The sequence below is a fragment of the Castanea sativa genome, chromosome 4 (genome assembly GCF_040712315.1).
Source record: "Castanea sativa cultivar Marrone di Chiusa Pesio chromosome 4, ASM4071231v1".
Taxonomy (NCBI): Eukaryota; Viridiplantae; Streptophyta; class Magnoliopsida; order Fagales; family Fagaceae; genus Castanea; species Castanea sativa.
The window spans coordinates 27,798,053-27,870,141 of NC_134016.1; the positions used below are offsets into that span (position 1 = coordinate 27,798,053).

At 35.1% G+C, this 72,089-nt stretch overlaps 2 protein-coding genes across 5 annotated transcripts; both read left to right on the forward strand.

Moving 5' to 3' along the window:
• The first annotated feature begins 25,422 nt into the window (after positions 1-25,422).
• LOC142632240 (uncharacterized) lies at positions 25,423-45,404 on the forward strand. Of its 3 annotated transcripts, none has more exons than XM_075806665.1 (19): positions 25,423-25,645; positions 26,013-26,096; positions 26,263-26,313; positions 29,122-29,169; positions 29,328-29,426; positions 33,619-33,730; positions 35,314-35,359; positions 35,793-35,864; positions 36,460-36,522; positions 36,665-36,819; positions 36,905-36,969; positions 38,444-38,594; positions 39,666-39,771; positions 39,859-39,994; positions 41,283-41,347; positions 41,458-41,622; positions 41,923-41,995; positions 42,076-42,147; positions 45,006-45,404. In XM_075806665.1, exons 1-18 carry the CDS (start codon positions 25,642-25,644, stop codon positions 42,126-42,128), a joined length of 1,548 nt encoding a protein of 515 aa, XP_075662780.1. In that variant the 5' UTR covers positions 25,423-25,641; the 3' UTR covers positions 42,129-42,147; positions 45,006-45,404. The 3 variants fall into 3 exon arrangements, with proteins under 3 accessions (XP_075662780.1, XP_075662779.1, XP_075662781.1); XM_075806664.1 differs by having other exon boundaries at positions 25,441-25,645; positions 26,230-26,313; XM_075806666.1 differs by lacking the exon at positions 26,263-26,313 and having other exon boundaries at positions 25,441-25,645.
• Positions 45,405-67,883: 22,479 nt separating this feature from the next.
• LOC142630874 (loganic acid O-methyltransferase-like) lies at positions 67,884-72,076 on the forward strand. 2 transcript variants are annotated; one of them, XM_075804930.1, is made up of 4 exons: positions 67,884-68,032; positions 70,403-70,706; positions 70,788-71,050; positions 71,568-72,076. In XM_075804930.1, exons 1-4 carry the CDS (start codon positions 67,940-67,942, stop codon positions 71,901-71,903), a joined length of 996 nt encoding a protein of 331 aa, XP_075661045.1. In that variant the 5' UTR covers positions 67,884-67,939; the 3' UTR covers positions 71,904-72,076. The 2 variants fall into 2 exon arrangements, with proteins under 2 accessions (XP_075661045.1, XP_075661044.1); XM_075804929.1 differs by having other exon boundaries at positions 70,403-71,050.
• The last annotated feature ends 13 nt before the right edge of the window (positions 72,077-72,089 follow it).

Below are 72,089 nucleotides of genomic sequence, written 5' to 3' on the forward strand. Positions count from 1 at the left end.
GTGTTTATTTTAGTATTTTTGCCATTTTTGGTTTATTTGATATTTTTTCTTGTGTGTTTTATTTAACTGCCAACTTTCCATGTTTAATATAATTTGTTTGATTTGTTTAATTTATTTCATTTTATGTTATTATGTGATATTTAACATGTCATGTGTGTCTTTTAATTAAGTGTTTGATGTATGTTTAGGTTAAGGATTAGGGATTTTTTAGTAAACTCTTTAATTAAATATGGTCTAGTAACACATACTGGAAGCCAACCCACAAGCCGGGTAGTCTTGGGTGCCGAACACCTTCCCAAGCTGTACCCAAACTCCAGACCTATAATTTGGTATGTAGATCTATGCATGTAAGTCAGTGGCCCAAAATGTCCAATTTGGTTCCTAGACTTAAACTAGGTGGCGACTCCCAAATCCTTTGCCTCCGATTCACTTAGCTAAGGCGTACTTCCCAAAAAGGGACGAACCACGCGTTGTGAGTCAGGTGCGAGACTATGCACTCACACCGGTGCATCATTGTGAGAGACCACACCCCTAACCCATTTTGGAATTGGGTCAAACCCACGTAAAAAGGTGGAGTCATGTTATTGCCTCTCAAAATGGAGGTTTGACTAATTATATTTTTCCCTTTAGATTAAGGGTTTGGAGCTATCACTTACTTAATTATTGAAATAAATAATAAAACCAAAATTGAAAATTTTCTCATTTTATTGATTTGCAAATGAATGTACATTGATCATAGAAAATTATATGGCTTTAGTCCTAGATACAATCTAAGATAAAATACATAACTTTGTTTCTTAGTTACAATCTAGAGATTGAAAATTACATGGTTAAACACTTGATTTACTAACCCTTGATCTAAACTCGGAGGCTATGTTACAAGATGGAAAGGTGTTAGGCAACCACCTTGCTTGGTGAAACTGGTCTTCTAGACTATGGTGGCCAACATTCATATCATATCATCCAATATGTTATCAATCAATTTGCATGTTGAATTTAATGTGTGTGCATGTGATAAACCCTAATTCCATTTATTAATTATTTCATTTCAATTGAAAAAAAAAATTCTAGTAAATGTGTGTGGATGGTCATATCCTAGATTCAAAGATTTGAGAGAATTATGAAACTAATATGTTTTATATATTTTGGATATGAATTTAAGATCAAAACTAGTGTCATGCATGAACATGTAATGAATAACCAAGAACATGTGAAGAATGTATATGAACATTCAAGAACAAACAAACATATTCAAGGAATTTAAATAATCACAAGCATGCTTTAATCTTCAATTCTCATCATAGCAACATAAAAAACAAGTTAGGGAGAGGGATTATACCTACGTGCAAGATCCATGTGGTGGAGGAGGCTCTTGGTGGAGGTCCTAAGGGTGGAGTAGAGAAGAAGAATTAGGAGAGGGAGAGTGAGTCTCACTCAATACATTGAGTCACAGGAAGACCAGGATATGACAAGACTAACTCTACTTCACTAGAACTCAAGAGGGAAAAAGAGAGGATGTTTTTGTGTGTCCTAGAATGGTGGAGAGGAGGGGTTTATATAATAATGGTGGAGAAAATATGATGAGAATCAACAAGCATTCAAGGATCCATTGCATGTTCCAGTTGGGCCGATTTTTAGCTTTCCTGGGTTAAGTATTCCAATATTTTTGTTGGGTCTCAAAGCGTGTCGATTGAGGTTCGCATCAAAATATGAATGGAAGTGTATTTAATGAGGGTTGATAAAGGATTAAAGAGAATCATGAACCTAGACCCTATTTTAGTATTTAGAGAAAGCTGGTGCATTAAATTTGGAGGTTGGTGGGAGGGATAGCAAGCAAAATGTCTAAAACATTGGTTTTTCCCATTGCTCTTGTAACAGTTTTCAGAACTAACTTTGAAAATTATATCTTTCTCAATTCTAATCAGAATTGCCTCATTCTTGTGCTTAAAGTGAAGCCCCAAATGTCTAATTTTTTTGAAAAATTAATCTCACTCATAGAAATATTTGGAAAGATATCAACAAAATGGTGAGCAGAGGTCATTTGTTGGAAAATAGTTTTAGCATTATTAACTTTAATAGGCCCCAAATCAGTTTCCAATTAACATTAATAGACTTCGATTACTTCCATTTTAGACCTAGTCAGTTCCAAATTTACCCCAATTAAAAAGATAATTATACAAATTACTCATTGAATAATTAATGTTTGATTATCTAATTAATCAAGTATGCAACTTTACTATAAGATGTAATCTTAGCCAATCAAATTATGACACTCCATTAATTACAAATTGATTATAATTATAACCAATTGGATTCAATTGTTCATAATCACATATAATCAAACTTAATTTGTGATAATGCATCTCGGCTATTAAAACTTGATTTGAGGATAACTTTCAATTTGATGGTTTGATTAAGGCTTATGAACAGTCAATTTGATAGTTATAACATTAAGATTATTTTGATGAAATGAAATTAAGGATCTAATGGCCACAATTAAGATACCTATTTTCAAGGTAAAATTACTCTTTTACCTTCCATGTGAGGTTAAATGCAGTTGCAAAATAGGTTGTCAACAATCGCAAGAGTTAGTGACTAGATTATAGGCGAGAATAACCAATTGGCAATTTTCTTTAAAAGGATCCCAATATAGATTAGGTTGTGGAGTCCAAACACTAGTATAAGGTTTTCTAAGAAAGGCCTAGTACACAGTTTTATGGTAGACTGTAGTTCTTGCCCAAGAAGGCTTGCCAACTACATTGGTGTGAGCATATTCGTGATTTTCCCAAACAAGAGTGTCGATGTTGAAATTAAAGAACTCCAAAGTGAATTGATGACAATTAAGATAATTAACTAATTGAAGTTGAAGACTGTCAGCCAGATTTATCGCCACAAATTTACCAACAAGAATGCGATTCTTAGTCTTGGGCTCGGTCTCAATAATAAGTGCAGCTATAGCAATATGATCAAATGGGAATGGAGGATTAGGTATGAAGTAGGGTTGAAAATCTCTATAAAGTTAGGTGCTTGTGCTGATGCTGGTGCATTCCTCCATGACTACGGTAACATACCACCCAATATGTACATTCTTCCCTTTATCACAAATGTGTATGCGTAATCATTGACTAATGTGGGTGCAAGCATCCGCAACAAGTGGTTTCCTTGTGGGAAGTACGCCTTAGCCTACAGTGGACCGGCCGAAGGGTGAAAATGGAGTCGACACCTAGTTTAGGTCCAAGAACCAAATTGAGCCTTGTAGGTCACTCACTTACATGCATAAGTTTGCATACTAGCATATGGGTCCAGAGTTTTGGTACAGTTTGGGAAGGTATTAGGTATCCAAGACCACCCGGTTTGTGAGTCGGCCTCCATTATGTGTTGCTAGGCCATGTTTAAATGAACAAATTATTAAAAGAGCCCTTATCTTAACTCTAAACACATATCATGCACTTCAGAAAATAGCACACACAACCTGTTAAAGATCACACAATAACTAAAAAGGAAACACATTAAAACCACAATCAAATAGATACTATTAATATGGAAAACTAACAATCAAATAATCCCAAAAAGAAAAAAATATCAAATACACTAAACAAGACAAAAATACTAAAATAAACATGGAAATCAAATAAACATAAATAATTAACTTAAAATAGAATTAAACAGAATAATATAATATGTGAAAAACAAATCAAATTAATAAAAACAATTTTTTTGCCCAAATATGGGTTCGGGGTGCGTATGCATACTAAACCATATGTATGCATGTTCAAAAACATGTGCACACATACTCAAGGATGCGTACACATTCTAACACAAAAACTGGAAGAAATCAAATTTTAATTGAATCAATTACATACATGGGTCTAAATCAAAGAGAAAAATAAGATAAAACACTAATATAAACAAATAATCACATCATCGTCAGATTAACATGCATCAAACAAATATAATAACAATAAAATAATATATATATATATACACACACACACACACACACAAATAATCAAATCATGGTCAGATTAACATGCACCAAACAAATATAACAACGATCAAATTTTATATATATATATGTGTGTGTGTGTGTGTTATATAATAGTGTGTGTGTGTGTGTTAATAAAATATAAGAACGAAATAAGAACACAATAACCCATAAGATTGGATTATAACCAACTCAAAAATCAAAATCAGATTAAAACATATCTGTAGACACTCGATTTTTCACCCATAATTTAATCGAGGAAGATGGCTATGATGACCATTCATATACCCAAAATTCATTATTGCATTACATTCATTAATTCATTCATTGCATATCATAAAAATGATCTTGAGGTTTTGACGGTCGCAATGGTATGCCTGATTTTCAAATCAGACCGTCGGATTGAAAGATATCGCATGATCAAGTTTGCATGGTTTGCATGCATTTTGTTGGAACCAACCATGCATGATTAATTTAAATTAATTCTTATTGGCTAGATAGTTTAAATTAATTAAATAATTTTGTGATTGGTTGTTAGTTAGTGTCAAAAATAGGTTTGTTTGCATGCGAATAAAGTGGATAATTAGATAACAACAGAATTGTGGATAGTCAAGATTTTTTGGAGTGTTTATTTACAAGATAATCATCACTGTAAAGACTTGATATCCAGAAAAGGGGTTTGATTTTTAAAATATGGATTAAAAATGCGTCAAAGTGCAAGTCTCGACTAAAAAAACCTCAAAAAAGGAGTCCAAAGTGGACCAAAACTCAAACATGGGTTCGGCACCCAAGAGGGCCATTCGGCACTTTCTAAGTGCCAATTAGCACAAATTGTGGGCACGGCCTGAGGGTTTTGGGATCGAGATAAACCTTACATTTTTTGATTTTTTAGAGATAAGGACGCGTCCCAGTTCGTATCTAATCATTCAGCTATTTTTTCGAAGCATCCCAACCTCTATAAATAGAGGATGCCTCTCAAAATTCAGCACACTTTTTCATACTTTCTGACCCCCCCCTCTTTGGCTCTTCTCTTCTTTTCTTAACCCTTTTACGTTAAAGACGTTCTGGATGCTTTCGCCTTAGGAATTTCTTTTTTGTAAGCAAAGTATTTTAGGCTTCAAAGAATTGAATAAAATTTCTTTGAATCTTAAAATATTCTTTCACTAAGAAGAGCACGCTCATGCAAGAGGTAGTTTATTTCTTTCCCTTTCTTTTTCTGTACCTCTCTATTAATTTTGTTTGATAATGTATGAATAGGTTTATAATGTTTTCATTATTTCCGATTCTTGATATAATTGCCATGTTTGGTTTGAAATTTTTCTTTAAATATTTCATTAGATGTTTCTTTTTTTGGTTGTGATCTCTTTCTTAAATTTCAAAATTTGCCAATTATCAAAGATCTCTTTAAACTAAAAAAAAAAAAAACCTAATCTGATTTTTCAAATCTGATTTTTTTTAAAACTAAAAACTGATATGTATTTTCATTAAATACGAATTTGATTTTTTTAACCCTAAAAACTTATTTGTATTTGTAAGTGCACAATTACACCTGGTCCCAAGAACAGTTATGGGCTCAGGCCCAATGAGCCTTAAACAATATGAATTTGTAGAGAGTGGGCTTGAAACCCAGGTTAGAAGTGTGTGGGGATTAAATGACGACTTAAAGATTGCAAACACTTGGAAACAACAAGGAATATTATAAATCTACCTCCTCGGACGTAAGCCGAGAGCTGTTCTTATATTATATCTTTCTCCCTGTCTGTTTTCTTTTTTTTAGATTACAAAAAGTCCGTCCCTATTTCTCTTCCAGGTTCCCCCTTAAATACTCCTCTTTTTAATACTTTGTACACGTGTTGCCCCAACTCCTCCCTTAGCCTAGATATTTCTTTTCTTAGTGCCTTTGAACAGTAACTAGAAGTTTCCCTTCCACTGTTCAGGTGTCACTTCCCCATAAATGCGGCCAGGGTGGTTGGTGCAGGGTCTTTAATGTGGAGGCAGCAGCCTTTATCTTTGACATTTCTTCAACACCGGTGCTTCTGGGGCGTTCTAGGGTTCACCCCTCTTAACCATTGGCCTTAACCGTGTCATCCCATAATCTTTACCATGAAGTCCCGAGTTCTTCGATGTTCATCCGAGGGTAAGCTCACCCTCGGCTGGATCCTCGGACCCTCGGCGTATGGGCCGACCCATAGTACTAACAGATTCTAAACCCAGGAGCAGGTCGGCCTTCCTTAACGTGGCTCAAAAGGCCCACATTCCCATCAGGATCTTTTTACCCCCCACAGTATTTTCATTAAATACAAATCTAATTTTTTTAGCCCTAAAAATGATTTGCATTTTCATTAAATATAGATCTGATTTTTTTAACTATAAAAACTGATCTGTATTTTCATTAAATGCAGATCTAATTTTTTTAACTCTTAAAACTGATCTGTATTTTCATTAAATACAGATCCGATTTTTTTACGAAAAGTTTTCTTTGTTACAAAATTGCGGATTTTGAAATTTAAAAGAAGAAATTTAAAGTTGGGTTATTTTTTGTGTGATGCATGTAAATAGATTTATCTCATGAGCGTAGTTCCTCTTCCAAAAAGTCTTTTTCTCATTTTATTCATAAAAAACAGATCTAATTTTTCTCTACAAATCTAGATTTTCTTTTTCACAAAACAGATATGATTTTTCTTGATAAAAATCACCATTTTTTAACTTTACTTCAAAACAGATCTGATATTTTTTAGCAAAAATCTTATTCTTTATTTTACATAAAAACATATATGATTTCCTTTATAAATATAATTTTTTATCTACATAAAAATAGATCTGGTTTCTTTTTTAATGAATCAAATCATTTTTTTTTATTTACATAAAAACAGAGAATTTTTCTAAAAAAGATGATACATTCATAAGGTAAATTTATTTGAGTTAATTTTGGTCAAGTGTCTGTCATGTATATTCAACAAATCATTCATATAATGCAAGACATGGTATATTGGTCATTAGAGTCTAGAAGACCAAATTTTGTCTAGGCAGAATGGGTGCCTAACATCTTCCCATTCCATAACCTAGCCTCCGAGCTTAGGATTTTTGGAAGGGCAGATTAGTGTTTTGTCTTTTTAATTTTTTGGTAGATTGTAACTAGGACCCAAAGCTTTGTATTCTTTGGCATAGATTGTATCTAGGACTCAAAGCTTTGTAAAGTTTAATTTACAAAAAATGCATTTTTCTTTATTCAATCAATGATAATGAACTATTTTGATTATGTAATTTGTATGTAATTTTTCTTATTTTTTTGTATAAAAAATAAGTGGCGACTCCACACCACTTACTCAAAAAGAGAGGTACCCTTAAAAAGCACTCGAATATCTTTTTTGAGAGCACCCTGAGTTTTGCGGTCTCTCACAATATCAAACATAATTAAAAACATCAATAAATATAATAAGAGCACTTTAAGATACACATCAAACAAAGAATCATGTGAATCCAATGTAGCAAAGTGGGAAATCATGGGAAAGGGACTCACCTTACTTTGAAATCACGAATTTATACTGAAATTAGATTGAGAGAACAAAGGAATTAATGAACACAATAGTTTTTAGTTAATCAAAACTCAAGAACAAAAGATATATCGAAAAGGTTTTGAAAACAATCTTGAAAACTAGTTTTAGCTTTAGAATCAATGCTAGAAAGAGGTTTTGGAAGACTAAAAAATGTGCAAAGGTGCTGTGGTGACTTTAGAAAAGATGAAATGGGGTTTAGAAAAAATGGAGGCACTCTTTCTAGTTAGGGTTTGGATTGGAGACATAAGTTGAGTGTCTTTGGATGTTCCTAAGGGTCTAGGGGCTAGCCCACATAAAAGAATAATGTTTTGGACCTCTAAAACTAAAATTCTAGAGGTCGAGGAACGAAGGTGCCATGTAGGGTCAAGGGCGTGTACGTGCCCTTAATCCCATGTGTACACATGCTTCCCAAAACCCTAATTCTTGATAGCTCTGATGGCTCGACTTCAAACAACCATAAATCACTCAATATAAATCCAAATCATGCAAAATTTGTGTTCAAATTGAAGTGAAGTCTACATTCCAATGAAAAATTTTTACTCAAATATTCTTTGTGAATCAAAATTTATGGTAAAAAAAGTAAACAAAGGTCATTTTCGGCATTATTTTTAAAGCGATTTGAGCACTTTGAGTTGTGATTACTTTCAAATTATTACGAAATCTTTAATTACACTTGGTTGACATATATCAAGTTCATCATTGGGATTAGGGACCAAATTTTATTAATGGGTACAAAATGAGCTGTCTACAACTAAGGAGTCAGGCAACTAGTACTAACAAATCTAATCTCCATTCGCAGTACTTCCATACCAATAGAATAGATATAGAAACTCAAAGATGCATAAGAATAATCTGGATCATAATTGCCTTCTCTAGAAGGCTTAAGTATGTTTACTATTACCTTTTGGTCATCCTTAAGAAAACCTATCTTTACAGTTTTGTCTAGGACTTTAATCAATTACCGCTCAATCGAAAATCGAGTCTCCTCTTTCAAATAGTGTCCACATAAATTTAATTCGAAATCTCAAAAGAATTGATATTACTTAACTGTTGGTAAATCTTACAAACCTTTTGAGACGTCTTGAAAATATCTCTGCCAAGCATCTGTAGAATTGCCTAGCTCGTTTACTCAAGGAGATCTAGCAAGTTCTACCATTATTATAGGGGTATGGGGTTCGAGACAAAGAAAGGTCAAGGCAGCATATCAGTTTTTCCTTTATACTTTACTTGGATCTGTTTTTATGCTATTCGAGCGAGGAGTGGTATTGTTGCTCCTGGTTATCCATTTGATTGACTAGAGCATGATATCACTATGAGCCTCATACAGAGCTACACCCCTTTAATATGATGAGAAGAAGGGCGAAAATGGGCAAATGCCCATTTCGCGCAAAAAAAATGGGCAAATGCCCTTGTAAGGACACAATTCGAGCCCAGACCCACAATCAGAAAGGAATGGGCCTGAAAGCCTTTTTACAATGAAATTTGTAGAGAGTGGGTTTGAAATCTAGGTTCTAATGATGTTTAAATAACAAAGAATGATAGGCTTTGGGCCCAATGGCACTTCAAGGAGTGGTTTAAATGAATATGAATGAAAAACTTCTCCTCAGACACAATCCGAGGATAGTTTATATTACTAGTACTCAAGATAGATTACAATTGTGGACAGTTAGGTTTACAATATACTTTTCTTTCTTTTCTTTCCAAAAGGGTCTTCTCTCTACCGAAGGTCCCTTCTCTCTTTTATACTCCCTTCCTCTTCCCCTTCTCATCCTTCACCTCATGATTAGACTGCTGGTTTAGATACTTGTCCCATCCACCTTTCTTGAAGTCTCTGGAGATAGGGACCAAGTTTCAAACCTGATATTCAGGTCTCATTTCCCTATTGATGCGGCCAGAATATCATATGCAGAGCATTCAATGCGGGGGCGGTGATAAACAGCTTTATCTCAGATATTCTATTATCCTTCTTCTTATCTTCCACGTGTACCGTATCTAGAACGTAGCCTGGGGAACTTCTAGAACATAGCCTGTGGATTTTAACTAACCTTTCTCCCACCTCGGCTTCATATAGCCGAGGACACAATCTTCCTCGGACATACCTTTTCAGACATTATCTCTTATTTGTTTAGTATTTTCTTATGGGTTAACATTCATATACCCTCGGATCATCCTGTGTCCTCGAACTGGGCTTTTAGCCCTAAGAATACTCTTTGGGCCAAACCAGGTATATTCCTTGACCCAATGGCCCTACAATAGCCCCTCAAGATTCTCATTTTGCTACCTCAAGAGGAAAGGAGGATCTCGACACTTGTCACCATTCAGCTTATGTGCACCATACATCTTTTACTGACAGGGATGATGATTTATGAACTGCCTCTAGCACGTTCCTGACGTATCAGTATGCGAAGCATCCCTAAATTAAATTCTGACATCTTTCTGTCCCCTACGCCTAGTGATATGATGTGCATCCAACGGTTGAGGATGTCATAGAGACATAGGCGGGGAGTTTCTTGCCTTTATGATTTCAACTGGTATAAAAACCAATAATTCAAATCATTTCACATATTACAATACCTACTCAGCGTATCTGCCAATTTTTTGCAATCTACACGCCTTCACATTTACCTAGAATTAGGCCGAGGTGACTCTGTCATTTTTAAAGTAAGTTTCCCAGACTCCATCTTTCATTATTTCTCTTTTTCTCTCTCTGGTGTTTATTTTTCCTCGGCTCATATAATTTCTTAGTTCTTCCCTCACATCCACACTTTGCTCCTAAACATGGGTAGATTTGCATCGCTAGTAGATTCAAGCGAAAAAATAGAACATTTTAAGGCTAGGTACCAAATTCCACCGACGATATCTGTCAAATATTGTTCGGAAGGGGAGTGGTACGAAAAAAGGGCAACGGGAGAGGTAGTAATCTCGATGATAGCATTCATAGGAGGGATGAAAATCCCAATGGGAACCGTTACTAGGGATTATCTTAGGGCGTTTAGATTAACCCCTACCCAGTGCGCCCCAAACATGTTTAGGATTCTAGGTTCTATAGATGCCTTGAATGAAAAGATGAACCTAGGACTCACCCATCATGATGTGAACTGGGTTTATAACCTTCATTACTTAAAGAAACAAGGTGGATACTATCAAAAATCTAGATATCTAGAGGTTAGGTTAATTAAGTGCCTCCCTGAATCCAACAAGGGTCTGAAAATGACTTCCTACTCATATCAGGGGATTGGCTTGACGGCCTTCCTTGTCCGACAAAGGAGAGAACACCAGGTGAAGTTCCGGATCCGGTTAAATTATTCAGAACCATTTTTCTTTCAATCCTATATTTATATAAAATATTTATTTACTCCAATAATTTTTTCTTCCCAACAATTTTTTCAGATCCACACGCAGCAGATCGCCATCCTCATCTTGTCGATTTTGCAAGATTAGACAGGATACTACAGGCTGAAGTTTTTGTACACTCAGACGGCCAACTCCGAGCGGCTCATCTAATCCTCGGCTACGATCCTATCTCCAAGGCTTTTCAAGCGCCGAAGTGTGTGATCAGAGCTAAGGACCCACGTCTACGCCGGATAAGTGTTGCTGTCGAAGGTTTCCTGCTACCTGAGGGAACTGTTATTCCTCAAGTCACCTTTATCACACATCTCGTATCACCCCTAAACCTATACCAGACGGTATTCCCTTAATCCCTCTTCTAACTCAACGCATATCTGGCGAAGCAACCTCTTCCCAACCTAGTATAAAGGAAAAAGAAGAGATTGTTGAAGTATCTGATTCTGAGGACGAGTTTGAGGTTTTCAATCAATCCCTTCTCCTGAAGACCAAGTTGCTATCCTCGGCGCATCCTCCTCGATCCTACCAAGCATTACCCAACAACTTGACATCATGGGCATCCAACGAAAGCCAAAGCCAAGTCTCAAGGATGTACTGGAAGCTCAAGTGGGGACCCAAGAGCTTCCCAAGGTACCTCAAACCAAAGTCAAAGATAAAGGTGTTGAGAAAATCCCTGAATCCAAGATCCCTCCTCCTCCTCCTCCTCCTCCAACCCAATCTCAACGCACTAACCCGGCTGACCACAAAAGAAAAAGGGATTAGTCAAAAGGGAAAAACGCAATTAATGGAGGGAAAGACTCTCTTCCCAAGGAACATAAGCTTGAAAAAGGGGGAAAGCTGGCCCGTACAGTGCAGAAGAGGTCAGATAAATGGACCGAGTCCCATACTGCTGTACATTCCCCAATCTGGGCCCTTGAGATGATCGTTGATGACTACGCGGTCACTGCCGACGCAACCATTAGGAACTCTAATGCAGGGACGGCTGCTTGTGTAGCAGATGCATTGGAGCACGCCTTACTGTTACCCGAGGACATGGGTGAACTCAGAAGGATGAGAGATCAAAATGTCTTCATGACTTTGAAGAAGGAGCTTGCTATGGTAAGGATCTCACACAAGTCTTGTTTTACCTCCATTTTTGTTACATTTGAAGAGTTCTAACTTTGTTTTTATGATTTTGTGTTTCCTATGCATAGGCTGTTCAGTCTGCTCACAGGGTAGAGCAGATTGTTATTAGCACTTAAAAATCCCTCAAAGCCAAAGAATTAAGGCGTGACAACTCCTAGAGGATCCTTGACCTGCAGAAGAAGAAACTAAAAGAGGTCTCGGATAATCTGACCAAAGTAGAGAGTGATAGGTCCAGTTTGGATGCTACTCTAAAAACAACTGAGAAGCAGGCTGAGGACCAGAGACTTCAGCTTAGGCAAGCTGACGAGAACTTCACCGCTACAAAAAAATTGATTGAGGGTCTCAAAAATGATTTAAAGGAGTTGGAATGGCAAAAGAGGAGGCCATCAGGGCTAAAGAAGAGGCCATCCAAGCAAAAGAGAAGGCTGAGAAGGCAAAGAACCGAGCTGAACAAGAAGGTTACGAGGTCGGCGTAACAGAGACCACAGAAACTTTCAAGGCTCAAGTTCCTGAGGTATGTAGGCATTACTGCCTCCAAGTATGGAATGAGGCACTCTCTCGAGCTGGGATTGAAGCTTCTTCCATCCTTTGGAAGGCAGAGAATGTCTACTTCCCCCCAGCCATCCGAGCCTCTGCCACCCCCCAAATCACGGATAGTGCTGACATACAAGGAGTAGAGGACAAACAAAGTGAGGTAGCTGAAGATCCCATCTCCGATGAAAATCAGCCTCCCAAGCATGATGAATTAACAGAAGGGGTGGCATATGAGGATATACAGCCTTCCAATGACCCTAAGGAATCTTCCAAGGACAAACAAGGTGATCAGACAATGAAGCTTGTCCTAGCTACAATTCCGATAGCCTTGAGAGAAGATCCGAAAGGCAAAGGGATAGCTACTGAATCCTCGGCGCAACCTCAGCTTCCAAAAGATCCTACAGGCCCTCTAAAGATAAAGCTAAAGCCATGATCATTCTCTTCTTCCCTGCTCTTACTTTTACCTTTATCATTTGTAATTTGACTATTTCGCAAGTATTTTGTATTTCCAAAGAAATTTTGAATCAATGAGAGAAGCAAGTTTATCTCTTTTATTTGATGCTGGTTTGTTTATATTTGTTCACGATTCCTGATGTTTGTTTACCACACTTAGAACAATAGTTTGTTTTTACTTTCATAAAATAACTAACAATCCTAAGGAAGCAATCTGGAATGATTTAGGCAATATGTTCAATATACCTACAAATGCATTAAGTGATGCTTATGGGCTTCTACCCATATATCACTATATTTGGGAGTCTTCAAGTTTGGCGAGCAGAAGCGTAAACTTAGGCCTGGATCCAAATTAGTCCTAAACAGGCTGAGGATCAATTAAACTTTGACCAATGCCTAATAAAATACCAACATACATGAGATACACGGATAACAAGAAGTGCTAATTTCCCGAGAGTAGAAGATCCGGGAACCAGTCATAAACTAGGATTTGTTCAACTCTTAATAAGATATCAATTTAGACGAGGTATATGGTCCGAAGATCCAGGCATGACCAAGCTTCAGTTTGATACTTAGAAAAAATGAACTGAAGTGTTAATTTCACCAAAGTAGATGATCCGAGGACCAGACATAACCAAGGTTCTGTTCAACACTTAATGGAATATCAATTTAAATGAGGTATGTGGTCTGAGGATCTAGGCATGACCAAGTTTTAGTTTGATATTTAGAAAAAATGAACTAAAGTGTTAATTTTCCCAAAGTAGATGATCCGAGGACCAGACATAACTAGGTTCTGTTCAACACTTAATGAAATATCAATTTAGATGAGGTATGTGGTCCGAGGATCCAGGTATGACCAAGTTTCAGTTTGATATTTAGAAAAAATGAACTAAAGTGTTAATTTCCCCAAAGTAGATGATCTGAGGACCAGACATAATTAAGGTTTTGTTCAACACTTAATGAAATATCAATTTAGACGAGGTATGTGGTCTGAGGATCCAGGCATGACCAAGTTTCAGTTTGATATTTAGAAAAAATGAACTAAAGTGTCAATTTCCCCAAAGTAGATGATCCGAGGACCAGACATAATTAAGGTTCTGTTCAACACTTAATGAAATATCAATTTAGACGAGGTATGTGGTCCGAGGATCCAGACATGACCAAGTTTCAGTTTGATATTTGAAAAAAATGAACTAAAGTGTTAATTTTCCCAAAGTAGATGATCCCAGGACTAGACATAACTAAGGTTCTGTTCAACACTTAATAAAATATCAATTTAGACGAGGTATGTGGTCCGAGGATCCAAGCATGACTAAGTTTCAGTTTGATATTTAGTAAAATATGATAATCAACGCAATACAGTGTCAGTAGAAACTAAAAATGGGCGAGGTGCCCTTTTTTTAATAATAGTACCTTCTTAGTTTATTTACATTCCAGGGACGTTGTACAACATGTTCATCTAGATCTTCAAGATTATAAGCCCCTATGCCCGCGACTGAGGTAATACGGTAAGGTCCCTCCCAGTTAGGCCCCAGTTTTCCCCATGCTGGATTCTTCGTGGTGCCCAAAACTTTCCTCAGTACCAAGTCTCCAGGTGCAAGAGGCCGTAGCATTACATGAGAATCGTACCCCTGCTTGAATTTGTGTTGATAATAAGCTAGGTGGACCATGACATTCTCTCGTCGTTCCTCAACTAAATCTAGACCTTTCTCCAATAGATTATCATTACTGCCTGGAGTGAAGGAGCTCGTCTTTAGCGTTGGGAACCGAGTTTCTAAAGGTAATACAGCCTTAGCTCCATAAGTCATAGAAAATGGTGTTTCTCCTGTGGACCTTCATGGTGTAGTTTGATATGTCCACAAGACATGTGGCAATTCTTCCACCCATCTTCCTTTAGCATCATCTAACCTTTTCTTGAGCCCATTGACTATCACTTTATTGACTGCCTCGGCCTGTCCATTCCCTTGAGGGTAAGCTGGAGTGGAGTATCTGTTCGTGATGCCTAGATCACTATAGTGTCTCCTAAAGGCCTTACTATCAAATTGTAGACCGTTATCTGAAATGAGAGTGTAAGGGATTCCAAACCTGGTAACAATGTTCTTCCATACAAACATCTTTGCTTCCACGTCTCTGATATTTGATAATGGCTCAACTTCAACCCATTTGGTGAAATAATCTGTTCCAACGAGAAGCCACCTTCTATTCCCTACTGCTTTGGGGAAAGGCCCAACAATGTCCAAGCCCCATTGTGCAAAAGGCCAAGGACTAGACAGAGGATTAAGAACACCTCCTGGTTGATGTATGTTAGGAGAGAATCTTTGACATTGATCACATTTCTTCGCATAATCCTATGCTTCTCTCTACATATTGGGCCACCAATATCCCTGAGTAAAAGCTCTATGAGCTAAAGACCTTCCTCCAGTGTGGCTTCTGCAAATCCCTTTGTGCAACTCCTCTAAAAGTAGCTCTGTTGCTTCCGGGTGTATACATAGCAAATATGGTCCTGAAAGAGAGCGTTTATATAATTTCTGATCCTCGGACAGCCAGAACTGAGGTGCTTTCCTGCGTACCTTATTTGCTTCAGACTTTTCTTTGGGCAAGATATCATTTTTGAGGAATGATACTATTGGATCCATCCAACTAGGTCCCACCCTAATTTGATGAATTCGGGTGGCGCTAATACTCGTCCCAATGGGTTTCAACAGATCTTCAACAAGAATAACTAGAGGTAGGCCTTGCGCCGAGGATGTTACGAGTGTTGCCAAAGAATCAACATGGGTATTCCCATACCTGGATATATGTAATAAGGAGAAAGATTCAAATTTGGTTTGTATATATCTGACCTGGGTTAGGTATCCTTGCATCCTTGAATCTTTTGCTTCTAACTTCCCTTCCACTTGACCTACCACCAATTGTGAATCCGAGAACATTTGTACCGTTTTTCCACCCATTTTATGAACCATGTCCATTCTGACCAGTAGAGCTTCGTATTCTGCCTCATTGTTGGTGGCCGAGAACCCCAATCTCAAGGATTTCTCAAAAGTAAACCCCTCATGGGAAACCAGAACTGGCCCCACACTTTGATTTGCTGCTCCGTCAACATATACTTTCCACAATGAAGGTTCTTTGCACGAGATCATGCCAACTGATTTTTCATCCATGCTTGATCCTTTAACATTCTCTTCTAATGAGGGCTCAGCAAACTCTGCCACCAGATCCGCAATGACTTGTCCCTTTACAGAGGTGCGAGGCATATATTTGATATCAAAAGCCCGGAGGATAGTACCCCATTTGGCAATCCTTCCTGTGTAGTCAGCACTCCTAAGGATAGACTTAAAAGGGAGTTGAGTCAGAACAACAACTGTATAAGACTGGAAGTAATGGGGAAGCCTGCGTGTAGCGTGCACCACCGCCAGGATTGCCTTTTCCAAAGGTAAATAATGTACCTCAGCCTCATGCAGAGATTTGCTCACATAATAAACTGGCCTCTGCACATTGTTGTCATCTCATATGAGAAACAAACTAACTACATGATTAGCCACCGCAATATACGCAAACAGAACTTCATCAATTTTTGGTCGAGACATAACAAGTGGTCGTGAGAGATACTCCTTAAGTTGTTAAAATGCCACAGCACACTCCTTGGTCCAGTCAAATCCCTTCCATTTGTTCAGCAATTGAAAGAAAGGCCTACACCTATCCGCGGACCGAGAAATAAACCGGTTGAGGGCAACAATCATTCTTATCAGCCTCTGAACCTCTTTAGGATTCCGAGGTTGGTGTAAGTTGTTAATGGCCTTAACTTGGGCCGGATTAACTTCAATTCCCCGGTGAGTTACCATATAGCCTAAAAATTTGCCCGACCCCACACCAAAAGAACATTTAGAGGCATTAAGTCGCAATTTGTACCTTTTCAGCGTTTGAAAAGTGTCGTTCAGATCTTTCAGATGTGTGGAGACCGTTTTGCTCTTCACCACCATGTTGTCCACATATACTTCAATAGTTTTTCCCAACTATGGCTCAACATCCTAGTCATCATCCTTTGATAGGTAGCCCCTGCAATCTTTAAACCGAAAGGCATTACCTTGTAGTGGTAATTTCTCGTAGGAGTGACAAATGCAGTCTTCTCTTGGTCCTCCACTGCCAAAGGTATCTGGTGATAACCTTGGAAAGCATCCAAAAAACTCATCCGAGAATGCCCGACAGTAGCATCCACCAACTGATCTATCCAAGGCATTGGAAAAGAATCTTTAGGACAAGCTTTGTTCAAATCTGTGAAGTCCACACATACTCTCCACTTCCCATTTTTCTTTTTTACTACCACTGTATGAGCCAACCATTCAGGATAAAATACTTCTTTGATAGCACCAGCTTTCTTAAGTTTGAGCACCTCTTCTCTGACAACTTCGGAATGTTCTTTAGAGGATCGTCGAGGTGGTTGCCTCTTCAGTACCACAACTGGATTAACATTCAAATGATGACAAATGAAACCCGGATCAACCCTATGGGCTTCGTAAGCATTCCATGCAAACACATCTACATTTCTCTTCAAAAACACAACCAGCTCTGCTTTCTCATCATGCAGTAATTGAACTCCCACCTGAAAGAACTTCTCAAGGTCGTCGTCTATAAGGACCTTCTCTAGTTCCTCACATACAGGTTCTTCTACTGATGGTACACTGGTCGTGGCCAGAGACTTTGATTGCTATGGCTTTTCGTCAGCCAAGCCCGAGGACTCCGGTTCAAGTTGATGTAGAATTGCAACCGTGATGCACTGTTGAGCCACAGATTGACTTCCAAGCAATTCCTCGACCTGATCTCTAGACGGGAATTTGACTTTAACATGAAAGGTTGAGGAAACGACCCCTAAAGCATGCAACCAAGGTCTTGCCACAATGGCCGTGTAGGGAGAATAGGCGTCTACCACAATGAAATCCACGTTTACCACTTCTGGGCCTGACTGCACAAGAGCCTAATTTGCCCTTTTGGTATGACAACCTTTCCTTTAAAGCTTATCAAGGGTGAATCATAAGCTGTAAGATCTTCAAGTTTTAAGTTTAACCCTTTAAATAGGTTAGGGTACATGATATCCGCACCACTCCCTTGATCGACCATCACCCTCCTCACATCATAGTCCCCTATCCTCAAGGTGACAACCAAGGCATCATCATGTGGTTGGATAGTCCCAATTTTTTCCTCTTCCGAGAAACCCAAAACTGGTAGGATATTCGCCTTGATCCTCTTCGGTTGATCCCTAGGTTCCTCAGCCAGGGTCCGAGACACAGACATCACTCTGGAAGGATGTGAGCCAGTCCTTCTAGGTGCAGCAAAAATAATATTGATTGTACCGAGAGGAGCCTTTGATGAGGTGCTACTCTAGTTTGCTTCCCCTGAGTGGTGTCCTTGCCCATTAGGCCGATACAAGAATTGCTTCAACCTTCCCTCTTTAACCAATTGCTCTAAATGGTTCCATAGTGTCTGACAATCCTCAGTGGTATGACCCCTCTCCTGGTGATAATGGCAATGGAGGCTCTAGTTATGCCTCAAGGGGTCCGCTACCATTTTGTTGGGCCACTTGAAGTATGACTCATGCTTGATTTTCTCTAACAGCTGTTGCACTGGTTCCCTAAAAACAATATTAACCACCTGAGGGGGGGGGGTAGGACCAGTTTGCCTTGGAAAATCTCTTCCAGGCCTGTTATTGTTGTATTTGTCCGACCTGAAATCCCTCATCTCCTGAGGGATAACCTTCACCTTTCCTTTCCCTTGCTGTTGATCTTCTTCAACCCTTTTGTATTCATTGATGCGATCCATGAGCCGACGTACGCTCCTGACAGGTTTTTTAGTCAGAGACTTCCTCAAGTCGTGTTCCGTAGGTAGGCCAACCTTAAAGGTCCTTATCGCCACATCGTCGAAGTCCCCGTCAATCTCATTGAACATCTCCCAATACCTGTCTAAGTATGTTCTCAGGGTTTCTCCCTCTCTCATGGTTCTTAGGGTTTCTCCCTCTCTCATGGCCATGGACAGTAATGAATCCAGAGGCCGAAGAACCCTACTACACGTGATGAAACGAGAGCTAAATGCCCTAGTAAGTTCCTTGAAAGAATTAATAGAACCTGTCCTCAAGCCATCAAACCACCTTATCGCCACAGGTCCTAGGCTGGAGGGGAAAATCTTGCATATCAAAGTTTCATTCTTAGAATGTACTGCCATCCTTTGACTAAAATGACTTACATGCTGAACAAGATCTGTTCGGCCATTGTAAATAGTGAAGGCCGGTTGTGTGAAGTGCCGAGGTAGCCTTCCTTCCTCCAACTTGCGTGTGAAAGGTGATTTGGAGATTTGATGCAATGCCCTACCCATAGCATCGTTTCCCAAGCCCCTAGAGGAATAGTTTTTACCCTTCCGCCCATGCAAGTTGTCTTCCTCGTAAAAGAAAGATTCATCTGGGGGAGTTCTGGACCTCTGCCTGTAATTGTCATCCCCGGAACCCTCAGAGGAGGGATCGGAGACAGAAGTAGTTCGCCTTCGCCTTTCGTGACGCAACTTCCTTTTTAGGCCCTCAATTTTTTTCTGCATGGCCTTGGTATTTTCCTCGTGAGGAACTCTGCTTCCCCCTCGTGAGTGACTCCTACTTCTGGTAGTGTGCATAGTATGTACACTACCCTTTCGGTTTTCTTCGTGCTCAAGATGCAAGGAGTGATCCTCATCCTAGGACCTCACAGACTCCACACGGTGTTGTGGTCCTGAGCCCACCATAATGTTAAACCTGTTAGAACACAAGATTTCTCACAGACGGCGCCAATTGTAAGGACACAATTCGAGCCCAGGCCTACAATCAGAAGGGAATGGGCTTGAAAGCCTTTTTACAATGAAATTTGTAGAGAATGGATTTCAAATCTAGGTTCTAATGATGTTTAAATAGCAAAGAATGATGGGCTTTGGGCCCAATGACACTTCAAGGAGTGGTTTAAATGAATATGAATGAAAAACTTCTCCTCGGACACAATCCGAGGATAGTTTATATTACTAGTGCTCAAGATAGTTTACAATTGTGGACAGTTAGGTTTACAATATACTTTTCTTTCTTTTCTTTCCAAGAGGGCCTTCTCTCTACCGAAGGTCCCTTCTCTCTTTTATACTCCCTTCCTCTTCCCATTCTCATCCTCTACCTCATGGTTAGACTGCTGGTTTAGATACTTGTCCCATCCACTTTCCTTGAAGTCTCAGGAGATAGGGACCAAGTTTCAAACCTGATATTCAAGTCTCATTTCCCTATTAATGCGGCCAGAATATCATATGTAGAGCATTCAATGCAGGGGCGGTGATAAACAGCTTTATCTCAGATATTTTATTGTCCTTCTTCTTATCTTCCACGTGTACCGTATCTAGAACGTAGCCTGGGGAACTTCTAGAACATAGCCTGTGGATTTTAACCAACCTTTCTCTCACCTCGGCTTCATATAGCCGATGACACAATCTTCCTCGGACATATCTTTTCAGACATTATCTCTCATTTGTTTAGTATTTTCTTATGGGTTAACATTCATACACCCTCGGACCATCCTGTGTCCTTGGATTGGGCTTTTAGCCCTAAGAATACTTTTTGGGCCAAACCAGGTATATTCCTGGACCCAATGGCCCTACAGCCCCCTTTCCCAAACTAATTAGGGAAATGCCCCTCTTTTGAAACTCAATTTTCTCAAAATCGAGTTAAAAAAAAAAAAAATTTCTAGAGCCTTATAGCGACGTTTTAAGGACCTATAGCGGCGTTTTGTAACTCGAGCTTTTTTACCTATAACTCGATTTCATGAAGCTCGAGTTACAAAATGCCACTATAGGCTCTTTAAAACGTCGCTATAGGGCTTAACTCGATTTTGAGAAAATCGAGTTTCAAAAGAAGGGCATTTCCCTAATTAGTTTGGGAAATGAGGGCATAATGTTGTTTTTTTTTTTTTTGCGCAAAAAGGGCATTTGCCCATTTTGGCCGAGAAGAAAAGGGGCCGCCCTCTTTTTCTTCTCCGCACCAATCCTTATTTATTGCTATATCTTTTCTTTTTTGGGTGTATAGCTAAGCCCAGATGTCACCGCCTATAGGTGAAGGGGCAAAAGCCTGGTGGGCGACTCCATAGCTGACTCCTATTCCAGATATATGCTTTCGGATCAGAGATGTCTTCTTCTTTGGAGCCATTTTTAGATGGGCTTTTTAGGAAAACGGTTATGGTTAGGGTTAGGGTTAGGGTTTTGGATTTGGGAAATGTGTGAGAAAGAGAGAGAGAGACTTTTCCTTTTTTTTAAGGGTTAGGGAATAAGGATTTGTATCTATTAGTATTACTAGTCGAGTATGCTTCCTCTAATATTTCAATTGTTTTTGCCAAGAGAACTCAATTGGTTTACAACTCTTGATATTTCCATTAGAGAAACTTAAAAAAAAAAAAAAAATTTCAATAATTTTCCTTGTAAAAATTGTAATGTTTAGTATTATATTTTTTAAACAAAATAGAAATTCAAAGTAGTGTAGTGATTTGATCAATGACATATGTGTTTGCAAACTTGAAATTGCATGATATAGTGACTGATACATATACACATGTTTCATGCATACTCAATAATGCAAATATCGGTTTGATAAAAAATGCAAACATATTTCAATTATTTTTTTACATTCTTGATTGTGTGTTATTAAATTTATTTTTTCTTTTGTTGGACTTTGTTTCAATTGTTGCAAAAGCAACTAAATTTGAGCAAGAATACCATATTTAAAAACAATTGTTGCTCATATAAATCTTAAAAAAATGTTATCAAAAGTTCGTTACACTAATAATTAATACATCACTAAAAAGAATTGATATGACAAAATAAGTATTTTGATCCTATTAGTAATCTTTTTAATTACATAAAATAACGACTACAACGTTGGTTCCATATATTTATTACATGTCAATGAAAAGGATTTAAGAAATCTAAATGGTTAATATTAATTTTAGAGAATTCACAAAAATTTAATTTAATTTTAGATGGCTTGTATGTCAATTGTTATCAAAGCAACTAAATATGATGAAAAATGTCATATTTTAAATTTATTATTATTATTGTAAGTGCACAATTTGTACCCGGTCCAATCACTAGATGGACTCAGGCCCAAAGAGGCTTATACAATAAAATTTGTAGAGTGTGAGCTTGAAACCTAGGTTATGGATATTGGGTAAAGAGAAAAATAGGCTAGGTTGTCGTTATCCACGTATTCAATAAATGAAAATAGCAAAGAAACTCTCCTCGGACGTAAGCCGAGGACCACTTGTATAGCCTTTCTTTCTTTATGCAAAATATTACAATTACAGTTCAAGTATTCAACCCTTTCTCTCTCCTCCTTCTTCTTTTTATTCTCCGATCCCCCCTTTCTTTTCCTCTCTTGTTCTCCTATATCCATCTTATTCTTTCTTTCTTCTTCCACGTGTAACACAGATCTTTTTAATAGATACTTGTCCCATCCGCCACCTTCTTGAAGTCTTCAAACAATAGCTGAAAGGCTGAATATTACTGTTCAGAGGTCATTTATCCATTAATGCGGCCAGGGAGGTAGGTGCAGGGTCTTTAATGTGGTGGTAACAACCTTTTTCCTCTGATATTTCTCATATGTTCTCCCTTCCAATAACTGTGTGGATCACGCTTTTACCCAATAGATCTTCCGGAATTCTCTCTCCAAACACCTTGACATGTCCTATGACTTTTACTTGACCCATCTGAGGAGATACTCCTCCTCAGACAACTCCTCCAACCCCTGTAGCATGAACTGGCTTGCGGGCCTCACAGGCTCCGCTCGGACAGGCTTATACCACCAAATTAGGCCCAAGGCCCAAATGCATATTTTAATCATTTTACCCCCACAATTATTATTACAAATAAAATATTTTTCTTACAAAAAAATTATAAAAAATAATAATATAAATTCCTTTAATATAAATAATCAATGCACAATTATGGATAATTAATATATGAAATTACTTTATTGGCTAATTCAAAAAACTAGTTCTTTGATATAAGTGCAAACTTTGTTGAAGTAAAACGTAAGTATATAAAGAAAATCTCAAGAAATGCGAAATATAGCAAAACTCCATGCTCTTCCTGTGGGGAATAAAAGGACCCAAGTGGGCATATGGGCCTTTGGACTGTAGCATGGAGGGCCGACCTACTCCAGAATTAAACTCTACGAATTGGCCCATACGCCGAGGATCCGAGGATACAGCCGATGGTGAGCTTCTCCTCGGACAGATCCAAGAGAACTCAAAGCTTCATTATGAAGGTCAAGGCACAGCTCTGGAAAGACTAATGGTTAAAGGGGGAAACCCTGAATCTTCAAGGTACACCGGTGTTAGAAAAATACCAAAAGAAAAGGCTGCCACCACCACATTAAAGACTCTGCACCTACCTCCCTGGCCGCATTAATGGGGAAGTGACCCCCTGAACAGTAGAACTGAAACTTCTGGTCACTATTCAAAGGTACTAAGAAAAAGAAATATCTAGGGGGAAGGGGTTAGAGCAACACGTGGATAAAGTATCAGAAAAAGAAGTATTTAAAGGGGATGAACGCCAAAGAAAAGGGAGATCGGTAACTAAGAAAGAAATTAAGAATTGTAATCTTTAAGGAAGAAAGAGAAATAGTAAAGGAATAGTCCTCGGCACAAGTCCGAAGAGACCCATTTGCAATTATCATTCATTATTTACAAGTGTTTGCTTATAAAAGCCCGTTATCAAGTTCTCAGTACCTTGAATCTAGATCTTAAACCCACGTTCTACAAATTTTCATTGTATAAGGCTCATTGGGCCTGAGCCCATAATCTTCTTTGGGTCCAGGTGCAATTGTGTACTTACACTTCCATATGAGGCATCTATTTTATATATACTAGTCGCTAACCCGTATGATGTACTAGATAGTTAATGATTGTAAAATATCTTCATTATTCAATATTTATAATATGAAACAAAGATATAAATATTTTGAATAAATAACCATATTGTGTCTTTTTTATAAGATGAAACAAATGCACCCTACTTATATTTCATAAAAGTTTAAAAATGGTAGAAACATAAGTAATGCGCCTTTGTTTCATCTTATAAAAAAGACACAATATGGTTATTTTTTCAAAATATGTATATCTTTGTTTCCTATTATATATATATATATATATATATATATATATATATATATATATATATTGAATACTAAAGATATTTAACAATTATTGACTATCCAGTGCATCGCACTAGTTAACGACTAATTTGAATAATTAGTGAGTCATAAGTACATTATCTATCTAGATTTAGCCATGTGTTTGGGCCGGATTTAGATGAAAATGGTAATATAGCTTATGTGAATAATATAATTAGATTTCTAAAATTTTATTATATGATGCATATTAAATCTTAGGCAAAGAGTAATGGAGAATTTTATCATTTTAAGCACTATGTGATATGAGATGCTTACTAAATATTATATATTGCACACTTGCTCGTCAGGGTTCAGGTAGTTGGAGAAGTCATGCCAAATAACATGTTTCTTTAATCAACTTTAAAACATGGAGCTTTGTTGGATATACTTCTTGGCCCTCTAAACCACGACTCTTAATGTTTCCCCAATGAGACTCATGTGCTTGGATCATGATTCAAGAATAATATTACTTACCATGGGCTTTGATGAGATAATTTGCCATGAGTTTTGATGATGTCGTGGGACATGAGCCCAATTGATGAAGTAGAAGATCCGAGCCTCAAACCCATTATGTGATGTAGAGAAAATGTGGATCGAAAGTTTGCTTCAAGAAGTTGGGCCATGAGCATAATCATGTAGTTGAATAAATTATAGGCTCTTTTAAGCTTTAAAGGAGATTTACCTAAAAATTCATAACAATATTGACTTGTCGAGCTACCAATGAAAGTGTCATATGGCATGAAAATAGAGTTCTAGTAAAAAAATATATAAAAATTTTATTTTAGATTTCTTGATATTTTTTCATAATAAAATTTTAATTGGAGCAAGAATTTTATCATATTTCTTTCTTTTTTTGAAGTGATCTTTTTTTTTTGGTTGTTGTTGAGATAATGCCTGGGATGTAGTTTTAGATGGAATAAATGTTTTGGGGAAAGAGATTAATCGGGTCGATATTTGGAGCGGAGCCCTAACCGCCTTTAACATATATGCGAGGTGAAAAATAAAAGATTTTTTTTTTTATATTTTTTTTTGGTTGCGCAGTGTATCTCAAGCGCTTTCAATGGAGATTAATCTGTTCGTGGCTACGAAGGGTAGAAAGATCCTGTGAAATTTTTCAAAGTGAAGAAGACTGGCCAGTGAAAGACACCGCCGAACCCAGTACAAGCACTTTGAGACTGAGAGCTCTACCAACTCAGCCAACCCCCTGGGTTAAGGTGAAAAATAAAAGTTGTGTGCTTACTGAAACAGCATCGCATATATACCCAACGCGACAGCCTTTTGCACACCAATAGTCTACTGATTTCTCCAACTCCATTCTAAACCCACACGCCTCCTTTTACATTATCGTAGCTCCTCGTCTCTCTCTATCAATCTCTCTCTCTCTCTCTCTCTCTCTCAAAAACCCTAACACAACTCTTAGCGCCCACTTCACTATGGGTACGTTTTCAAATCTCTCTCCGTGACTCTCTCTGATTATTGTGTATCTAAACTTGTGTTTTTTAAGCTTTTATTCCCACATGCATTTTTCAAAACAATCTTTTACAGATCTTTGTGTTTATATGAGCTCTGATCTGAATTATCTTAACTTTTATCTGAATTTATCAATAAACTTTGCGAATTTTTATTTCCCAGTTTTTTTTTTTTTGTTTTTGTCTATCTTTTAGGGGATTAGATAAGAAAATCTATTTTTTTTTAAAATGGAATTGTTGTTAGTTATAAATTGAGCTTGGATTAGTGGAGATTATTGCTCTCGCAGGATGTGAATTTTGAGAAATTAATGGAATTTACTTGTTTAAAATTGTAGATATTGATGAGAAAAAAATGGTAGATATTGAGGAGGAGATCCGATCTTTACAGCTCGACTCGGGCGATGCTACTGAGATGATAGGTAAACTTGTTTTTCCAATAAATAATATGGATGGTCGAGTATTGTTCTCTGTTTGAATATATATATATATATATATATATATATTTTTTTATATATATATATATATTTTGTTTATGGTTTTATTGGAACTTAGCGGAAGATAACAATGAGGTTGTTAATGCTGAAGATGAAACTGCACAACATGAAGAACTTGAGAAAGTGGATAAGATGGAGGAAGGTTGGTAGTCTCATCAAAGTTTTGTATTGTAGTCTCATCAAAGATTATGATGTATGGTTCTCTTTTATTGCATGCGGTTTCTAGTTACGTTCACTTGTTATTCTAATTGGTAAACTGTTGAAAACAAAGATATTGAATTTCTGGGAATCTCATTAATACTCCAATTCAATTATGAAAATTCTTAGAGTAGTTGAATTGGCGTGGGAATATAATTGCAGTGTTGTATCCTACTTGAGCTTTTTAGACTTTAGTTTGTAATGGAGTGTTTGGGTATCTAATCAGAGTCGGATTATTTCATTTTGTTGACATGTTGATATAGTATATAAGCTTTAGTGGGCTTTGATACCAATTTGATGCAGGATCTTAACAAATTCAGCTCTAGATTAGGTTTCTTAATAAGTTTTTGAAGGTTTTTTTTGGATGGGGTTTGATGTTTAGGGAATTAGGGATGTTTGGCTACTAAATTTTTTTGAATTTTGAAGGAGTTTGATCATTGATGGATTTTTGGTGTGAAAACAATGAACTGGGGAAGAAAAGCAAGTGGTAAACCCTAGGCAATCACTTTCCAAAGCTATCACACTTAGGGAGGAGGTTATGTACGCTATTATGGCTTTTCATTAATATGTTTTATTTGTGAGAAGCACGAATGTGACCTTTGTTGCTTTTATCTCAAAGAATTTCAGAGCTTCAGACATCAAAGATTTGAGACCCATTAGTCTCATTGGGAGTGCGTACAAGATCCTAGCAAAAGTCCTCACTAATAGGTTAAAAGATGCGTTAGGGAAGCTTCTCTCCCAATCCAAAAATACATTTATCAAAGGTAGTTAAATTCTTGATTCAGTTTTGATTGCTAATGAGTGTATAGTAGATTGAAGGCTGGAATAACATGGGTGTTGTGCAAGGTCGATTGGGAAATATCTTATGACCACGTGAATTGGAATTTTCTATTGTACTTGCTGGAGCGGTTTGGTTTTAGTGAGAAGTGCAGAGCTTGGATCATGTCTTGTTATCAACTGTTCAGTTTTCGATTCTAATCAATGGAAGTTAGAGTGGGTTTTTTGGTAGCTTGAGGGGTTTGAGACAAGGTGATCCTTTGTCGCCTCTTTTATTTGTGATTGTGATGGAGGCTCTTAGTAAACTTCTAGATAAAGCTGTTGAGGGGCAGTATCTTCCATCTTTCTACAGATGATACACTAATATTTTGTGGTATTGATCCAGATGAGCTATTGCGTCTTAAGTGTATTTTACTTTGTTTTGAAGCTGTTTCAAGGTTAAAAATAAATTTGATTAAATTATAGCTTGTTCCTGTAGGGGTAGTTTAGGATATGGAAGAGTTGGCTTTTATTCTGGGATGTAAGGCTTCTTATATGCCTACGAAGTACTTGGAATTATTGTTAGGAGCTAAATTTAAGTCCACAGAAATTTGGAATCCTATTCTTGAGAAGATGGATAAGAGATTGGCGAGGTGAAAGAAGATATATTTGTGTAAGGGGGGTTGTCTCACTCTAATTAAAAGTACTCTATCCTGTTTGCCTACTTATTTTCTCTTTTTATTTCCAGCCCCTGCTGTTAGCATTGCTTGGCGAATTGAGAAACTTCAGAGGAATTTCTTTTGGGGTTGTATGGGTAATGACTTTAAATTTCATCTTGTAAATGGGAAACAGTTTGTGCTATTATCCAGTAGGATGGTTTGGGTGTAACAGATGTTGTATTGTTTAATAGAGCGTTTGTGGGAAGTGGCTGTGGTTTTTTGCCAGAGGAGAAGGCTATGTGGAGGAATTTAGTGGCGAGTAAATATGGGTGTGTTTGGGGCTGATGGCATTTGAAGAAAGTGCAGGAAAGATATGGTTTTAGTCTTTGGAAGTTTATTAGAATGGGTTGGGGGCAGTTTTCCAGATTTATTAGTTTTGAGGTTGGTAGTGGTACCAAGGTCACATTTTGGGATTGGTGGGGCGGTGATGGCGCTTTGAAGGATTTTTTTCCAACTCTTTACAGTACTGCTCTTATTAAGTCAGCAGCTGTGGTTGATTATCTATGTTGGAATATGGGGTCCATGCATGGGCATGTTACATTTTGTAATGGCTGTCCACGATTGGGAGTTGGCAATGCTAACTGAATTTAATGGAAATCTATTTGGAAGGTTAAAGTCCCTTTAAAAGTTTCCTTCTTTGTGGGGACTGCCATGGGGAGGAAAATTCTTACTCTAGAAAATCTTTTAAGGTGAGGGATTATTGTTGATTGAGTTCCTCTCTCTTATGGCCCATTTGGATTGAGGGGGAGTAGAGTAGATTTGACCCAAAATTAGCCTATTTTTAACCAACTCTACTCTACTTCCCTCCGCTTCCCCTCCTTCCCCCCTCAATCCAAACGGGCCCTTAGAGTTTCTTGACAAGTTTCTTGACTCTTGTACTTTGTATTGATTATTTGCCTCTCCGGTATGCATCTTGTGTACATGAAGCTGCCTTTTCTTTTATTAATATTTTTTTAATAAAAATTAATGATGTTGAGGACATTACATTTTTATAACCAGCAATGTTTACTTTTATGGGTCATTTGGTATAGTTGTTAATTGTGATTGTTATTGACTAATATATTTGATCTTGTTTGGGGAAAAACCAGTCCCTGGTTTGCTTTCCTATGGAAAGAAGTGAATTATTCACTCTGTAGTTGCTTGCTTTTATATGTTGATCACTTGTTCATTGATGCAAGCTGCCTTCATTTTTGCATTAGTGTTGTCTTGATATCTGTGATATGAGTTTAATATATAAAACGTCATCTGAGGAGCTTTTTTGCCTTGGGTGGTTTCAGATTCAAAGGAAGAGGTCCATAACCAGGCAGTAGAGGTTGAAAAGAAAGGTTCTGTGAAAGTATTTTTTGATTCTAATGTTTGTTTTCATTGGTTATAATTATTTGCAAATTTTAATTATTTTTTTTAGCCATGGGCTTTTGCTGTTTGTGTTCAATCCAATCCAGTTATCGTTTTATTGTGCTGACTTCTTGGCTTGGAATTATAGTGAAAGAGAAGGAAAACTCTGCCCTAGATGAAGAAGCAACTTTTGAGAAGGAATTACCGAAGAAGAGACACTTGAATGTTGTCTTCATTGGCCACGTGGGTACGTTGATCCGCTTTATGGCTTTTCTTAAAGATAACATGTTGGTGATATTATCTATTCTCTTTTTTGGATGTTTATCTCTGACTGGCTAATTGATGTTCCCATAGTTGACATGTGTGTTGTCTGCAGTAGAGATACACATTGTAGTTATCTGGATAAGTAATGATGATGGTTACTTTTTTTATTTTTTTATTTTTTAGGGTGGGGAGGGGGTGTTGCTTGTGTTAGGGTGGCTCTCAAACCCTGGCCAATCTTACGCTAAGGGAAGAAAAATTTTCTGTACACTTGTAGGATGTGAAACTATGTTTTGGCTGTATTTCCTTGAGTAGTTTGAGAATGGAAAAACAAAATGTGATGAAAATATGAGATTTTTTTTGGTGAGTAATATGAAATTTTATTAATACAGGGGAAGCACTATAATGAGAGATTCCTAAAGATTACAATTGAAGGTTCAAACTGTTCATGGAATCAACTAAATTATAAGACATCCCTCAATCATCGTGCACCATTAAAATAGAGAATGCTCAAAATAGACTTATGTTCAATTATAAATCTCTCCATTCCAGCAAAAGTTCGTTTCACTCCCTCCAAACTAACCGCATAATACAATTACGAGTTGTAGATCAGATGGAACTGTTATGATACCTTGCATGCATCCCTTTCTAGCAAGAGAATCGATCACCTTTGACAGCATTGTCCAATGTACCCAAAAATCTGACAAGACTAATGACCACAAATCGTCGGCAACTAGACAGTGAAGCGAAAGATGATCCATGGATTCGCCATGCATGCAACACTGGTGTACCAATCCATTTCCTTGGGAAATGCCTTTTATGAGCAACTCGCAAGCACTCATAATGCAATCAAACATTAAAGAAACCTAAAGCAAAATTTTGCTGGTATGGAAGAATTCAGGCATGCAGGGGACATGTAAGGAATGTCAAGGGGGATCTATAGGTTTCTTATGAAGTTAATATTTTGTTTTCTGGAAATCAAATGGGAGAAACTTAGTGCAGGATTGATTGTCAATTTAGAGCCTCCTTTGCTTGGTAGGGTGGTGAAAATTTGATTGAGCAGAGCTTGAGTAGGAGTAAACAGGAAGAATAATTCAGTGGAATGTAATTCTCTTAGAGAAGTGGTTCACTCTATATATATTATTCACATCAGCATTATATTTGTGAACGGCTACACACACCTGCTAAAACAAAGATAAATTCAGAGAATACATGAATACGAAAGAAATGAACTCCTGATTAATTCATGTATTCTCTGAATTAATCAGGAGTTCATTTCTTTCGTATTCATGTATTCTCTGAATTTATCTTTGTTTTAGCAGGTGTGTAGCCGTTCACAAACATAATGTTGATGTTAGTAATATATATAGAGAGCATATAGTGCGTTGGCAGTTGATGGTGTGAGATCATATGGTGGGGATCACTCCTTGTGTGGATAAAAGTGTAACTTTATTATGACTTAAAAATTTGTTTGATACAGTAATTAGATGCTGTGGCTGTTATATATATATATATAAAAGATGCTGTAGTTGTTACTCTCATTGTGTTCCCATAATTCGTTTGGTGTTTTGGACAATTGGTGACTGAAAGGGGAACTAGGGGAATTATTGGTATTGTGGCATCTTTTCTATAGATAAACCTTTTCTTTTGCATTTGTTAATTTTGTTCTAACAAAAATGCTAGGACCACAACTCCACTCACAACTCGCCACGTGGACAAGTTGTGGCAAAGTTATGTCAAAAGTTGTGGTCTTAGCATTACTCTTGTTCTACACTTTGTTGGGGAGAATTTTTTTTTTTTTAAGTCACTATGCTGGGGAGTTTATAAAAAAATGTGTAAACAAATGGATTGGGAAAATTTTAAAGGAATGAAGGGAAATTGTGTGTGTTTGGAAGTTTATAAAGGAAGGAATTTGATGCGGTGAGGAGAACTTAGATCTAGTAGAGGGGTTTAAGAAGAAATCTTCAGCAAATAAATAAGATTACAGCTAGGAGAAGAAAATAGTTTTGAAGTTGGAACAATCAAATATCAATTTCTTGGCTTAAAGAGCTCAGAAAGTATTCAAATATGGAATTTTATAGATTAAATAAGAAAAGATTGTACATTGGCTCAAAAGAGACTGTTTATAATATTCTTTAATAACCCTTGAATCCTAAAGTTTCATTTTATGTATAGCAATTGATTCTTAACCATCCAGCTTCATTAGAAGTCACATGTTAGTTACATGACCTTTGCTTCTTTTCTTGAATTACTTGATAGTTATATACTTTCCATGCATCTTAGTTTTGACTTTTTGCAGGTTGCTTAGTACACTGCCTGTGTACCCTTGGTTTCATTGTACTCTTCTATTTAAATTTAATGAAGCATTATTACTTTTCAAAAAAGAAAAAAAGAAGAAGTCACAAGTTAGTTAGAGCATCCACAGCAGTGGAGCTAAAAAATTAGCTTTTTAGCTTCACCAAAGATTACTTTATCTATTTTACCTATACATATCTACACATATGCTACAGCAGTGGATCTATTTTAGCTTTCAACACAATAAAATAATATAAACATCACAATAAAATAATATATATCCTACAATAAAATAATATATCCCACAACTCAAAAAACATTCATACAACCAACCACAACCACCTTTACCATCAGCCACAGTCACAACCACCACCACCACCACCACCACCAGTCCACAGCAGCAAAAAAAAAAAAAAAAACCAACCGAAATCTATAATCTTTTTCCTCAACCCAGACCAAACAAAATCACCAATTATAAACAAAATAAAAATCATCAATCATAGAGCTGGGCTTCGGTGAGGAGGACAATGTCGGCGTGGGTCTGATCGGCGGAAGAGAAGTGGATTGAGGCGGAGGTCTGATCGGCGGATTGGCGGTGAATCGGCGTTGGGTGAGCATTGAGAGTGAAGCTGATTGGCGTGGGTCTGATCGGCGGTGAGCTTGCGTGGAGCTGAATCGGCTTGGGTCTGATCGGCGGTGAGCTTGCGTGGAGCTGAATCGGCGTGGGTCTGATCGGCGGTGAGCTTGCGTGGAGCTGAATCGGCGTGGGTCTGATCGGCGGTGAGCTTGCGTGGAGCTGAATCGGCGTGGGTCTGATCGGCGGTGAGCTTGCGTGGGTCTCAGCTGATCGGCGTCGGCGTGGGTCTCAGCTGACGTTGAAGGCGGCGTCGGCGGCAGTGAGCTTCAGAGTGTGATTGTGAAATGGAAATGGAGAGGAGAGAGTGAAATGGAAATGGAGAGGAGAGAGTAGCTTCAGAGAGTGATCTATCATTTTTTAATCATGCCCGAATAAAAAATTATTTTTTTTTATAACTTTCAGCTACAGTGCTCATGTATTGATACATGAGCACTGTAGCGCAAAGCTAAAATTTTTTAGCTTTGCCTCCACTGCTGCAGGTGGGTTTTTGGGGTTTGAGTGGAGCTAAAATAGCAATATAGCTATTTAGCTCTACTGCTGTGGATGCTCTTACTTGACCTTTTAAAATGCTAAATACATATTGATAAATTGAACATAACATTGAGAAATAAAAGACTAGTCTTATTAATTATTAAACTTTTGGGCCTTCTTAGTTTTTTTCCTAGATGCTCTTGAATAATAATGTAAAGGAAAGATATATATATATATATATATATATATATATATATATATATATATATATATATTGTATTAGCAAACTCTACAGCTTTTATTATTATTATTATTATAATTTTTACAGATAAAATAAATATTTCACCCCCATTACATGAAAAGAACGAGTTTTCCTCCCACTTTTTAGAGGAATGCTTTGGAAGGACTAGACTGGAATGTTTATTCCCTCAAAGTCATTAAAGATAAAAATCCCATAAGATCCATTTCATTCCATTACTTTCCCCTCTCCCAAACAAGTTGATAGAGTATATGGATGTGGTTCATCCATTCTTATTTTATGCTTTATAGATTTTTTTTATAAGCAAGAATAATTTTATTAGAATAAACTAATTCCTGCAGAGAGTGCAGGCAGTAGCCAAAGAATTTAAAAAATATAGCAAATTATGTACAAAAAGACACAGACTCTATAAACAATGGAATGCAATCTCTAGGTGGAAACCCCAAGCACAAGACCACTCAAACAAAATGCTTATGCTTCATAGATTTATAATTATGTTTTCTGTCTTAATTGCAGATGCTGGTAAGTCCACTACTGGAGGCCAGATACTTTTCCTCAGTGGTCAGGTAGATGATCGGACAATTCAAAAATATGAAAAAGAAGCAAAGGACAAAAGTAGAGAAAGCTGGTGAGATCATGCTTCACTTCTTAGCTAGTGTTAATCAAGGTTTGATGATGTGTGTCAGAAGATTCAAGGAAGAAGAGTCTGTAATTATTTTCCTATAATTTTTATGTATATTGGAGGTTTAGTGTCCCAAATTAATTGGTCTCACACATCTATCAAATTGAAAGATCGATGTTTATTTTAAGCAGTTTACTATACACTGACAACTGTCTACTGAACTTCTGGTCTAAATTCTTGTTTCATATTTTCTTTATTAATAAGAAGCATAGCTTTAGGGGAAAAATGAGAACCCTAGATGAGATTATCTTACAAGATGTCAACACTATTTTACTGTTTTTTACCCTAAAATGAGATAGTGTAATCTTGTACTGATATCTATTTTGGATATTGTTTTTACTGGAAATATTGTAGAACATTGGGTCCTTAAGGAATGCTTCTGCAAGAAATGATTTGATTTATGCAATTATGCTAAAGGTGCTATAAGGATAGAGAGTTTAATTTAGAATTACTTGCGATGATCAGTAAGCAGAAGGCACACCTTTTAAAGGAGTACATGGCCTCAGAGCATAACAGGAAAGGATTATGATCTGATTATCATTGGGATTCAGCACTTGTTGTAGTTATTTAAGTCCCTAATAAAGGGTGGGGATAGGACCTTGATGTCCAAGAAAAGGATCATATTTATAAGTTAACACATAAGTTGTTGGGCCAATGAGCTCTAGGTCAAATGGCATCTCTTTCCTTTATGGAGCAAGGTGCAGGGTAATATTTTAGGTCCAAGACCTATTGGGTGCATTTGTAACTTTCAAGCCAATGCGCCTTAAGCTCAAATGACATCTCCTCCCCAATTAGTAAGGGTGGAGGGTAAGATCATGGGTTCAAAAACCACTTGGTGCAGGTATGAACACATTGTACATAATTGTACTTTTCTATTCAATAAAACTTCTATTACCTATCCAAAAAAAAAAAACCCACTGGGTGCAGGTGTGAACTTACCAATAAAAATGTATTCTACATCCTTTTTGTGATTGATCAAGAAAAAAGTGGCTTATTGGTACAAGACAGTGGGAATCTAGAAACTTGGGGATTTAAAAGGATACAGTGTCCTTTTGCTTTCTTTGTGTAAACAGCAATAAATTTTTTTTTTGTGCCTATTTTAATTTACAAAATAAAAGTTTTAGCTAGTAACTTTTGTTGAAAAAATTACCCAATAACTTCCACATTCTTAATTATTCCGTTTTCAGCTTTTTTTTTTTCTCATTTTGATGGTAACTTATTCTTGAATATGAATGATGAATTTCACTAGCAATTGATAGTAATTTAATTATGTGCATATGTTTTTTGGCATCTTTGTATGCTCAATTGTGTGGCTTATATGTTCTTTAGTCATATTATTCCTTGCCCCTTTTCCCCTTGACATCCTTCCTGCTTTTTCTTCTTGATGGATGAATATCTACAAAGCCTGTTGTTAAATGATCCTTTCAGTTGAAATTGCATCAAAATTTATCGTGAAAATCCAGGGCATGGCTTAAATTCTCTGTTAATTCTTTCTCCTTAGCTGACTACAACTGTTGTTATTGTCCTAGGTATATGGCTTATATTATGGACACTAATGAAGAGGAGAGAGTCAAGGTATGATTCAAATAATATAATGATAAAATTGGCTTAACTTGACAGGCTATATCCTCTTTTCTATTCATGAAACTTTTCTAATCATAGATATTATTTCTTAATAAGTAATGAGAATATTATTAGAAAGAGGAGTTCTAGCTCAAATGGTAGTTTTTGCTCCATAAGAATGTGATGGGGGGTTATGTCGTGGGTTCAAAACGCATTGGGTGCTCATGTAACTTACCAATAAAAAGGAAGAATGTATTTTTTAGACTGAGGAGAAACTGTTACGTTCAGAGATGTTTAGAACCTGCTATTTGGACCCACATGTATGTACCCTAGATTTTTTTTGATTGATAAGTTATGCACTTGATGGGTCTTGAGCTTTTAACCCCCAACTTGTTTTTTTTTTTTTTTTTTTTAATTTAATAAATTTTTATAATGCTGATTGCAGGGTAAGACTGTTGAAGTTGGAAGAGCACATTTTGAAACAGAGATGACAAGATTTACAATTTTAGATGCACCGGTGAGTGAACTTTAGTGTCCTCAGTACTGTTTCCAAACAGACTCTGTTTGTTGCCTTCCATGTTGTTTAAATCATGTGTCCACTAGAATAACTAAATACTGTGTGATGCGAGTATAAGTGTTAGATATGGTGTCTCATATTTTAATTGAGATGTAACGCTCGTCTCTAGTTTAGGGTCCTGATGGGCAGATTGTAGCTCATGAGGCCCAAGGCGGATAATTTATTTTTTGTTTTCCTGGTACAAATTATAGGTTTGCGGGTGCGGGGATTCAACCCCCATTGTTGGGGATGACAACGGGGTGGGTTGGGGTTGGATCAGGGGTGTCCCATTTACCTTGTCCACTCTTTGGGCACTTACTGTATTTTTTGCTATTCATATACGAAATTATATGAATAATCATAAAAGATTGCATTTGACTATCTGGTTAAAATATTTTGCTTATAGTGGTCTAGTAGATTGACAAAGAATTGTTCTGGTCTATATATATTTTTGTTGCAATTCCTGTTTTTGATATCCTTATTTTCCCTTTTATTTTAAATACAACTTTCAAATTTTGGCTTCTTGGGGAAAAATGATTTATTTGTTATTATTCAGGGTCACAAAAGTTATGTCCCAAATATGATCAGTGGTGCATCTCAAGCTGATGTTGGCGTTTTGGTGAGTGCCGTTATAAATTTCCTGCTTGAGACAAAGTGATCTGCATTTTTAACATTTTGTTATTCTCTGCTTCAATATTTGATGTGTCTTGCATTTGGATATTTCTCTCTCTCTCTCTCTCTCTCTCTCTCTCTCTATTTAGGTAATTTCTGCTCGAAAGGGGGAGTTTGAAACTGGATATGAGAGAGGTGGACAGACTCGTGAACATGTTCAGCTTGCTAAAACCTTGGGTGTGTCAAAGCTGCTTGTTGTTGTAAATAAAATGGATGATCCTACAGTCAATTGGTCAAAAGAAAGGTGCTTTTCCTCTGTATAAATTTGTATTTTGTGCTTGTCTAGGCTAGTGTTTTTCAGTAGTTTCTTCATGTTGCATGTCTCCCAGGTACGATGAAATTGAGTCCAAGATGACACCATTTCTAAAGGCGTCAGGATACAATGTGAAGAAAGGTATTGGAAGATTGTCTTCTTCTTCTTTTTCTTTTTTTTTTTTTTTTTTTCCCTTTTGGCTTTTGCAAATCTTGTTAGTATTTTACATTTTTTGTTAGCTTCTAGACATGTTTGTATGAATTTTTGAATGGTATTAAAATCTATTGATAGAGATGTTTTCCTGGAATGCAATGATTTGGATTGTTAGAGATGTCTTCTGGTATTCTTGTAAGTGGTGATAGTCTAATGTTTTTATGGAACCCATTTTTGATGGTATATTGTCTGCATTGGTTGGTAATGGGATGTCATCAGATTGTAATAGCCTTTTCTATTATTACCATTTTTCTTTCATACCCACAATTAGATTTTGTGGAAGACTCTACTAGGTTTTGTCAATGTAAAAATGTTCCGAATGAGGAACTGGGGTGAGCCCAGAATATGATGGCTTGACTCCACCTTGATTCTTTTTGATACTGTATGCCTTTGGCAGATGGTGTGGTTTTTGGCTTTTCCTTGAAAGGTGGCTCTGTAATGGCCTATGTACTTTTGATGAGTGGAAATTTTTGGGACCTTATAAAGTTTATGATTAGGTATTAGTTTAGAGATATCTTGGCCATCAATCCAAGAAAGTATACATTTTTTTTTTGAGGGTTCAAAAGCTGGGCTTCATTGGGAGAATAATTAGGCCTCATTAGTGGCACATCCCAGGAGAGTCTTACTGATGTCTTGAATGAATTTGAACTCTAAGATGTGCCTGAAGCTGGTGGGCGTGAAGTTTAAAATGCTGGAAGAGCTCTTATTTGATGATTAATATTGTAAATTCTTTAGGATTGGCTAGAGGTATGAGTGATTGTAGGAATTTTGTGCCAAATTTTTTGATGCTCACATCCAAATATAGAGCATTCCATTTTAAAATTCAACTCAGCTGAGCCATGTAGGTCAACTATTGATTTAAAATTATGTATCTCTAAATTAACTTCAACCATATTTTTAAAGCAGTTTTCTGAATCTGCCAACCTGAATTCAACCAAATTGCTTCTGTTAATTGATCTTTGCTTGATGAGTTAAATCATTGAGCATGTTTTTAATGATGGGGCTGTTGTGATTTCGAGTATTAGTTTATTGTTTTTTTAATGTATGTGGTAGCCCTCATTATAAATGGGTTTGGGACATTTGCACAGTTTTGAACCAAACCTCTCCTCAGGCCATTCTAATTTTTAAGGTAAAAGATTAGTGTGATGCTTTTAAGCAAGATGAGCCTATGTACATAGCTTGTCTGTGTGGTACCTTAATTGATATTATATTGTCTTACAGGTACGCCGTAACAAAAAATGGATGTTATGAATTGATCATCGTGTTGAAAATTCTATCATAAATGTAATTTGAATTTCTTCTTTGCAGCAATAAAATTATTTGTAGATTTTGAATATGTGATGGTTTGGTTGCATGGGGATATGGGAATCTTACCAGTTGCACTAATTTTTTTTACTTGCAGATGTCCAGTTCCTGCCTATATCTGGTCTGATTGGTACAAACATGAAAACAAGAGTGGATAAAAGTGTTTGTTCTTGGTGGGGTGGTCCCTGCCTTTTTGAAGCACTGGATGCTACTGAAATTCCTCAACGAGATCCCAAAGGTCCATTTAGGTGCGATTCAGTTTTTAGATTTCACTATTTTTTAACCAAACTTGTAGTCTGCTCACTCTCAGCTTAATTACTTCTTCCATTTTCACCCCCGCCCTTTCTGCAGTCTTAGTGGAAACCATTCTTTTGCTTTACAAGTCTGATTTGTTGTTCATGTTTTAACTCATTTTTTATTTTATTTTTCTGTCACCAATGAAATGTACAATTAAAGTGTACATTGTGTATTGGATTAGGATATGCTTTTATTTAGTCAATTTCATGCCAGTTATTGTTGTTATTATTGTCATTAAATTTTTTTATTTGGTAGAGCTACATCATATCTTAAGGCACCTGGAAATTTCAGATTATGTTTATTTTCAACAGTTATTATTTTTCTTGTTCATTGAAAGGAACGCAAAAAAGGGCTTAGCCCTTGCACATGATGGTATATATGAGATACGTGAGAGGCAAAGGAAAACTGACGAAAATTCTAGCGTTATAAATGTCACAGAACTTATTTGATAGGTTATTTTTATTGGTAAGTTACCCATGTACCCAATGGGTTTTGAATTCATGACCTCACCCTCCACCTAGCACTTGCAAGGGGGAAGGAGGTGCCGGTTGAGCTTGAGCTCATTCGTGCAAATGTCTCTGAACTTTAAGAAATACATGATCTAGTCCCCAAACTGCCTCATCCAATCCTACATTGACCTAATAATTTTATTTATTTATTTTAAAATCTTAATTTGTAGAAGTTGGTTCCTTCCCCTCCAAATATTCCACAAGGAAATTAATATGTCATTCCAAACAATGCTACACTGTCAATTGAGTAAGCCTCTCTAGCACACCTCTAAACAATACTATATCAATTAGTTAATACTCTAATGTGTTTTACACTTGTTTGATTACAATGTAATCTAGTTTCTCACCCAATTATTTTCATATATAAATGATTTTCTGGATTCCAATTCTGTTACTTGTTCTTATGAAAATGTTTGTTGTTTAACAAATTTGATTCCTGATTGCTTTTATCTTGGATATATGGTTAAGAAGAATTATTGACTGATCTTATTTATTAAAATTTCATACGTGTAGGATGCCTATTATAGACAAATTCAAGGACATGGGAACTGTTGTCATGGGCAAAGTAGAATCTGGTAGTGTGCGTGAGGGTGATTCCATGGTGGTCATGCCAAATAAGGTGTCATTCTGAACCCTTTTTTTTAAAAACATAGATGAACTTCACACTTTCTAAATGTTGATTGAGGAGTTTATATATTATCTGCAGGCTCATGTTAAAGTTCTTGCCGTATTCTGTGATGAAGATAAGGTTAAACGTGCAGGGCCAGGTGAAAATGTACGAGTTAGACTATCTGGGGTTGAAGAGGAGGACATATTGTCTGGCTTTGTTTTGTCAAGCATTTGTAAGTTTTATTTACTGGCTGTACACAATCTTCTATGTAGTTTTTAAAAGGGTTATTTGAAAAAAAAGTTTTTTTAAGGTTTTTTTTAATAGATTCTTTAAACATCATCATACTGTAATTTTCTCATACCATAGTTTTGCTGAAGGAGAAAGCATCAAAGCACTCACTAATGATACTCACCAACTAAAGAAATACACCCAAGGAATATAGTGCTAGGGATTGAAATGCTCACCTACTCTAACAAATCTGCTAAAGAGATACAGTGCAAGGAACTGGCCACCTGTTAGAATCCACCAAAGGATAAGAGTAAAAACAAGAAATCTATCTTCTGAAGAAGCCAAAGACTGATGTAATTTGCAGTAATACTTCTAGCTCATTGGTACAACACTAAAGACTTATATAAGACCAACTTGGAACAACCATCCAAGTATAAAAAATACATTATGGTAACAACTAGCAGTGTCAATACAAATATTAATGAAATATTAAGACTTGCATCCAACAAGACTCATTAACCATATTCAGGAACTAGGAAAGAACCCTGAAAATCATATACACAAGACTAAGACTTGAAATAAAAAAAAGAAACTAGAGAAGCCCTTTTGATGCGTTGGAAACTTAACAGTTAGAGCCTTCCCATGATGCATGGCTTGCATGCTAATCCTTTATCTGGAAATACCATTTTTATTTTGCAAACGCCTCATATCAGAAAACTAGTGCCATTCCCTAAGTTAATTATTTGGACACAAAAATAAATGATTGTACCTAGTTCTTGAGGCTCCGCTTTTTCTGGTTTTGGCATCGGTTGTTGTTAGCTTTACCTTCAATTTTTAGAAAGGCTGATACTCAGACTCGAGCCCGAAATATATGTTACAATTATACCAAAATTTTGGGATGCCCTTGGGACACACTGGTGTCATTTTCATAGGCAAGCTAGTCCTTGACTTATAAAAGAAATCGTTACCGTAGTTGATCTCATGGTGTTTGTTCTAATAATTATTTTCCCTTTTTTTAAAAAAAAATTTTATATAAGACACCATTTGAATGTTACAAGAAAAATTGCATTAATATATTATATTTCAGATTTTAATCTAGTGCGCTAGTTTGTAGTTTTTAATTCTAAATCAGAAGCAGGTTATATATACATATATATCCTTACCAAATAACAGATTCTGATTTACTTCTTCCCCCATCCCATCCCAATTTTTTATATTTCTTTGTGGGGGAGGGGAGGGAAGAGGGTGTTCTGTTGCTGTATGAGGTTTTAAATTTTCTTTTCTTCATGCAGCAAGACCAATACCTTCTGTTTCTGAGTTTGAAGCCCAGTTGCAGATCCTTGAGTTGGTGGACAATGTATTCGATAAACTCCAATTTTCTATCTCTTGGTTTGGCTTTTCTGTAATCTGCATTTTCTTCTTTCATTATGTAATATTTGAAGTACTGTGAATGTTGCTATTGTCTAGGCAATTTTTACTGCTGGCTATAAGGCTGTCTTGCACATTCATGCTGTTGTTGAAGAATGTGAGATTGTAGAGTTGTTACAGCAAATTGATCCAAAGACAAAGAAACCTATGAAAAGGAAAGTTCTCTTTGTGAAAAATGGTGCCATTGTTTTATGCCGTGTTCAGGTTGGCTTTGTTGCTTTACTAGTAATAAACTTCATACAACATTTTCTGTTTGAAAAATTTGAAACTATCATTAATGTTGAAAATAAATCTCAAATAGAAATTTGGCAACCTTCTTCTACAAGCTTGTGTAAATTTCATAAATGTTGAAAATAATTTTCAAGTAGAGATTTGTGGCTATCTATTAGAATTATGGACACTCATCCCCTCTATACCCCTTTCAGATCTATAGTTTTCACTAAAAAATTCTTGATTGAAATTCGTTGGCATTTTTTTAAAATTGATCCTGTTGTTGATTCTCAGGTGAATAACTTGATATGCATTGAGAAGTTCTCAGATTTTCCTCAACTTGGAAGGTTTACTCTTCGTACTGAAGGTAATAAAATGATATTGCCCTTGTATTGTTGAGCATTGATGTTATAGTATATGTTCTCACATTTATTCCCTTTTCTCCAGGGAAAACAGTTGCAGTGGGAAAAGTCACTGGTCTTAATTTTTCAAGTGCGTGAACAATTTTTAGCATAAGAGGTGAGGAACTTCTAAGTGCTTCTTGCCTCATCCTTCCGTCATATGCATTGTTGGTGTTCTCTCTGTCCTCATTCATCAGATTTGGTGAACTGAGAATTTAGTGTTTTTTTAGCGAGTGAATAATACATTTGCTAATGAGTGAAAAGGGAGTGTTTTTTTTTATATTAGTAATAAGAATCGTATTAATCATGAAGAAAAAGCGAATACAGCAAATACACGGTGTTCATGATGGTGAACACAAGAAACAACAACAAAAAACAACAATGATACAAAAAAAAAAACTTAAGGGGCAATTCTAAGAGAAGTAAGAAACACCAAGATAGATGAACAATTTGAAGAATCCCAGCACCTAGCCCAATCAAAAAGAGTACTCTGGCATAAGGCTTGTAACTGAACAAGCAATTTCTCTTTAGCCTCAAAGGAGCGCCAATTTCATTCCATCTAAACAACCCATATCAAATAGCTAAGAACCATATTCCATATGTCCAAAGAAAATTTCCCCTGCCAATTATTCCAACAAAACACCAAACTCTCCCTTGAACTTGGCATGACCCATTGGATCCCGAAAACTTGTAACATTTGCACCCACAAAGAGTGAGCTACATGACAGTGTAGGAGAAGACGATCCACAGATTCCTCATTACAATAGCACATACAACACTGATTCATCAGAAGGAGACCCCGGAGCATCAAATTATCTAAGGTATGTATCCGACCATGAGCTGTTGTTCACATGAAGAAAGCCCCCCTCTTAGAAATCTTGACTTTCCAAATACCCTTCCAAGGGAAGCTAGGGATAGAAGTACCCCTGATCTTATTGTAAAAGGACCGAATATCGAACTTATCACTCCCATTAAGACACCAATGGGGACTATCACACCCAATGCCGCTTGGAATTCGAGATTGAATGAAATCAAGGAAAGAGATGGTAGCTTCTAATTTCCCCTCATGAAAATCCCTATAAAATCTCAAGTTCCAATATCTATCATTTCCACCCTCCTGATGACACAATACATCAGCAATGCAAACTTCCTTGTCATTTGAATTGAACACGCATATAAGTGAGGATATAGAGCATTTTAAGTGAGGTATCCTCAATCCACCTATCATGTCAAAAAAAGAATGTGAGAGCCATCACCCACCACTAGAGCCAAATGTTTGGAGAACCTCTCCCAACCGTCATTAATACCACGCCAAAGACCACGCCCGTTGGCCCTTCTACAAACTTTAGCATTCCACCCCCCTTGATCCACTCTATATTTGGTGGCAATAACCCTCTGCCAGAGATGAGTTCCTTCTTGGCCAAACCTCTATAACCATTTCCCTAATAAGGCTTGATTGAAGTGAACTAACTTCCTAATCCCCAAACCGCCCATCTCTAATGGTGAACACACCTTCTCCCAAGTCACCAAAGATTGTTTGAAACACTCCTTTGAAGACCCTATAAAAAATTTCTCTGAATACACTCCAATCTATCAGCCACAGCTATAGGGATGGTAAATAAGGATAGGTAGTATGTAGGAAGGCTAGAAAGGGTGCTCTTCGAAAGAGTAAGTCTACTACCCTTAGACAAATACAGGCGCTTCCAACCAAATACAGACGCTTCCAACCAAATAGTTTTTTCTCCATCTTCTCCAAAATAGGATTCCAAATGGGTGCTGTCTTATACGGAGTACCCAAATATTTCATAGGCAGGCTACCCACCCTACACCGGAGAATGTTAGCCAAAGCACCTATATTACCAACCTCCCCAACCGGGACAATCTCACTCTTCCCCCACATTTACTTTCAAACCAGTAAAAGCTTGGAAGCAAGACAAAGCCAGCCTAATGGACAACAACTCTTCTATAGAAGCATCACAAAACAAAATGGTATCATTTGCAAACAGCAAATGTGATATGCATACCCCAATAGAGTTAACTAGTCCCACATGAAAACCATGAAGCAGACCACTATCCTCAGTTTTCTTCAGAATCCGACTTAATACTTCCATAATCAAAAGGAAAAGAAGAGGGGGACAAAGGATCACCTTGTCTCAAACCAAGAGAATTTCCAAAAAAACCAGCTGAGGATCCATTCTCAAGTTAAAGGATCTTGACTTCCTCCTAAGGATTTTCTGGCATCTAATTGCTTAATAATTGAAGGTTTAACTGGTTGAGATCAAAATATTACAAATAAAAGTTTGAACTTTGTTGTTTCTGAATAGATTTGAATTTTTAAAATGGTGCAATGTCTAGTTGAAATTTGGAATCTGGCATTGACCCTGTAATTTTATTTGGTATTAATTTAATCTCATTTTACCTGCTTTTTTTCCCATTACTTACCTCTATTGCCATGCCCTTCTACCAACACTGAACATACCACAATCAATCTGTTAACATTGTTCTTTTATTTGCTGCCTGTTCGTTGCGATAGTTTCACTTGTAATTTCTCTAATCTCAGTTTACTTGCTTCTGATCCCTTGCTCTCCATGCTCTCCATTGCTTGGCACTTGTTCTCCAATTCAACATGCTAATCTACTTATATTATTCTTCTCTCTGCTGCATGTTCACGACCACATGTACTATTAGCAATTATTGTATTTCTTTTAGTCTAGCTTGTTCAGTAGGATATAATTAATTTTTTTATGTTTAATCTCTCTCTGCACTGATTTTATGAACGTTAGGGAAATTCTTTCCACAGGCTTGTATCACATAAATTAAGGGACTCCTAATCACTATCCCTTGTACCATCAAATCACTTTGGACGTGGTTTATATACTGAAAGCTTCATTGCATTTCCAAAATGGTTTTTGTGAGTGTTGGTTTTTCCCCTTGCGTTGCAAGTTTTCTGATATCAATGCGATTGTTCTTTGACAGGCAAGCAGAGTCAGTTGGACTTCAATGTTACATTTCATGGCAGCATGACAGGTCTGACTTAGTGCAGCATTACATGCAACTCATTGATAGCTATCGATTCTGATGTCGTCTGCCTTATATAGAGTAGTAGTTTTATGAAGAGTTAATTTTTGTTGCTATGCCCGTTCGTTCGGATGGGGGCTTTACCGGGCATTGTTGCTTTGGGCATTTTATGGGTGTACCTTCTGATATTTCACCCATTGCCATCTTTTAACTTAAATATAGTTATGATTAATAGTTTTGAATCGGTCTTATCTGATTATTGTTTGGTAAAGTTGGTCTGTCTTGTTTTGATACCCTTAAGGGCCCATCTGAATTGATTATCAGTTTCTATTTTGATTTTGATGTTCAATTATGCATCTATTTTGATTTTGATTTTGATGTTCAATTATGCATTAAGCTGATTTCTGGTGCACATTTCTTCAATGGAAAAAATCTTCATGTTATGCCTTAGAACCTAATTATTGACCATGAATGATTTGTTGAGCAATGAAAGCAATGTTCTCCCAAGTATCTTCCACAACAACAGTTCCAAGAATCTTTTTACTTTCTTTTAACAAATTAACTATTTGTTAAACAAGACAGCCTATCTACGTGGAGCAAATGCACTTAAGCTTAGGCAGTGACACCATGTTGATTTAACTTAAACGATTGTCATGCTCTCATTGGATCAAAAAGCGTTGGCTAATAAATGCATTCCTTCTTAATTGCTGACTGAAGTACTACATAAATAAATAAGAGAAATGTAGGAGTTCATCAGTTCCTTTTTGGCTTGAAAACTATCATTTGAACCGCCTAGCTTAGAAGTGTCTCAACCTCATCAAAATTTAAGGTACTTGGAAAGCTATTGGTTGAAAATTGCGGCAAAATTTTGTGGTTTAGTGGTGAGGGGATAAAAAAGCAGTTGAAAAATTGCATTTTATAAACTATTCTTCAGAAAAATTGTATTTGTAAACCAGTTCAAAAAAAAAAAAAAAAAAAAAATATATATATATATATATATATATATAAAGTATGTTTAAATCACGTTTAAAACTTTTTCAACATTAATCTAGTTGCTTGGTTTGTTAATGTTTCCACTTTGTTCTTCCTCTCCCATTTTGTCACGTATTCGTGTTTGTAACTCAGCCACTTGAACTCTGGACTTTTCTGTTTTCTGACATTCTCTTATCCGTCTTTGTTCAAGTTCTTTAGTAATTCTTCCATTATTCGTGTCATCTTTGCCTTTTCTTTTTACGATGTTATATGTCTTGGTTGTCCCTGTCAGTATTCCATTTAGAATTCTTGGTCCGTATTCATTACTTGTAACACTGCGTTTAACAATCTGTGTCATACACAAGCCAATTTTTTTTTCGGCTCCAACACAGATCACTATTCACAGAATAATATCAAGGGAATGTTAGGAGTTTTTGTTGTATCCCAGTATGAAAAATATTCTTCCATTGTTTGTTGGGAGAGCGAAGAAGCAAAGTTTCATCTATATTCAAGAGCGAATTTGGCATAAAATCCGTGGGTAGAAAGAAAAACTCCTATCTTAAGTTGGAAGGGAAGTGCTGATTAAAAGTGTAATTCAAGCTATGCCTACCTTTACCATGAGTGGTTTCAAACTTCAAAGGGCCTGTGCAAGGATATTAAGTCTTTAATCCGAAAATTCTGGTGGGGCTATACGGGTGATGGGGCTTTGGAAAATTCATTGGGTTGGGTGGAACAAGCTGTCTTCCAAAATGCCAAGGAGGTTTGGGTTTTAGAGATATTGAACACTTCAATCTTGCTCTTATGGGTAAGCAGGTATGGTAGCTTCTACACAATCCAGAGATTCACTCTTCTACAAAGTCTTTAAAGCCTAGGTCTTTTGCAATTGCTCTATCATGGATAGGAATGTCAAAACTAATGGCTCTTATGCATGGTTAAGCATCTTGAAGGTTCGGAGTGTTATCAGTTTGGGATCCACATGGAGGATAGGCAATAGAAAAAAAAAAGTATTGATTAGAGGCGACAATTAGCTTCCAGATTTACACTCCAGTAGTGTCATATCCCTAAAAGCTTTCCTAGCAATACTTATGGCCTGTTTGGATGGAGGGGGGAAGGAGGAAGAGTGGAGGGGAGGAGAGTAGAGTTGGCTAAAAATAAACTAATTTTATGTTAAATCTACTTTATTTTACTCTACTCCCTCTCTCTCAATCCAAACGGACCATTAGTCTTTGCTCTCATAGATGAGGAGGAACCTTGCTGGATAGAGGACCACGTGACTAATGAATTTCTGCCCCATGAAGTTAGGTCTATTCTTACTTTCCTCCAAGCAATGACAGGTCTGAAGATACTCTCATTTGGAATGGAACAAAGAATGAGAATTATTCCACCAAAAGTGCTTACAGGTTCCTCTCTTAAGATGTAGCTTCCCCTAAGACAGGATTGTCTAACCCATCAATAATGCTAATTCCTTCTTTTGCGCTCCTCCTACTCCTAGAGCGGGAAGAAGATAAGAAAACATGAAGTGTTCTCTTAGTTTTCCAACCTGTTGCTTCTCAAGGCCACCCTCTCTCGGCTGCATGTTGGTCCAGCCTACTGCGAGGATCTCGTATCCAGCAACCCAACCTAAAAAAAGAGCTCATAATGGCATTTGGAAAGACATTTGGACCTTTAGAGTCCAAAATATAATAAGACATTTTTTGTGGCGGACCTGTTGTGAAGCTTTGCCTACTAAGACAAATCTCTTTAAATGGAAAGTTAGCCAAAATGCAACTTGTGATTGCTGCCACAGGGAGGTTGAAGACACAGTTCATGCTCTTTGAGGTTGTCAAGTTCTCAAAGAAATTTGGTGGGAGGACACAAGTTGGAGAAATAATTTTTATGATTATTTTGTGAACTTCAGAGACCTTTTGACTGGGATTTTCCACTACCAGGTTCCAGACTTAGTGGAACATTGTGCCTACATTGCTTGGAGCATTTGGAATAAACGCAACGCCACTAATTCCTCCTTTCCGTATACTAAGATTTATGCTGATGCTGTGGAATACTCCATGAGTTCCACATGATTCAGGAACCCCCTCTCCCTTCGGCCCAGATGCAGAATCATGTCCATTGGTTCCCCCTCCCCCCCCACCTTCCTTTCGGAGAACTCTTTCATGACATTGGCTTGGCTGTTATTGGAGTTGTGATAAGAGACTGTGAGGGTCAAGTCATTAATGCACTTTTGGAGAGGATGATTTTGCCTCCAACAGTGGATGATGTTGAAGCATTGGTGTGCCGGGGGGGGGTGGGCTATTTCTTTTGCCTTAGAAATCGGGTTACAAGAAGTAGTGATTGAGATGACTCCGAATCCATTTTTAGTTATCTCAGATCTGACTCTGGTTGCTTGGCTGCCTTTGGCCACATTGTTGAGGACTCTTGATTCCTAGCTTCACACTTTAGGTCCTATTTTTTCTCTCTTGTGAAACGTAAGGGAAATGTAGTGGCAGATAAGTTGGCTAAGCTATAAATATTCCCCTGTTACACGAATTTGGTTAGAGGACATCCCTAGTGATGTTACCCATCTTGTATTATAAGACAAGAAATTTCTGTTAACTCAATAAAACAATTGGCTTGTTTCTCAAAATTAAAAAAAGAAAAAAGAAAAAAGAAGAAGAGAAAATCTATAATGCATTAGATATTTGTATTCACCTTCTCACGTGGGGGTGGATATATATATATATATATATATATATATATATATATATTATGCATGTAATATCAGCTCCATAAAACAGTCAGCCCCCACCCCTCTTCGTCCAAAAAAAAAAAAAAATCCGCTTACCGTCATATTCACATTGTCATTCATGTATTGCTATTGGGCAGATTGTCATTAATTGTTTGAGATGGGGTAAAATTGTTGCAATGGGATCAGATGGTTGAGGAAAAAAAGTTATTAATCTGATTATAATCTAATTAGAAACTTTTCTTTAAATAGAAGAAAAGTTAAAAACTTAACTCGGAAACCATCCAATCAAGGTATACTAGGGTTTTGGGGTTTTATTTTGGTGCAATTTTTGCTCTATTTTTGCATGTCTTGTCAAGAAAACAAAGTGAAAGAAAATAAAGTAAGAGAAGATAAAGTAAGTGAAAAGAAAAGCAGAACTTTCTTTTTTTATTATTTTCCTTAAAATATGAGGAAGGAAAATTCTTGTGCTTTTTTTTTTTTTTTTTTCATGATTTAGATTTTTTAATCATTCAAATGATTACGTGGGATTTAAAAAAAAAAATCAATTATTTTTATTTTTATCAGCCACATTATCTTTTGTTAGTTTTATTTTAGGTTTGTAAACTCGTGAACAAGACAATTGTCAAGTTCTAAAAACAAGTTCTATTTTAGGTTTTATTTTAGTGGTTTATTTCTAAAAACAAGACAATTGCCAAGTTCTGCATTTTATTGCCAATTGTTTTGTAAGTTCGATAGTTTTGGACAGTTTGTTGATTGATTGAGACTATGTTTTCGATCAATTGAGTACTTAAGTTGATCAGTCGAACGGCACAGTACAATTTGTAGATTTCAAACCTAGTCCATTGTCCAAGCTTCTAGGGATTTGTGCTACTTAAGCTAATTTATAAAGGGATTTTACTAATGTGTGTCTTAGGGCACACAATAGTATATTATTTTTGGAGAATTTTTTATCAGTAATTGAAAATATTTTGACAACTTTTTTAATTCTCGATAAAATTTTTCAAAAAATAGATTTGTTAATGTATGCCCTAAGAGCATACATTAACTGAACCCTTTATAAAGAAACCTCATAGGACGTGAAAAGAGTCATTTATTATGTATCTAGGGTTTATGTATCAAATACTCTCTCAAAACTTCAACCAATGATATTTCTTAAAGAAACTCAAGATTCAATGATGTAGAAACTATTGCCTTATCAAGAAAACTTAGGAGGTGTTTGGTAGAGTAGTTTGAGATAAAATTTTTGTAACTATTTGAAATACGCGTGGGTGAAAAAGTGTGTAGAAATGCGTGTAATGGTATTTAAAATGTATAAATGTGAGTTTGAAATGGGTGACCAAACAGATCCTTAGCTGTTGGAACCAAAACCTTCAAGTGGGTACTTGAAGTCAAGGATCCCATTCACGTTCAACAAAGTTTGTTAACTGAAGAAGTTTGTGAATTCGGAGTTACATTGGGTAATGATAGTAAGTCGTACTTTATATGTTGTAGTAGTTTAGAATTGGATAATTCTATGTTGTAAAAAATTTTAATTAGTTAATGGATTTGTTTTGCCTTAAGGGTTGCTAGGTTAAAATACCCCAATGGTTTTACTTTAGTTTCTATTCCATTAGTTTTTCCTAGGTCACCATACTGTTGTGTTTTGTAGTTTTCATTGCAGTTTTTGTTCATTTCAAAATATTGGTGTCGATTGCATGATTAACGGTTATTCATAATTTGATTAATTAATAACTGGGCCTTAAAAATATGTTAATTGGAATTTTAATAGGCATCTAAAACATAACATCTCTAATTGTGCTACCTGTGCAATTTATTAGCCACGTTAGCTTTTTCCCACTCCTAATTGACAAAGGGGAATAAATTTGGCTCATGGGTTCGTGCTAAATCTTGTTGTAAAATACACACTAAACAATAAAATAGCAAACACCACAATACACAAAAATTTACTTGGTTTAGTGAACTCTAAGCCTACATCCACGTGTAATGCTAACCAAAATTCACTATTCATAATAGGAATTACAACCTCACAATCTTAAAAAAAAAAAAAAAAAAAACTCTTAAAAATATGATAACCCAAAACCCTAATACACTCAAAGGTGCCCTTACACTCACTCTCTAGACAAAACTTAGACTTTACCTAGTAACTTGAATCTGTTAGCTAGTTTTCCTCCAAAATGGTTTGGATATATCTGATTCAACTTATTATGTAGCGACTCATAAAATCATCAATGTGTTTGTTCTAAACAAGTCAAGTAACATATTAAATAGGCCATACGACCAAAAGAAAGTGAGATAATTTTTTTTCTAAAAATCGGTTTGAAGGTAGATTTCCTTTTTTTTTAACCCCCCCCCCCCCCCCATCACATGTGGGGTTATTTTTTTCCTTAGTCATTAATATATGTATCATTCCTAGTGTGCCACGTTGTGGCCATGCCATACAAATATCATCACTTCTTTTGCTTAAATTAATGTATTCAGAATTTCATACGTGACACGGTGTGGTCATGTAACACAAATACATTTTTTTAATAATTAAATATGAGCACAAATACAAATAAATTTGGTATAATTACACTTTATCTGCGTGTGGTTTGCTTCTAATTTGATTTGCCTTACCCGTGGTTTCAATTTTGATACTTTACCCAACAACTATTCCGTAACCCACCTCCCTGTCTGTTGTTACTCTTAATACGTTTTCTTTCAAAATCAAAACACAAAACAAATAAAAAAGTTAGGTTTTAAATGAAAATCTAAGGTTTTTACCATCACATCCCAAGGCAGCAAGCCCCAACCAAAAAAGAGAGAAAAGAAAATGGTTGAAAACACATTAGAAGTTGATCAATAAACAAGTACTCACTCGAATAAAATTCTAGCAGCAAATAATCCTGGACTTACAAACCCAAACCACTCAAAATTCCATCTACCTTCCAGAAAGGGCGACCTGGATAGTTGAGGAAACGAATTAGCATCTCACACTAAATACATTCATCTGAAAATTCCTTGTTCAAATGGGCACCTACGTTGTTGGTCTAGGTGTTGGATTGAGCCGCTCCAGACCAGTTATCCTCTCATTCACATCAATGCGCTGCATTTCCATCGTCTTACCAGTTACTAGGGCTTCAAAATCCCCAGAATCTTTAAACTGAAACCATTGTTCCACAAACAAATAACAATGAGCTTGAGCATTTGCAAAAGACCCAAATGTCCAGAAAATCAAATATTTACCAATGTAAAAAATTGAAATTAATATAGGAGCCTTTAAAATTTTTACCATAATGCCAATTTCAGAGTATGCCTAAAATTTTCAAGTTTGTTCATTTCCAAATATTTTCTAAGTAATCAAGCAGAGAGTAAAGCTATCATAGGCGGCGGGTGCTCCTTGTACGGCCTGCTGAACCATAGCTCTGCAGGCGAATCTCCGGCCAAAGCGTTTCCGATGAATCTCCGGCGACTTAGCAGCAAAGGAAACCAGCGGCGGAGAAGGTGGAAAGAGGAAGACGAGTACAGGGGTTGCGAGTACTGATTGCAGCAGGGATTGACACATGATTTCTTGTCAGCATGCCTACGGATTTGTTAGATTCTTACAACGAGTGACAAAAAAAAAGCTCAAAGCAATGAGAACCTGCATTCATTTTTTGATGACTATCAGGTCCAACAAAATTAAACCATATATCTGCTCTCAGACTTGCTCCCTGGCATTTTTTACTTCTTGTTTGGCAGCAGGCTATTGTTTGGCTAATAACACAAATTGCTTCATCTTGCCAACCGACCTTCTCAGTCAGTGCTCTAAATAGTGTCTTCAGGCCTATTCGGTCAAACTGCCCACCATAGAGAAGGAAAATATGATATTTAGAGTGGATGACTTAGGTTTAATTTATCTGGGTATGTTCTGGTAGAAGTTCTTAAGCAATTAAAAGTCTTAACTTTTTGATATGTTTTGTGTTTTGATTTTGAAAGAAAATATGTTAGAGTAATGGCAGACAAGAAAGTAGGTTACGGAGTAGTAACGGATTGAACCTTTGGTGGGTAAAGTGTCAAAATTGAAATCACGAGTAGGCAAGTCAAATTAGAGGCAAACCACATGTGAGTAAAGTGTAATTATCCCAATATATTTAATAATTTCTATATTTAATTGGACTTTTTTAATTAGTTTTTTTTTAATTTGTACTAATATAGTATATTTTAAATAATTATTATATTAATTATGATATCATCACGTTCGATTTTAGTTTGACCTCGTTTCGACCTTAAAAATCATAAAATTCTTATTTTTACGATTCATTTAATGGCCTAGGTCTAAAAATCATGTGAATATCCTGCTTTTCGTATTGTTAATCAAGTTGTTTCCAAATTTAGTTTACCCTTGTTTTGCTTGTTTCATTCTTTTTTTTTTTGGTAAACAACTTTCTTTATTTTATTTTATTTTTTATCTTGTACTAAAATAATATTTCTTTAGGAATTAATTAGCACTGATGTATGGGGTCCATTTCCTTTGGCTTTATCCCATGACAGATAAAAGTGGTGTCCTCTCAATTTTTATTAAAGGGCAAAAATATGTGGTTCAGGGCTTTTCATTTATATTAGAATAGTTTGAAATATGAACAAAGTTTCTCTCCAAACTAGTTTGGAGAGAAACTCTTCAAACTTTTCATATATTTTTATTTTGGGTGTGAATTTTGAGAATTTAACCGTTAAATTTCATGTTCCTTATGTTCTTAACATACGTATCAAATTTCGTTCAAATTGGATATTATTTACTATTTGATCAATTAACTTATTTTTTATATACAACTTTAAATCACAAAAACTTGAAATTATGACATTTATTTGATGACATAGCAATTGATCTTTGATCTTCTTAAAATTTTGTAAGTATTAAGAATGTAATAAGAACATGCAATCTAACGGTTAGATTTTCAAAATTCACACTCAATATAAAAATATATGATGAGTTTGTAGGGTTTCTCTCCAAACTAGTTTGGAGAGAAACTTTGTTCTTGAAATATTCTTATAAAAAAAAAAAAAGAATAGTTTGAAATATCCTATCTTATAAAAATCTAGAGAGAGAGAGAGAGAGAGAGAGAGAGAGAGATGGCAGCACATTAAACAGGCAAAACTTCTGAAGCATATCCGATGAAAGGTGGAGACGGTGTCCGTAGCTACGCCAACAACTCGTCTTACTAGGTGATCATTTTATATATACAACTAAGAAATTAATATTCATTGATAAAAAAAAGTTTTAGTTTGCGTTTGGCTTAGAATAAAAAATAAAAATTATTTCACTATTTAACTTATTTTTGTTATTATTTATGGACTCTATTGCACTTTTTGGCACTATTATTTATGGACCCTATTGCACTTTTTAGCACTATTCATAGGTTTACTGTACTATTTCAACTAACTTTTACCTTTATTTACAGTACTTTCAACAATAATTTTTCAATTTTAACAAAATAAGCGATATCTAAACATACCCTTAATTTCTTATAGCTACCGTACAACTGGTTTTCTCTTCCGTCCTTTCAAATGCTTCAATGTTAGGTTGTTGAATACAAAATCAATATCTACAAAATAAGTTTATAATTCAAGCTTCATTTATTATTATCATTTTTTTTAATTTCTATTTAGCAGCTTTATTTATTTATTTTTTTGTTTTTGCAAATGAAGTCGTGGTATGAGTGGGTCTGAAGCATGGCTTGTTTACAATTAAATAGCTGATTATGGTATTCAACGGCAAAATCAAATCATCTTGAATTTACAGCTTTGGTTCACCATGAAAAAAGTTTGAACGCCTGTGATTGTTATATCAATTTAATATAAGCGCAGTGTTTATGCCACACTGTTTATAACAACTTAAAGTCATGTTTTTAGTATATTTTTAATTTTTGTAGTGTGTAGGACATATTCTGTTTGTCCGTTTGGGAAGAAGCTATTTAGCTAAAATTGACTTTTTTGTTGAAAATGAAAAAAAAAAAAGTTAAAAGTTAGTTGAACAGTACAATAAGACTTATAAATAGTATAAAAAGTACAATAAGATTCATGAATAGTACCGAAAAAAAAGTTAAAATTTAATTTTAAATAAGTTGAAGCTTGCATCACATACCAAAAACTCAAATAAGCTGAAATTTGCTAAAAACTCAAAAAAGTTATATGTACTAGTATTTTTTTTCCATACATATTGAATCATTTCAAGTGAAAGAGTTGGGATTCAAATACAGAACGTCTTCTTTGAAATCACTGTAAGTTGTTAATTTACCTAAAGTTCATTAATATAATTTGTATATTTTAATGAAAAAAAAATTCATTGAACATTTCCAGATTTATGCTAACAAATCCCAAAGAAATTTTCTTAAAATTTAAATATTAAGGAAATAAAATTATTTGTTGCGTATATAATAAAATTAAATAATTAATTGAAATATATATTTTTTGAGAGGGCATTGAAATATTTTCTTAAGTGAAATGTTAAATGAATAGTATTCATTTCTCTTTCAAAGAAGAGTGACACATGACATTAATTAAAAGATAAGTTGGAAGGCTAAATGAAAGAATTTTTTATCATAAAAATGAAAAACAGCTCATAAAAATGAAAAACAGGGAAGAATTTTGAAAGAACGTGTTATATGAAAAAACTTCATGCTCTCTCTCTCTCTCTCAAACACACAAATTAAACTTCCTAGTCTAAAAATTTCCGTTAAGGTTTTTATTAATTTATTTTTTTACAACTGCATTTTAATAACTGATTTTGCTTGGAGATTTTGAGTCTGCTATTAGTTAAGTTTATAAATGTGAAAGATTTTTAAAAGTACTAATCCAAAATCAAATTCAAATTGGGTTTTTTGGATAATGAATTCGCTGGCGTTGATGAATGAGAAGTTTTAGTTTTCAAACAACGTCATTTTATGGCAAGTGTTGGAAATAAAGGAGAGATAATACCTGAATTTTCCTTGAAAACTACACAATTTGATTTACCAAAAGAGGTGACAGAGATGAGGCGTGGACCAAGTCACTGTCTTGAGACAAATCGTGCCGTCTACGATATATCCGATGTAGTTAGACAAATAGTTTCTGCACGTTGTTCTCAGGATACAACAGCCCAGCCACCTTTGCTGATTATCCTTACGAGCCTACACTACTCGTAGGATATAAGCTCTCTATAATACTTTATTTTCCCAAAATTTTTTGTAAAAGATAGAATATTTTTGTGAGTAGTAAGAAGGAATAGATGGTAAGTGTTTAGGACAATAAAAAATTGTTTTTGAAAAGTTTGCAACTTTGTAATTCAAAAATAAAAATGTGTGTATCTTAAACTTTTATTTCTTTCCACATGTATATAGCCAGACATTTTGCTTGTCCTTAGCCAAAAAATAAAAACGTTTACTATCTTTAAAAAGGTCATAAAATTATTGAAATCAATGTCTGAATTAATAGATTTCTTTTATATATATATATATTTATATAAACCGGTCAAAACCTTTTACACGTTGAGAATAAAAAAGAAAGAAAGATCATAATATCAAGCATTTAATGACCCATTATTTCAATACTTTTTCAAAAGTTTTCTTTCTAAATATATGTTAGAGAAAATGCTAGCTGTTATAGTGTTGTTTACTCTCAAAAAGATCGCTAGCTGTGTGACCACTTTTCATAAATAGTAAATATTTGTGTATATATGGTAACTTATTATAATATAAAATAATTCAGCAATAGCTGTACATTTAAGTACTGAAATTTTTTGCATATACAATGTTATTATGTCATATTTAAATAAGAACGTTTGAATACAAAACGTTTAGAATGGAAAGTATACTAAAAGCTGGCAATATATGGTATTAAAATTCACATTAATTTTCAAAGATTTCCTAATTAAAACCATTGAAATTAGCTATTCAAATTTTGAATTATATTTGAATTTTCAAAATTTAGCAATTAACGTATTTGACATTAAGGGATAATTGATTTCCTCAATTCACATAAATGAGTATTAAAATAAATATGATATTTTTTATAAAAATATCCAACAATCCCCCACTTATTTTTATAAAAAATAAATAGGTAAATATATATATATATATATATATATATATATATTTATATATATAATAACAATTTTTTTCTGGGTTAAGTAGAACATTATGCATAATGAGAGTGCCAATGGCTTGAACCCTCATTTAGTGTTTCAGCAACATTGTTCCAAAGTTAACAGTGATCTAAGTCTTGAACTATAACTTTTTCTATGGATACAAAACATTACATCACACACATAATATTCTAGTACTCTACTATGAGCTTCTGAGCTAGCACATTACGGCCTTGTGCTTTATCCCAGCATCCATGAGCTATTTAGAGAACTAGCCCCATTCTCAAAAGAAGCGGCCTCACTTCCATGCTCACTTAGGTGTGGCTATCAAGGGTGTTCTTGTAACTCTAACATCCCACTTATAAGAGCTATAGTCTACATTAAGAGTTTTTTTTTTTGATAAATAAAAACTCATCCTATATAACGTTACAAGATACATGCACGCACACCATAGGGAGGGGCATGAGTATTATTACTCATACATATATTTAGTGCATGTCAATCAAACTACTCTATGATTAGTTTTTCCCTTTAAACCTAGTTCTTGGGATCTACAGTCCCTAGGTAGGGTATCCTTATAGGTAGTTTATTTTTCTTTGGGCTTAAGTCCCATCCCCCTCGATGCTATCCAGATATTTTCTCTACCTAGAGCTTTAGTTAATGGATCCGCAATATTATCATTTGTACTAATATAATCAACATTTATGGTACCATTGTTTATGTATGATCTCACAGTACTATGTTTTCTTCTAATAGATCTGGATTTAACATTATAGTATTTATTTTGCACTCTACCAATAGTGGCAGTACTATCACAATGAATTAAGACAGGTGAAATAAGTTTCTCCTACATGGGAATTTCAGATAATAAATCTCGCAACCAACCCGCTTCTTCACTAGCTGAAGATAAGGCAATTAATTCAGCCTCCATGGTGGATTTACCAATAATCTGTTGTTTTTTAGATTTCCAACTTATTGCTCCACCACCTATTGTAAATACATAGCTAGTGGTAGACAAAGAATCACCTGGTAAGGTGTTCCAACTAGCATCACTATATCTTTCAAGAACAACAGGATATTTTTGATATAGCAAACCATAGTGCGCAGTTCTTTTTAAATATCTCACTAATTGAGTCATAGCATTTCAATGCTCAAATTAGGTTTGCTAGTAAATCTTGCTAGAACTCCTATGACATAAGTAATATCAGGTCTAGTACAATCAGTAGCATATCTAAGACTTCCAATAATACTAGCATATTCCTTTTGATTGTAAATATCATTTTCATCTTTAGTAGGGAAAGATGCACACTACAGTCAAAAGGAATACTTGCAGGTTTACAATCAAAGTAATTATATATTTTTCAAAATTTTTTCTATATAATGAGATTGATCTATAAATATGCCATTTGAAATTCTAGAAATTTTCATGCCAAGAATCACATTAGCTTCTCCTAAATCTTTCATATCAAAGTTATTTTTAAGAAACATTTTGGCAGCAATTATAATATCCATATTAGGACCGAAAATTAGAAGATCATCAACATATAAACAAATTATAACATGAGCATCATCAAAAGTTTTATAATATATGCATTTGTCACTTTCATTTGTTTTAAAACCATTAGAAAGCAAACATTGATCAAATTTCTCATGCCACTGCCTAGGTGTTTGTTTTAAACCATATAAAGATTTTAATAATTTACATACATTATGCTCATTACCTGGCATTGTAAAACCTTTTGGTTGGTCCATGTAGATTTCTTCTTCTAAATCTCCATTTAGAAATGCCGTCTTTACATCCATTTGATGTATCATCAAATTATGAATAGCTGCTATAGCAATCAATAATCTAATAGATGTAACTTTAGTAACAGGAGAAAAAGTATCAAAAAAATCAATATCTTCTTTTTGTTTAAAACCTTTAGCTACAAGCCTTGCTTTGAATTTTTCAATAGATCCATCAAGTTTTAGTTTTCTTCTAAGTACCCATTTACATCCAATTGTTTTACAACCTGGAGGTAAATCTACAAGTTTCCAAGTATTATTAGAGATAATAGAATTCATCTCATCATTGATGGCTTCTTTCCAAAAACCTGAATCAGGAGAAGATAAAGCTTCCTCTAAAGAAGTAGGGCCACCTCGTAAATTATACACATAATATTCAGGCCCAAAAATCTTTTCAATTCTAGGTCTTTTACTCCTCCTAGGTTCAATCTCATATTCATTAATATCTTTTGACTTAGATGTTGAACATTCAAAATTCTCTTGTTGTTCAAAACCCCCACTACTTTTATATATAAATGGAAATTTATTTTCATGAAAAATTGCATCTCTAGATTCAATTATTGTCTCCACCTCTTAAAGTTAACACCAGGGAAGCGGAATGGCTTATTAAGATCACCCGCTCTAGAGGAATTAGACATAACATTACCATTTTCCAAGGATGATTTTGTGTTCTCCATATCGATTTGTCTCAAATTGTTGGAAATAAATGAGAGATAATACCTGAATTTTCCTTAGAAACTACACAATTTGATTTATCAAAAGAGGTGGCGGAGATGAGGCGTGGACCAAGTCACTGTCTTGAGACAAATCGTACCGTCTATAGTATATCCGATGTAGTTAGACAAATAGTTTTTGCACGTTGTCCCCAGGATACAACAGCCCAGCCACCTTTGTTGATTATTCTTGCGAGCCTACACTACTCGTAGGATATAAACTCTCTATAGTACTTTTTTTTCTCAGAAAATTTTGTAAAAGGTAGAATATTTTTGTGAGTAGTAAGAAGCAATAGATGGTAAGTGTTTAGGACAATAAAAAATTGTTTTTGAAAAGTCTGCAGCTTTGTAATTCAAAAATAACAACGTGTGTATCTTAAACTTTTATTTCTTTCCATATATATATAGCTAGACATTTTGCTTGTCCTTAGCCAAAAAATAAAAACGTTTGCTATCTTTAAAAAGGTCATAAAATTATTGAAATCAATATCTAAATTAATAGCTTTCTTTTATATATATATATATATATATATATATATATATATATATATATATATATATTTATTTATTTATATAAACCGGTCAAAACCTTTTGCACGTTGAGAACAAAAAAAAGAAAGATCATAATGCCAAGCATTTAATGGCCCATTATTTCAATACATTTTCAAAAGTTTTCTTTCTGAAAATATGTTAGAGAAAATGCTAGCTGTTATAGTGCTGTTTACTCTCAAAAAGATTGTTAGCTGTGTAACCACTTTTCATAAATAGTAAATATTTGTATATATGGTAACTTATTACAACATAAAATAATTCAGCAGTAGTTGTACATTTAAGTGCTGAAAAATCTTGCATATATAACGTTATTATGTTATATTCAAATAAGAACATTTGAATATAAAACGTTTAGAATGAAAAGTATACTAAAAGCTAACAATATATAGTATTAAAATTCACATTAATTTTTAGAGATTTCCTAATTAAAACCATTGAAATTAGCTATTCAAATTTTGAATTATATTTGAATTTTCAAAATTTATCAATTAACGTATTTGACATTAAGGGATAATTGATTTCCTCAATTCACATAAATGAGTATTAAAATAAATATAATATTCTTTTATAAAAATATCCCACACAAAGGAAGTTGAAGAATTGATGAAGTGTAATTTTAGTAGAGAGGGTTAACGAAACGTATAAGTATTAGCAAACCAGACCCACAATTTTTGTTTACAGCCACTTATCCACTCTCTATTTTCTCATTTCATATGTTTGTTTGTTGAACATATTACTTATAAACTGTCCAACATTCAATATCATAAAGTATAGTTGGTTTTATATCATTATTGTAAACCTTTGAAAAAATATCATTCTTATAAAATTTTTGTTTAACTTAATCGGTAATCTATATGGTCACAATATAATCTTGATATGATTTTCCTCTTCATCGACATTCTTATCTTATGATTCACATCTTCTTCAATTTCTCAATACTTATGAATTATTAATCCAATATTTTAAAGATGATCACTCTTTGGTATCTCTCAACAATCAAGTTTCACAACCCTTTAATCCTTATTTCTGTTTTTACTAAACTTACATTCCATGCACTATGTTTGGCTTTTTAAATTCTAAAGCACCCCAAAATTTCTAACTTGGCACTGACTCTGTCTAGTTTTATAAACTAAAATTTAATCATGTGCCAAAAAAAACCAAGGGACTTCATTTTGAATATTTTATTAGTAAACTCATCCATAATGAATGAAAATATTTGAGGACTTAATGATAATATTGTTGAAATGTGAAATAAAAAAAAAATGTGGTTACATAAATAAAAAAAATTTCAAACAAGATTTATCAAAGAATATGAATTTTGGACAAGTTTGTAGAAAAAAAAAATGAATGCCCTCCAAAACTAACAAAGTTAATTATAAGAACAAATAGTTCAAACAAAAATATAAGGATATAAAAAGAAAGAAAAAAAAAAGGAATATCAAACAAACCCTACACTCACATCACGTGCAAAAGAGGTCGGGAGTAAAATAACTTCCTGCCACATGCACCACTCAAATAATTCCAAAAGAAAAAGGTAGCTGAAAATCAGCTACAATCTACACCAACTGCCCATGAAAGAAGCAAGTGCAGTGCTGCACATTCTTTGCAGCTTCTGCCCCACGATTAAAGTTTTTCTCCAAACTAGTTTGGAGAGAAACTTTTCAAACTTCTCATATATTGTTAGGAATATGAAATAATTGTTGTAATCCCTTTAATTAGGTAGTTAGCTAGTTGGTTGAGATTATGATTAAAATTAGTTAGTTAGGATTTGAACACATGTATCTCATTTAAGACATGACTTAATTCATAGAGCACATATTGAATTAACTAGCCAATTATTTTGAGCCATGTGGGTCAATAACATTAGAGCTAGTCTCCTATAAATACATGATTATAATTCAACATTAGATATGAATTGAATAATAAACTAATTTCTTAGTGCATTAGTTCATCTCTCTCTCTCTCTCTCTCTATTTTAATTTATTTATTTCTCTATGGAGGGCGACTACCTCTAATTAAGTCAATTTTCTTACAATTCCCATCAATGCCCCTATAATTCATACCCAACTCCATTAGGAACCTCTAGGTTCTTAACAAGTGGTATCAGAGCCGTTGATCTTAAGATCAACAATTGTGACTAAAGAAAACTTTTGAAAGAAATACAACAAGTGTTGAACAAAGCCTTAGACGATGTCAAAGATATTTCAAAGATGATCAATGCCTTGGTTGAATCTAAAGAGGCCATGAAAGAAGAGCTCTCAAGATTGCAAGAGGATCTTGAGAACATAACGGAAGAGGACTTACAATCTCTTGATTCAATGGAATTCGAAGAACAAATCAAGTTCCAAGAATCTGCTGCTATTGTTGCAAGCTAGGATGTTGATTTTTGTGTCAAAGTGGATGATAAAATACATGAAGACGCAGCCCTTGAAGTTCAGTCCAAAGAACCAACAAAGAAGAAAATGATGATTTTCAAGAACCAATTCTTGATGCACCAATGGAGGCTTCCATTTAAGAGTCTATGATTCAAGAATTGGCAATCCAAGTGTCGGTGATCCAAGAATTCAAGATTCGAGCGCCAACAATTTTAATTGTTCTAAAATCAAATGAGGTCTTGAGATACAAGAACATTCCAAGGTTCAAAGAACCAATGAGACCTTGAAGGTTAAAGAAGAAACCTTCATGTGCATGAGACCGCTTGTCAAAGAGAAATGCATAAATATGTTGATCAAAATGTCATTAAAGTATTAGTCCATTGGAAGATCTCCTTTAATGAAGGTGTCATTTCACAACAACACCTTGTGGGCAAGGTGTTTTCAAGGGGAGGGAAATGTCCCTTTAGTTAGGTAGTTAGCTAGTTGGTTGAGATTAGGATTAGGATGAGTTAGTTAGGATTTGAGCACATATATCTCATACAACACATGGCTTAATTAATAGAGCATATATTGACTTAACTAGCCAATTATCTTGAGCCATGCGAGCCAATAATATTAGAGCTAGTCCTTTATAAATACATGATTGTAATTCAACATTAGATATGAATTGAAGAATAAACCAATTTCTTAGTGTATTCGTGTATCTCTCTCTCTCTCTCTCTTTTAATCTCTCTATTTCTCTATGGATGGTGACTACCTCGAATTAAGTCAATTTCCCTACAATTCCCACTAATCCCCCTATAATTCATAGCCAACCCCATTAGGAACCTCTAGGTTCCTAACATATATCTTTTTTGGTGTGAATTTTTAAAATCTATCTGTTAAATTTTATGTTCCTTATGTTCTTAACATGCATATCAAATTTTGTTTAAATTGGATATTTACTATTCGATTGATAAACTTATTTTTTATACACAATTTTAGGTCACAAAAATTTGAAATTTTAACATTTGTTTGATGAGATAGCAATTGATCTTTGATCTTCTTGAAATTTTGCAAGTATGAAGAATATAATAAGAACATGGAATCTAACGGTTAGATTTTCAAAATCCACACTAAATATAAAGATATATGAGGAGTTTGTAGAGTTTCTCTCCAAACTAGTTAGGAGAGAAACTTTGTTCCTGCCCCACTAATTGGTCAGTTGAAAAAAATAAGGAGCTAATCGGTTTCTTCAATTTCTCTATAAATTAGAGAAGGCTTTAGCAAGTAAAAAATAAGGGAGAACACACATACGCAAGAGAAGGACACACACAAACAGAGCAATAAAGAGCAAACAGTTAGGGAAACAATGAGAGCAAGTGAAAAGAAAAAGGACAATGAAGAAGAAGCAAAAAGCAATAAGTTAAAGACAGAAGCTACAGAGTTCTGTATACGAGGAGTCTTCACAAGTTTTCTTGATCGCTGACCCTCTCACTCTTCCTTCTTAAAACTGAATTTTTAGGATCAGGTTTCGTGAGGAGTTGCTAACTCCATATATGAGACTTGGAGTCCTTAACTTGTGGATCTTATTTGAGAATCACCAAATAATATTCTCTCAAGCTTTTGTCTAATGTCTTCTCGAAATCCAATGGAGTCATTGACTCTATTAATTTAAATATTAGAATCTTTGACTTTACCAAATCAAATATATCAATGAAGTCCTTGACTCTATTGTTATGAATTGATTCAATGGAGTCTTTGGCTCCACCAATTTAAATATTAGAGTCATTGACTCTATCAAATCTTAATGGAGTTCTTGACTCTACCAAATCAAATACATCAATGGAGTTCTTGACTTTACTTGATGAATTAATTCAATGGAGTTCTTGACTCTATTAAATCAAACACATTAATGGAGTCTTTGACTTTACCTTATAAATTAATTCATTGGAGTCCTTGACTTTACCAGTTTAAATATTAGAGTCCTTGACTCTATCAAACCAAATACATCAATAGAGTCCTTGATTCTACCATGATGAATTAACTTAATGGAGTCCCTAACTCCACCAATTCAAATATTAGAGTCCTTGACTCTACAAATCAATGGAGTCCTTGACTCTGCCATTCATTACAAATTAATTCAATGGAGTTCTTGACCCCACCAATTTAAAATTATATGCTTCAATGGAGTCCGTGACTCCCAAAATTATTTTAGATAGAGTGGAGTTTCTAATTCCTTTAAATTAATTCAATGAAGCATTTAGTTTTAATATGATTAATTCTTTGGGATTCCTAATTCCTCAGCCAAAATTGGAGTTTCTAATTCCCAAAATAAAATTATCATAAAATTGATTTGAGAAAAATTTCCAATTCCCAATTTCTAAAAATGTTCATAAAAATAAAATTGCTTTAAAGTTGTTTTCTTTCCCTTAATTAATTTTAAGGACTTCAATCAAAATATCATTACTTGTTAAAATTAATACAAAGAAGCAAATGAAATAAAGGGAAATTTGTTTGGACTTTCAATTTCTCAAAAGGAGGTTTTTGGTTCAATTTCCTTGAAAATATGGGTCCTTTCCTTAAGATTAAAATAAATTATCTCACCCGAAAACAAAATTAAGTAAATGCTTAATTAAATACTAGGTCTTTGAATTAAATGTCAATCATTTAAAGTTGACAAAAATCATATTTGAGGATTTTAAATCTAAAATCTCAATTCAAGAACTACGAATTGGCTTAATCCCTTCCAAGGGTACATAGGCAACCAAAATATATTATTAGGTGCATCAACAAATAAAAAGAAACACCTATCCCCTCAAACACAAAAATTGAATCTTGCCTCATCCAATGTGGTCGGAATTATCATTCTTGGCCGCCCCAACGGAATGCTCCATTCTCAATCTCCAACAACTGGCGTCCTTGAATCTTGACTCATACATGGCTAGGAAGGTTAGACATGATCAGTTGCCCCAAGTTTTTAATTTACTTTTTAAATATAGCCCCTTTGATTTTGATCTAATTTTTTTTCTTTATCTAAATTATTGATGTTAAAGTGAAGCTTGAATTGCCTTCAATAATGCCCTACAACTGTTATGAAAGACATAATAATCCTCTTAATTGTTAAAAAGTATATATAATAAGATCCGCACTTCCCCTATCAGCTTAGGTTTTTCAGTTGCGCTGTAAAATTGTTGTTGTATTTGGATAACGCAATATATGCATTGTTCTTAGAGAGCTTTATTTTTCTTACGTTCAGGGAATTATCACTGAGGAGAAAGTGGACTCTTTTAATCTACCACTCTATTGCATGTCTCCCCAAGAACTGGAAGCTGCTGTGGATCGAAATGGATATTTTAGTGTAGAGACAATTATTACAGAACTTGGTACCGTACCTGAAACTCAGCCAAAAAATATCATCTAACTTTCGAGCAGCATTTGAAGGAGTGATCCTGGCACATTTTGGATATGAGATCTTAGACGAGCTCTTTGACTCATTTGGAAAGAAATTTGAAGTAGAATTCACGCCCAAGCCTATGTCAGGAAGTTCCTCTATTTTCTTTGCTCTTCTTAAACGTAAAGCAACAAGTTAGAATGCCCTTTGTTTATTTTCATTCAGTTTGTTAAGTAATGGGATTCATGGAGCTTTAGTATTTTCTGCTTAGCTTCATTTTTATTGGTTGGATTAATTTTTATTATTAAAGAGGACCAAGGATTATGTAGGGAAGCTAATGCATTGTTTGGAAAGGAAGGATGAGAAAGAGAAAGGAAATTGTGCTGAAATGACAATTCTCCTTGTTTGGTTGACATTATAGAAAAGTGAAAAAAAAGAGAGAAAATTGGAGGAATGACTAAATGAGCATTCATACGAGCCCACTTTTTTCATCTGCCTAAATTGGATGAAAATAAGAAGAAAGCTAAATAAAAAGTGTGCAACTTTTGAGAACCCATCACTCATGACATTTAAAATTTCAACTTTGTTCATTACCAAAATAAACATTTTGGATTTTATTTGGGGTATTTAGCTAAAAACATATATCTAAATTAAATATATTATTTTCTTTTCTTTTCTCTTCCCTCGCTTTTTTTTAAACATGTAAAAAGAAAGCTTTTTCTTTTTCATTTCTTTTCCCTCACTCTCTTCTCTTCTCTTTTATTCTTTTTTCTTCGTCTTGGTTACAACCATATACACTGGGCCTTTTTTGCCAAATAATATAATTTTAGGAAAAATTTAGGAAAAAAGCATTGGATTAAACTTATTTAGTTATGTAGTATTTATTTTTTGGAACTCGAGTTTGTCAAAATTAAGTTCTAAGTGAAACTCGAGTTTACCAAACTCGATTTCCGGAGCCTTATGGCAATTTGATAAAACATAATGCTTGGAATTCAAGTTTGGTAAACTCGAATTTCACTTGACAAACTCGAGTTTCAAAAAAGTGCTATAACTAAATAAGTTTGCTCAAGTTCTATTTAGCAAAATTTTTCTAAAATTATGGAATTTGGAAAAATTTTCCATACACACTGTAAGTGTCAATTTGGGAATAGTTTATTTAGCTAAAACTGAAAATTTTTTGCTGAAAGTATTGTAGATAAAAGTAAAAGTTAGCTGATTGTATAGTGAAATTTATGAATATTACCAAAAAGTGCAGTAAGACACATGAATAATAGTTAAAATTGTAAATAAACTAAAATTTTCAGCTTGTCCCAAGCGAGTACTTGTAAGTTAAGTTTAATTTTCTTGGATCTAAATTCTAACATTAAGGGTCTGTTTGAATACCGTTGAAAACTGAAAATACGGTAGCAAAATAATTTTTAAATGTGTGAATAGTGTCGTAGGACCCTTTAATGAAAAAGTTGTTGAAAAAAAAGGTTTGTGGGTCTCGTGAACAGTACATGTGACCCACTGGTGTGATATAAAGCCACAGAAACTAAGAAACGAGTCTAAAAAAAAAACGTGAAATGCTGGATTTGCGACGCAGACGCCAATCCAAACACATATTAAGGGTGCGTTTGGATATCGCTTATTTTGCTAAAAACTGAAAATAATAAAAAAAAATAATTTTCAATTACTGTTCACACTAAAAAATACTGTTCATATGCATTGATGCACTGTTCATATCCCATGAACAGTGCACTAGGCGCTGGTCCAAAAAAAAAAGAAAAAGGCTGAAACGCTAAAACATGGACGCGCGAGATCCAAACGCTTACTAAGGGTCTGTTTGGATAAAACTTATTGCTGAAAATTGAAAACACTGTAGCAAAATAATTTTAAAATGTGTGAATAGTACCGCGGGACCCATTTTTAATGAAAAAGTGGCTGAAAAGTAAAATTTGTGGGTCCGTGAACAGTGTACGAATGCACTGTTCATGGAAGACTTGGTCAACAACTGCGGCTGGGAAGGAAAAAAAAAAAAAAAAAAATGAAGGCTGGACGTGGACGTGGACGTGGACGCTGGGTCCAAACACATTCTAAGTGCATTCTTCCTTGTGATGTGTGAAGTTGAGAAAAAGAGAAACAATGTCTAACTGTCAATGTCATCAAGTATTCGTATTCTTCTATTCAATTATATATGAAATTTCTTGAAGTTGACACAACCGAAAATTAATAATGCAAATGCGCACGAAAGTCCACAATGTTCACTTTACCATAAAGAAAAGGAGCCCGCTCTGTTTCGCATCATTACAAACAGTCAGAGAGAGAGAGAGAGAGAGAGATGGCAGCAGAGCAAACAAGCAAAACAATTGAAGCATATCCGATGAAAGGTGGAGATGGTGTCCACAGCTACGCTAACAACTCTTCTTACCAGGTATCCTTCTCTATATATACGTATACCAAGAATTTTAGGCCATTGGCAAGTTTATAATTTACTCTTCGGGTTTGAAATCTCTTACTCATACAGTCATACTCATTTTTATCCTTCGGTTTTGGGTGGGTTAATGAGTCCAGTTCCAATTTTTCTCGGTATAAACAATTCCTAAATATCTGTAACCTCTACCCTTGTATACTGTCACACTTTATTAGATTGATAATTCTTTCTGGTAATGCACACTAGCTTGAATGACATCCAAAAACTGTAAGACTAATATCTTATTTATTTATCTATGTAAGACTAGTAAAATTGCTTTAAAGGAGTTTTTTTTTCCCTTAATTAATTTTAAGGACTTCAATCAAAATATCATTACTTATTAAAATTAATACAAAGAAGAAAATGAAATAAAGGGAAATTTGTTTGGACGCTCAATTTCCCAAAAGGAGGCTTTGGTTCAATTTCCACAAAAATATGAGTCCTTTCCTTGAGATTAAAATAAATTATCTCACCTAAAAACAAAATTAAGTCAATGCTTAATTAAATATCAAGTCTTTGAATTAAATTTCTATCATTTAAAGTGGACAAAATCATATTTGAGGATTTTAAATCTAAAATCTCAATTCAAGAACTACGAATTGGCTTGATCCCCACCAATGATACATAGGTAACCTAAATACATTATTAGGTGTAGCCATAAATAAAAAGAAACACCTATCCCCTCAAACACAAAAAAATAAACTCATGTACAAGGACAACGTGGTTGGAATTAAATGGTCTTCCCTTAAAATAAAAGATTGTAATTAAGAGATACGTTATCTTGAATGGACATTGTTCACATCAATAAATGTTCAAACATTTATGGGTAAGATGAATTTCACTGTATAACAATTTTTTTTAAGCAAGTATTTTACGCAAACCTTTTGTGATAGGAAACTCATTTGTGATGTTTTCACTTATTCTCAACTTAGAATTTGTCATACATAACATCTTTAGGTATCATATTATTTGCTTTCTCTAGGTCAATAAAAATTACATGGTGATCTTTATAGGCTTCTTTATCTACACTAGACGTTTAACTAAGAAAATATATATTCTTTTGGAGCAAATTTAGACCCTGGTTGTTTCAATTAAACAATACTAAGGAAAATGTATTAATTAATTCAATTATGCTTATGTTGTGGTTAATTCAATTACACACAATATTGCGTAAAGTAAATAACAAGGAATCAAAAGAATACACAACATGGCAACGTAGAGAAAGTGATGGAACAACTATTTGAAACGAAAAACCACTACAAATGCTTAGCCACCATCGCCAAGGAAATTAAATCTACTGTATAGAGTCGAAGTTTTACAAATAGAATAACAATATGCTATCACCGTAGTAGTTATTGACATTACCTAATGCAGCCCCAAATTCATTGAATCTCTATTAGTAAACTCTGTTCAATGTGAATACCCGCTCATAACTTCAACAACCCAATTGAAGATTCAACCTAGCAACTTGTTCATATATCGGAAGAAACAACTTCACCTTGATCACCTGATCTTTGGAAACTTTGTCTTTGACCTCCGATTGATACCTTGAGAGAGCTTGGAATTCTCCAATGTACAATGCATGACTATCCAAAAGTCTCGAATAACATGCCCTAGGTCTCTTTTTTTATATATTGGCTTGAAAACACAAACCCTATTTTTTTGTAGTGACTCATAAGCTTGATAAAATGAAACTTTATACAATTTTGAATATCTTATTTAATATTATGAATAGGTTTAATTAGTGTTTTTTCTTTGGTCATTGGACATTTTTTTACTACTTAAAATATAATTATAAAAGGTTTGCCAACCATTTCTACATCCACATCATAATGAATTTCCAAACTTCAATTGGAATTTCATCAAGTCTGACAGCTTTTCCCATTCATCATCCTCAAAGTGTCATTTACCTCGATCATTTTAATTTTTCAAACATACCTATAGCTTCGATCCTTTATTGGATTACTCAATTCATTCTAGTATCTTATATGACTTACATTAAAAAATTTATCAAAAGAACTCTTCCTTCTTCATCTCTAGTACACATAATAGAATTCAAATTTCTTGTTTTCGTTTCCTTTGTCTTAGTAAGTTTATACATATTTTTTCTCCGTATTTGGTCCTCAACATGTTAATTATTCAAGTCGTACTTAAGATGATCACCTGGTATAAAGCTTGCATTTTTCAAGAACATAAAATAGGCTCTACCAATTTTCGATAGCTGCCGTAAATATGTTTTTAGTTTTCCATAGTTATGTAATTATGTTGACAACTAAGTTATTAAAATGATGATAAGGAATACGTACTTTTTATATTTTTTTTGCTTTTCAGAGAGAAGTTATTGACTCTGCAAAACGGCTAATCACTGAGGCAATTGCAGAAAAGCTTGATGTTGACAACTTCGTTTCATCATACACCTATAGAATTGCAGATTTAGGTTGCTCTGTTGGGCCTAACACATTTTTTGCAGTGCAAAACATAATTGAGGCATTACAGTTTAAGCATCAACGCCAAGGGCTTCATTCTCAGCTCCCTGAATTCCAAGTCTTCTTTAATGATCACATCTTGAATGATTTCAATACACTCTTCTCATCCCTCCCACCAAACAGGGAATATTATGCTGCAGGCGTGCCAGGTTCTTTCTACAGTCGCTTATTTCCCAATGCATCTTTGCATTTCGTTTTTTCTTCTTATTCCATCCATTGGCTTTCCAAAGTACCAAAACCGGTAGTCGACAAAAGCTCCCCTGCTTGGAATAAGGGGAGAATCCACTACCCAAATTCAAATGATGAAGTTGTTAAGGCCTATCAAGCTCAACACACTGAAGACATGGAGTGCTTCCTGCATGCTAGGGCTAAAGAGGTTGTGTGTGGAGGATTGGTTGCACTTATCATTCTTGGCCGCCCCAACGGAATGCTCCATTCTCAATCTCTAACAATTGGCGTCCTTGAATCTTGCCTCATGGACATGGCTAGGAAGGTAAGACATGATCAGTTGCCCCAAGTTTTTAATTTACATTTTGAATATAGCCCCTTTGATTTTGATCTAATTTTTTTTCTTTATCTAAATTATTGATGTTAAAGTGAAGCTTGCATTGCCTTCAATATTAATGCCCTACAACTGTTGTGAAAGACATAATAATCCTCTTAATTGTTAAAAAAGTATAAATAATAAGATCCGCACTTCACCTACCAGCTTAGGTTTTTCAGTTGCGCTGTAAAATTGTTGTTGTATTTGGATTAAACAATATATGCATTGTTCATAGTGTGCATTTGGACGTGGATTAAAAATTAAAGTTATTTTACTTTTCATTTTATTTTTGCTACTCTTTATGGGTCTCACTGCACTTTTTGGCATTATTCATGAGTCTTACTGTATTATTTTAATTAACTTTTACTTTTATTAACAGTACTTTCAACAATAATTTTTCAGTTTCAACAAAATAAACGATATTCAAATATACCCTTTTAAAGAGCTTTATTTTTCTTACGTTCAGGGAATTATCACTGAGGAGAAAGTGGACTCTTTTAATCTACCACTCTATTGCATGTCTCCCCAAGAACTAGAAGCTGCTGTGGATCGAAATGGATATTTTAGTGTAGAGAGAATTATTACAGAACTTGGTACCGTACCTGAAACTCAAAGCCAAAAAATATCATCTAACTTTCGAGCAGCATTTGAAGGAGTGATCATGGCACATTTTGGATATGAGATCTTAGACGAGCTCTTTGACTCATTTGGAAAGAAATTTGAAGTAGGATTCATGACCAAGCCTATGTCAGGAAGTTCCACTATTTTCTTTGCTCTTCTTAAACGCAAAGCAACAAATTAGAATGCCCTTTGTTTATTTTCATTCAGTTTGTTAAGTAATGGGATTCATGGAGCTTTAGTATTTTCTGCTTTAGCTTCATTATTATGTTAATGCCTTACTATTAAGAGAGTCAATCTCGTACTAGAGGCTGTATCGGTTGGATTAGTGGAACAATATATTTCGGTACCGGTTAATATCAGTGTACCG

Coding starts and splice junctions, on each gene's coding strand:
- LOC142632240 (XM_075806664.1), top strand. Junction 29,170..29,327: donor AGTAGAGGTTGAAAAGAAAG/GTTCTGTGAAAG, acceptor TTGGAATTATAG/TGAAAGAGAAGGAAAACTCT. Junction 39,995..41,282: donor CTTTGTTTTGTCAAGCATTT/GTAAGTTTTATT, acceptor TTCTTCATGCAG/CAAGACCAATACCTTCTGTT.
- LOC142630874 (XM_075804929.1), top strand. CDS start 67,940: ATGGCAGCAGAGCAAACAAGCAAAACAATTGAAGCATATCCGATGAAA. Junction 68,033..70,402: donor CTAACAACTCTTCTTACCAG/GTATCCTTCTCT, acceptor TTTGCTTTTCAG/AGAGAAGTTATTGACTCTGC. Junction 71,051..71,567: donor TCATGGACATGGCTAGGAAG/GTAAGACATGAT, acceptor TCTTACGTTCAG/GGAATTATCACTGAGGAGAA.